The 72,089-nt window shown below is 36.5% G+C and overlaps 3 protein-coding genes across 5 annotated transcripts; 1 reads left to right on the top strand and 2 right to left on the bottom strand.

Annotated features, from left to right (window-relative positions):
- The first annotated feature begins 28,456 nt into the window (after positions 1 to 28,456).
- LOC145163759 (Wound-responsive family protein) lies at positions 28,457 to 28,726 on the top strand. The gene has a single exon (XM_079082539.1). It carries the CDS (start codon positions 28,457 to 28,459, stop codon positions 28,724 to 28,726), a length of 270 nt encoding a protein of 89 aa, XP_078938665.1.
- A 5,551-nt stretch (positions 28,727 to 34,277) lies between these two features.
- On the bottom strand, positions 34,278 to 41,701 carry LOC145166117 (zinc ion binding protein). Of its 3 annotated transcripts, XM_079085052.1 has the most exons (25): positions 41,582 to 41,701; positions 40,166 to 40,276; positions 39,686 to 39,827; positions 39,174 to 39,346; positions 38,845 to 39,057; positions 38,635 to 38,774; positions 38,447 to 38,542; positions 38,304 to 38,371; positions 38,107 to 38,208; positions 37,704 to 37,992; positions 37,506 to 37,625; positions 37,362 to 37,418; positions 37,206 to 37,265; positions 37,029 to 37,136; positions 36,790 to 36,929; positions 36,646 to 36,724; positions 36,479 to 36,541; positions 36,277 to 36,407; positions 36,095 to 36,200; positions 35,808 to 35,996; positions 35,469 to 35,696; positions 35,237 to 35,392; positions 34,969 to 35,130; positions 34,760 to 34,891; positions 34,278 to 34,659 (listed from the first exon to the last, which is right to left on the bottom strand). In XM_079085052.1, the coding sequence occupies exons 4-25, from the start codon at positions 39,331 to 39,333 to the stop codon at positions 34,486 to 34,488; spliced, it is 2,973 nt and encodes a 990-aa protein (XP_078941178.1). In that variant the 5' UTR covers positions 39,334 to 39,346; positions 39,686 to 39,827; positions 40,166 to 40,276; positions 41,582 to 41,701; the 3' UTR covers positions 34,278 to 34,485. The 3 variants fall into 3 exon arrangements, with proteins under 3 accessions (XP_078941178.1, XP_078941176.1, XP_078941177.1); XM_079085050.1 differs by lacking the exon at positions 39,686 to 39,827; XM_079085051.1 differs by lacking the exons at positions 39,686 to 39,827; positions 41,582 to 41,701 and having other exon boundaries at positions 40,166 to 40,299.
- A 9,337-nt stretch (positions 41,702 to 51,038) lies between these two features.
- On the bottom strand, positions 51,039 to 54,600 carry LOC145162450 (external alternative NAD(P)H-ubiquinone oxidoreductase B3, mitochondrial-like). Its single transcript, XM_079081594.1, has 10 exons — positions 54,404 to 54,600; positions 53,327 to 53,600; positions 53,058 to 53,264; positions 52,740 to 52,990; positions 52,429 to 52,648; positions 52,240 to 52,344; positions 51,883 to 52,152; positions 51,651 to 51,772; positions 51,461 to 51,580; positions 51,039 to 51,363 (listed from the first exon to the last, which is right to left on the bottom strand). The coding sequence occupies exons 1-10, from the start codon at positions 54,496 to 54,498 to the stop codon at positions 51,276 to 51,278; spliced, it is 1,752 nt and encodes a 583-aa protein (XP_078937720.1). The 5' UTR covers positions 54,499 to 54,600; the 3' UTR covers positions 51,039 to 51,275.
- Positions 54,601 to 72,089: the final 17,489 nt, after the last annotated feature.

A 72,089-nucleotide genomic window follows, 5' to 3' on the forward strand; every position in this document is an offset into this window, starting at 1 on the left:
TCCAATTCAAATCAAAAAGTTTTTCAACGTCAACATTTTAAATCAAAAATTGATACATCCTATGCTTACTCTTATGTTACCAAACCCAAAGTTGATTTTGTACCTCAAAAGCCAAATTTTCCTAATTACACAAAGAAAGAAACTATGAGGACGTCACGGGAAAAAGGAATGACTTCAAGGAAGAACATTGATCATTGGCTTGACGGAAGAGGAAAAATGTATCAGTCAAATAAATATTCAAAAGAGAAAATTCATGAAGCATACGAAAAGTATGTCAATACTTCTTCGAATGACAGCTCATCATCTAAGGATTCGAATATCTCAGTCAAAACATGGAGACCTGTCACAAAAGCGAAGACTGTTCAATCACAAACTCAAGATGCGAAGGGAAAAGTCAGTGAACATTCGAAACTATCAAACACTTATGTTTCAGTTTCTTTAGATGATGAAGTGAACTTAATTGATAGTCTCAAAACCAAAGTTTGTGATTGGGTTAAAAGTTCTTCATTTCATTCGAAATAGAAATCTAATTTCCAAGGACCCAAAAAGCCTTGGGTACCTAAAATTTTTCATTGATTGCAGGTATTGTGTGACGAGCAATATGATAACAAATGGTACATTGATAGTGGTTGCTCTCGTCACATGACTGGAAAGAAGGAGAATTTAGGAGATTTTCGAAGTCTCAAAAATGCTGGAGTAGTAAAGTTTGGGAACAATCAAAAGTGTCAAGTCATGGGATATGGAAAAATCACAAATGGACAATTCACAGTGAATCGTGTTGCATATGTTGAAGGTCTTCAACATAACTTGATTAGTGTTTCTCAACTTGTTGTGGGCACTGGCAATCAAGTTCTTTTCAACGAAGAAGGAAGTGTTATTTCGAATGTTAACACAAACGAAATATTACTGAAATCTAAAAGGAAAGGTGACATGTTCACTTTGGACATCAATCCAATTGTAGGAAACCAGCAGTATGTCTTCTTTCGAAAGCTACATCTGATTTAAGCTGGTTATGGCATCGAAGACTTTCACATCTCAACTTTCGAAACATAAATAAACTTGTGGTACAAGATCTGGTAAGAGGTTTACCTGTACTTAAATTTGACAATGATTCTTTATGTGCAGCTTGTGAAGTTGGCAAGCAACATAAACAAGGTCATCCAATCACAATTGATTCGAAAATTGTTGCACCTCTTGAGTTGATACATATTGATTTGTGTGGTCCTTCGACTGTTTCAACTCTCAACAATAAATGGTACATTTTAGTTATTGTTGACGATTTTTCCAGATTTACGTGGGTTTATTTTCTCAGGCTCAAATCCGAAGTTGCACAAATTATGATTGACTTTATCAAAAAGATGGAAACCACGTTGAAGAAGACTGTTAGAAAAATCAAGAGTGATCATGGAACTGAATTTAAGAACAAAGTTCTTGATTCATTTTTGGTGGACAAAGGAATTTCGCATAATTTTTCATCTCCATATACACCACAACAAAATGGTGTTGTAGAACGAAGGAATCGCTCTTTATGCGAAGCAGCAAGAACCATGTTGGCATATGCGAATTTACCTCAATATCTATGGGCTGAAGCTGTTTCAACTGCATGTTTTACTCAAAACAGATCGTTCATTCATCGTTGATTTAATATTACACCATACGAAATTCTGAATAATCGTAAACTTAATGTGAAGTTTTTTCATGTTTTCGGATGTAGGTGTTTTATTATGAATCTCAAGGATCATCTTTCGAAGTTTCAAGCAAAAGCTGATGAAGGAATTTTTCTTGGATATTTGCACAATTCAGTGGCATATCGAGTGTTAAATAAGCGAACACGAAAAGTGGAAGAAACGTTCAATCTCACATTCGATGATTATTATGTTAAATCAAATGAGCATAGATTTACGAATCATCCAATTTTACAAGAAACACAAGTTGAAACTGAATCTATACAAATGGATGATACTGATTATGATTTGATTTTTGGAATTTCAGATCATGCAGTTGATGCTGAAGTTCATGCTCCTGATAATCACATACCAGAATTTTCAAAACTTACTGATGATTCACCATCGACTCCTCAAGAAGGCGAAACTATGAGTGATAGTCCACTGGAGGGGAAGCAATTGGATTCGAATACTTTAGATGATGAAGCGCATTCTTTCGAGGGGGAGAAAGAACAATTGAATGCTGAAATTGAGGGGGAGCATGTTGTTGAGGGGGAGCATAATGTTGATGATGCTTGTTCGAATGCAGGCTCAGAAAATGATGAAATATACGAAGATGCCCCTTTGGAATTTGATCCAGCATATCCACCCATGGAAAAATGGACAAGAGACCATCCGAAGGATCAAGTTATTGGGAATCCACAAGAGGGAGTTCTGACAAGAGCTCAAATTCGTGCAAAGAATGAGGTATTGAATACTCATCAAGAATTTTGCATGTTTAATGTTTTCATCTCTAAAATTGAACCAAAAACAATTAAGAATGCAATGGAACACTCAGATTGGGTTGTTGTAATGCAATCGGAGTTGTCTGAATTCGAACGAAACAAGGTTTGGAGATTAATTCCTAAACCTGAAAATGTTTCGATTGTCGGGTTAAAATGGATTTTTAAAAATAAAACCGACAAAGATGGAAACATTATTCGAAATAAAGCCAGACTTGTTGTAAAAGGATATTCACAACAAGAAGGAATCGACTATGAAGAAACTTTTGCCCTTGTCGCAAGACTCGAGGCGGTTCGAATATTTTTGGCTTATGCAGCTCACAAAGATTTTGATGTTTATCAAATGGACGTGAAATGTGCATTTCTCAATGGAGAGCTTGAAGAAACAGTTTATGCGGAACAACCCCCAGGTTTTATTAACGAAGAATATCCTAATCATGTTTATATTTTAGATAAGGCAGTTTATGGTCTGAAACAAGCACCAAGAGCATGGTATGCAACACTTACATCATTTTTGAAACAATCTAAATTTAAACAAGGATCAGTTGATCCCACATTATTTCGAAAGAAAGTGGGAAATCATCTAACGCTTGTTCAAATTTATGTTGATGATATTATTTTTGGCTCGACTGACCTTGCTTTGTCTAGAGAATTCGAAGAATTGATGAAAAGCAAATTTGAAATGAGCATGATGGGAAAAATCAATAATTTCCTTGGATTGAATATTCGTCAAAACATAGAAGGGATTTTCATTAATCAGGAAAAATATACGAAAAATCTGTTAGAAAAGTTTGGATTGACGAATAGCACAAAGCTTCTTGTACCAATGGCAACAGGCATAAAACTAACACCATCGTTGGACAAACCTGCTGTTGATATAACGTTGTATAGGAGCATGATTGGTTCATTAATTTATCTAACAGCAAGTAGACCTGATACATGTTTTCTGTGTGTAATTGTGCTAGGTATCAGTCTAATCCAAGCGAACCACATCTTACTGCGGTGAAGAATATTTTTCGTTACCTTAAAGGCACAATTTCGTTAGGATTGTGGTATCCTTCGAAAACTGGATTCTTCGTTCAAGCATACTCAGATGCAGACTTGGGTGGTTGTAATCTTGATCGAAAAAGCACAAGTGGAGGATGTCAATTTCTTGATGGCAAATTAGTCAGCTGGCAGTCGAAAAAGCAAACGTGTGTGTCAATTTCCACAGCTGAAGTAGAATATGTGGCTGCTGCTGCTTGCACTTCGCAAATAATATGGATCCAAAGTCAATTGCGTGATTATGCAATTAATATGAAAAAGATTCCATTATATTGTGATTCTCAAAGTGCAATAAGAATTTGTCATAATCCTGTGCAGCATTCGAAGACTAAACACATAGCTCTTCGTTATCATTTCATTAAAGATCACGTGGAGGATGGAAACATTGAAGTACATTTCGTGAAAACAACTGATCAGTTAGCTGATATATTCACGAAAGCTTTGGATGAAAAATCTCTAATACGAATAATAGAAGGTCTTGGAATGATCGATGGCAATTCTGTTCCATGCGAAAAAGAAGAATGATAGGCGCAAAAGAATGAATCAGAGGCGCTGAATAAAAGATAACACAAAGTCATTCAGCATTCAGAGGTTACTGCTCATGGTCAACGCTTCGACCGCTTCGAATTCGCATGATTGTCACTTATTTTCAGTGTTGAGTTAGTGGTTACTGTTCATAGTCAACGCTTCGACCGCTTCGAATTCGCATGATTGTCACTTATTTTCAGCATTGAGTTAATGGTTACTGTTCATAGTCAACGCTTCGAACGCTTCGAATTCGTACATTTGTCACTCTTCAAGGAATGCCAAATATTCCTCTTTTTGCAACAAATTCAAAAAGATTTTCTTTTGTTTTGTCTTTAAATTTTCGAAAAATCAAAAATTCAAAAAGATTTTCTTTTGTTTTGTCCTTAAATTTTCGAAAAATCAAAAATCCAAAAAGATTTTCGTTTGTTCGGTCTTTATTTAAAAAAAAAATCAAAACAACAAAAATATTTTTATTTTTAGACTTTTGTTGCAGATTATGATGATGATTCAGAGGGGACAATGCACACAGTTTTAGGGTCAGGTAAAATTTTTCGTATGAATTGATATGTTTCTCATTATTTGAATTAGTTAGGTTGTCCCTAGAAGCATGTTGCTGCATGTCGTCCAAAGCCTCCATGACTTAATGTGTGTGTACGAAAGCCTTAATGAAATGTTTCGTACGAAAATTTCTTCCCAATCAGGCTTATATTCACATTAGTCTCTAAGCTACCTTACTCTTCTCACAATGAGTTAAGAGTTTCCTGTTTGGTCCAAAACATAACAGAGGTACTTTTCGTGTCTTACACCAATCTTTTTCATCCAAAACATTCTTACACGATCACACACAAAGACGTATATCCGAGAGGTCTCTGATCAAACCCATTGAGACTTAGATATATAAAAACTCTGTGTTTATGATCTAACATCATGAGTCCGTGATGGAAGTGAAACCCAAAAATCTTACAAATTAAGGAATTGACCGGGGACATTGTTCCAGATATATACGAAACTTTTGTTTCTGTACCAATGTTCGAAACTCCAAATCATATTCATTTCGAATGAGTGGTCTTGATCAAGCATTCGAAACCCACGATGTTTGTTACCCAACAAGATCCAGTATACAAATTTTTTATGAATATGATTTCCGTGTGAGTTTCATTCGAATGTCCTAGTCATGTTAAAATTTTTCAAAGCCGACTTGTCACTGACTACACTGGTCATACAAGTAATTTCTGTTACACTTTATCACCTTATGTTTAGGTTGACATGTAACGAAATTTTGAACCTACCCACGAAGCATTCTTAAAAGAAGCCCTTTGATACTTATCAAAAAGTATTCGATTGCAATTTATGGGAACATACACAAGCTGTTGATCATCTCTCTTGATGATTAACGAAGCAACCTTTGCCTGGGGTTTAACTGCCTTCGTGTCAAATTAAATTTTTGACATCACAAAATTAAAAAAAAAAAAAAAATTTGTTGTTTCTTGTCTAAACTTTCTTTGGCACACTACACACACGAAATCCTTGAGGTTCTGAGTAATACCAACTCAGGCTGATGATTTCGAACATCTGGCAAATGACTTCGCTTTTTAACCCAAAAGTGAAAGAGTCTTGCCTCCATTCGAAGGGTTCTAACGGTTACAATTCTATTAAGGGGATAATGACAGGCTGTGTATACGTGACGTATGGTATTCTGCCCGATTTTCTAGGTGATGTGACAGACACTTTTTGACGCATGGCTACCTTTCCGCTGTACAGGTCCGATTTTCAAGGTGCCACGTCGGATCTCATTAAATGCATCCCGCTTCAAATTCAAATCATTTAGGGTTACATATAAAAGGGGGTTCAAGAGTACTTTATACGTTTACGCGATCAAAATTCAAAACTTCTCAAATTCTCTGTTCTTCATCTTTTTCAAACCCTAACAATGGCGACTACTGCTCATGTCGATCCTTCTACTGAAGATACTTCTTCTGCACCAGTTATGAAGATTCAATCTACCAATTATTATGTGGATGGTGAACTTTCTCAATGTCCAGAAGAATTCAAGATGCTTATTGTTTCTTTAAAACACTCTGTTTTATCCAAAGCAATGTTCAATTCCTTTTCTGTTCCGGTATCCTGGCTTTCTCAAACAGGATCTACTGCCACATGCAACAAAGCCTCTGATTCGATTACTTTTCACCTAATCAATGACAAAAAGGTTAGGCTTTCCAAGAAACTGTTTTGTCAGATTCTTGACATTCCAAATACACCTCCTTTTGTTGAATTTCAATTCTCCCAAATAATTCATATGTTTAATGAAATGGGATATCAGCCCCCATTGTCAAAGATAAGTGACTTTAAGAAGTCTGGTCTTCCAAAAGTATGGAATTTTTTGTTTGGGATATTTTTGCGTTGTTTAACCGGAAGAACAGTTGGATTAGATAAAGGAAGGATGAAGGTTTATGCCATGGTGGCTGGTTTATACTATGATCTTCCAGCAGACTACTCTACACAGCTATGGAATGAATTCCAAAAAGGAGTAGAACATACGAATGTTGGTCATGACATTTCGTGTGCTAGGTACTGGAGTCTAATTCTGCAACATTTTTACAACAAGGAAGGCATCTTGGTTTCAGATGAAGAAGAGAAGGTTACTTTTCAATCTTATCACTTTCCGAAGGAAGTTGTTGACAATGATGATGAATTTCCAAACGTTGCTCGGATTCCAGACGCGATTCTTAAAAGGGTGGATCCTACGAATCCTGTTTTGATTGCATATCTGAAAACATTCGATTCTTCTATTCCTACGGGAATTTTGTTGCCACGCGACGAAAAGAAGACCAAAAAGTCGAAGAAAGCTGATCCTGCTTCACCTGAAAAGCAAATGAAGGGTTCAACATTCTCTAAATCTCCAAAGAAGAAGACAGAAAATGTTGCAGTGACAGTTGAAGCAACACAAGTGATTGAGCCAATAGTGGAAGAGACTCAAGAGAACGTGATTATTCCTTCGAAAACAGGGATGTTTCGAAAAATCAAGATGAAATCCACTCACAAACGAAAGTCACCATCACAGAAGTTGATTCGCAAGCCTCAAATTACTCACCAAGGAGTTTTAATTCGTGAGGTACCTGTTCCTGTTTCTCCCGGATCCAAGAAAAGAGCAGCAGAAGATATGGCAAAACACTTGTCACAACCGAAAAAGAAGAAGACGAAGAAGACTCGAAAGATTGTTTTATCTACTGAGTCTACAGAAGAGGATGAACGAATACCAGAAACTCCAGAGTTCACTTCTATCATTACAAGTTCCATTCCTGAGAAGACTGTTATCATACCACCCGAAGTTTCGATTCCCAAGTCAATTTTTGAGGAGGTTCGAACTTCCGGCATCCCTGCACACGTATCTGATACGGATGCAAATGTCAACATGGGTGAAGGTGGTTCGAAAGATGCAGATCAAGGTCCAATTATCTCTACTCCTTTCGAATCATTGGTTTCTGTTACACCAACATCTACTATTCCTCTCACATCAACCACTGTTTCACCAACCTTTGAACATATCATCAATCAACCAATTACTTCCATTTTTTCCTCTCAATCCACTGATACACCCAAACCATCTTCACCCACTGAAACTGATAATGAAGGGTTTGGTGGAACATTCAAAGACCTAGAGTTTCATGATGAATAAGAAGAATTTCTTGATCATATGTTAATGACAATGAAGCAATATAAAATTCTTAATCAAAAGTTGAACTCCATCATTCAAAGTTGAACTCCATCATTCAATCCCAAGCTGATCTTGGCGGAGGTTCATCTATTTCAAGTTTGGAGGTTGATTCTATGCTCAAGATGTTTGAATCAAGAGTAATCAACAAAGTTTCTGGAATGATGAAAGCCTCAGAGTCTGTTATTTTAGAAAAGGTTGATTACACAGATCAGAATTCTGAGCTTCGTGTTAAAACTCTCAGATCTGATTTTATGGGAGAAGTTAAGGATCTGCGAAGCATAACAAAAGAACGACATGTTCTTTTTGTTCAGGAAGTCAAGAAAGTGAGGGAGGATGTTAACTCCCAAATTCACGAACTTCGTGAAGACATGAAAAAGGAAATTCTATCTGCTCAACATGATTATGCGTCCTTGAATCAGAAGGTCGATATCATTTGTGATGTTGTCACTCGATTTGTCAAGCTATACGAAGGTTTGAGTCCTCAAATAACTCAAATCTCCAAGTCTGAAAGTGAAAATTTTGAAGGTGTGATCAAGTTGTTAAAGGAGTTGAAGGACATCTCAACGAAACCGGTTTCGTCACCGTTGATTACTCCAGAATTTTTATCCCAGAAGTTTGTGCAGTTCGAAGCCATACTTAACAAGCAACTTGCTCCACTATTTCACATATCCAGTCTTCTTCCCACAACTACTGCCCCTCCTGTTTTCACAGGGGTGCAAGGGGGAGAAAGGAAGTCAACAGAAGAAGAAGCGAAAGTGGTGGGCAAGGTATTTTCATCTAGCATCCCTTCAACAAAACAAGTAATTGTGGCTGCTCAACCAGTGACCTCAACAATCGTAACAACATTACCAATTACAAGAACAATTTCGAAAGGAATTGTAATTGGTAAACCTTTGGAATCTGGTGGAAGTGGTTCGAAGCTAAAAGACGTAACTGAAAAATCTGCTTCGAAAGACAAAGGAAAATCAATTCTGGTTGAAAAATCTAAAGAAGAAAAGAAGGCTGAAGCTGTAGCTGAACTCTAGAAAATGAGGCTTATTCAAAGCATCATGACTCAAAGGGCTGGTGATCCGAAGGGCATGAATAAAGGTGATCCAGCAAAACATTACAACTATGAAACAATCGAAGCCTTGGTTGCCTTTAATCACATGTACTCATTTGATAAGAAGCCAAAACAGAGTTATGTGGTTACAAACATTGATGCATGCCAGTTGGATTTCCCTATAAATGAGATGATGTTCATCATGCCTCAGTTCAAAGCTGAAGGGAATTTCAAAGAAAAAGATGAAGGGACTCATATGAAAATTCGTTTTCATGCAGTACTTGGCAAAGCCCCTGAGGATGTTTGGTCACTGATCAAGATCAAGAAGGTGATAAGCATGAAAAAGGATGTGGTCTTTGAAAACATTGTTCAAAATGTTAAATATGTTGTGGCCAGGGAAAATGGAAAAACATGTGAATTCACTATTGCAGATTTTCCTCTGATGAACTTGTATGACCTTATACAAGTGGCATTGCTTCTGAAAGACAAATCCTTTTCTTTTCTGCAAAACACAGATCCAGAGGAATTCAAACTTGGAGTTGCTCACATCAAAATCTTCATTGAGAATTATTATGAGTGCCTAGCACTGACTGATGTGGAGTTGGCTACTGCAAAGGGAATGGAAGTAAAAGTTCCAATGGCTCCTTCGTTGACTCAGACTTAGTTAAAGAAATATGATGATGGAGAAATATGTTTAAAGCCATTTGGAATAGTTTTTGCTGGAAAGGATAAAGTTGGAAAAGCGAAGCGGTTTTTGTTCCAAGCTAGCGAAGTGGAGAGATATTCTACATCTCAATATACGAACTTGATTGTTCGTATGAACCACTGCAAAAAGAACAATGAAGGAGACAAGAAGGAATTGAAGAAAATTATTTCTTGGTATACTGAGGTTCGAAGAGTTTTGCTGTACTCCATTACTCTACTTACAAACTGAAGACTTCGACTTTGATTACAAAGGGGGAGATTGTTAGGGTCGAAATGTTGTAATAGTCGAAGTTTGTATTTAGGGTCTTCGAACATTTTTGTAATGTATTTTACTAGGGCATAATATTCGAAGCTTCATGTTTAGTCCTTAGTATATTTTTTGTACGCTTTTCTCTTCTATAAGTAGGAGTGGTTACTAGTGTCTTAGTAACGAAATCTTTACAAAATATTCATTGTACTCTGTAAAATTTGCAAAAGCGTAATAGAGCCAAACAGATCATATTTACATCGGTGTTCAAATCTTTCAATTCTACTTTGAATTTACACTCTAATTCGTTCAATACTTGATTCATTGTCTCATCAAAAGTGTTAAGAAGATGATTAGTGAACTCGGTTCCATTATCACTGCGGATGCGTCTAACTGGAAGCTTGATCTGAAGTTCGATTTCTTTGATGAAGTTGATGAAGATATGCGGTGTCTCTGATTTGAGTCTGAGAAAGAAGACCCATGTGAAGCGTGTATAGTCATCAACAATAACCAGTATATAGTTCTTGTGGTGGAGGCTGGCTACGGTTGATGGACCGCAGAGATCAATGTGCAATAACTCCAGTGGGTCAGAAATAGAAGAGTCCATTATCAGAGGGTGACTTGCTTTAGACTGCTTACCACATTCACAAGTCGGACAGAGAGTATCGTTGCTAAATTTGAGAATAGGGAGACCGCAGACTAGTTCTCCAGTGACTAAGTTGTTGATGTACCGGAAGTTGAGATGAGCTAGCTTACGGTGCCATAGCCAGCTGACTTCGGATACAGCTTTGGACAAGAAACACAATTGCAGTTTACCAATGATTAGAGACACATCCAAAGGGTACATGGTACCTTCGGATCGAGATTTGATCAGGCAAGTGTTTCTATCACTCGTCATTACGTAGCAAAACTGATCATCAAATTCAACACGATGTCCTGCTTTACATAGTTGGCCAACACTGATGAGATTGTGTTTAAGGCTTTCTACATAAGCAACCTTCTGAATGGAAAAGTTCCCCTTAGTGAGAACACCGTAACCTCGGATGACACCGTTTGCATTGTTACCAAACGTGACATTTCCACCATTGCATATAGGCCTGAAATCCCGAAGGTACTCTAACCTTCCGGTCATGTGCAAGGAGCAGACACTGTCAATTAACCACTCTTCTTCTTGTTCCTCCTTGCACAAAGCCTGAGAATTACACGGTTAGTTTAGGCATCCAAACAAGTTTGGAGCCTGGGACAATTGATGTGTTTCTGAGTGATGCATGGTCCGAGGTTGCAAGGACATGTCTCTTGTCAACTTTTGAGCCTAGTCCTGGGTGTTTGAGTAGATTTGGAGTGTTGTGATGTTTTGAAAAAATACGAGGTTTCTGACTCTGACTCGATTTGACATGAGATAAAACCTTTTGACAGCTACACTGACATTTATAAAAGGAGATTTTGTCTTTTGATCTAACACTGTGATTGGTCAGCGGTTTTAAGGATGTTTTGGATCTGTTACCGGTCCAAGATGGGTTATTCCTGACACGAGTGTTTTTGGGTTTTGAAAAAGTCTGTTTATGAAAGGTTTTAACACGTGTAGATTTCTGAATTCTTTTTGATGGATTTGGTAAGATACCCTTCCATTTGAAATTTTGACGTGACTTTAAAAGTGTTGGAGTGGGTAAAATACCTTTCCATTTAGGATCATTTGAAGAATAGACCTGAAAAACATAGTTTCGAAAAGATTGAACACCCTTTTGGGTTGTGTCAGAAGGAGTAGGAATGACTTTTGAAACTGAACTTTCCTTTGTGTTTGTTTTCTTGAAAGAAGAGTTTTTTGAAATGTAGTGAGAGAAAACAAATTTTTTAGGACTTTTGGATTTAGGAAATCTGACTTGCTTCTTGTTTTTTGAAAAAGTTTGTCTATTAGTGCCGCGAGATCTGATTTCTTCTTTAAAAGCCTTTTTTGCGAAAGATTTTGGTGAACCGCAGTCATTGTTGTTCAACTGCGGTTTCCTGGAATTCTTAGAATGATTTTGAAAACGCGGAGTTGAGTCATCAGAACTTGAGGATTCAGGAATTTGGGAACATTGACCTACTTCAAAATTTTCTATAGGTAGTTCATGAAATATTGGCTGAAGAGTTACAGTTCCTTGAACTGATGACTGCGGTAGGGATGACTTGACTACCGCTGAGTAAGTCTTAGATGGGACTTCGGTGGGACATTTGTGGGACATTTGACTACAGTGAGAGACACTGCGGTCTAAGGACAGAGATGGAAAGTCTTTTGAGACTTCGGGGCCCTCAACAACAATCTCTTCATCAACTACGGATGAAGTTTGAGAATTTGGATAGATGGTGCCACAGATAGGAATTTGATCACATGTGTGACCCGAAACCTCCGGCACAATTTCCTCAATGACACAATTATTGCTTAAGTAGTGCAGTCTACCGAAGTGAGTTTTAATATCTTCGGGAAAAGTCTTGTCATTGACAGGGAAATGAAATTCTCGGTCTGGAGGGACATACAATCTGTCGTTGTTGAACCGGGGTGAGGAATCCATTGAGGTAGGATATCCATTTGACCAACCCCAATTGTATGTATTGTCCACGGTTCCATTGTTTACCAAATTTTCAATAGCTTCACTTTCATTAAACAATTTTTCAATTAAGAGATTTAAGCGTACAATTTCTCTCTGAGCTAAATCTCTCTGGTTCAAAGCTATCTCTAATTGGGTTGCACTTAAAATTCTTGCATCCTTTTCTAACTCTAGGTCCTTCTCTAACATAGCCATCTTAAGTCTTTTGTTATCCAGTCATCCTCTCACGTGGAACATCTCTTGGGACGCAATGTTCTTCTCATCTAAGGCTTTATTATAGTCTGTAAGGACGGCAGCACAAGTGTCATTAAGATCATCTATGTAAGGCTGACAGTCATGCATGCTATAGTTTAGAGTTTGGATCATGAGTTTTACCTGTTCGACGATGCTTAGTGTTCCATCCTTTGCCATGTAGCAGTAGTTCTTATTCAACATTGTAGACCCATCATCATCCGCAGTGGCCAGCATGCAGATTTTCCCTTTTCCTTTGACACTGCTGATGGCCTCATCTTCGTCACCGGATGACCAGACTTGATGGTCTCTTTTGACATGGGCCACGTATGCCTTTGCCTTTTCAGTTTTTTCTTTGTCTTCCAACTCTTGAGCCATTCTAAGGTAGAATGCTCTGTCTTTTACTACATTGGCCTTACAATCTCGTGCAAAGTGATTCTCTTTGTTGCATTTGTGACAAATTACAACATCAGTCTTGTCTTCTGAAGGAGTACCAGAGTCAGTGATTTGAGGAGACTGCGGTACCTCCTTTGGTTGAATATTCTGAGATTGCGGTGGTGGATTAGAACTTTTGGGAAATCGAGAGTAGTTATTCTGAGAACCGAAGTTACGGTTGAATGGAGGTTTGTTGAACTGCTGATTCTTGCGGAAGGAAGGAGGTGGTAGACGGTTGAACTGTTGGCTAACCAGAGCAATAACCTTCTGAAAATCTTCTTCATCATCATATTCAGAATCCGCTTCGTATGACTGCGGTAGAGTGTCATACGAGGAAGGGTAAGGTGACTGCGGTGGAGCTTGTGCTATGAGAGCAAGTGGTCCTCCGAAGTCAGCACAGTCTTTGAGTACGGTGGATTCTTGAGCTTGCAGCTCTCCATAGAGCTTGTAAAGTGACAGGGAGTGAATCTTTCTATCGCCTTGGACTATCATCTTGGCCGTAGTCCAATGTCTGCCCAAACCATTAAGAAACTGAAGATTGATTTCATGGCTACTGCGGATGGTGCCCGCATTGGATAACTTGGTGACTATCAGGTTGAACCTTTTGAAGGAGTCTTCCAAACTTTCTCCATTATGAGCTTTGAAGTTGTTGAACTCGTTGAGTGCGGTAGTAAGCTTCTTATATTGTGCTTGTTCTGAGCCTTCGTACAGGTTTTTAAGAACATCCCATATCTCTTTCGCTGATTTGCAATTTATGATAATATCGAAGTTGTCAGGAGCAACTCCGCAGGAGATTTCATAAAAAGCAACAGCATCATTTTCCATTTTATCGAGATCATCCTTGGTGGGACGGCTCATGGCTGGTTGACCTCCTCCTAGCCTGGTTGCAGCGCCGTCAGTTTGGACTGGTGTAAGGACTGGAACATGTGGTCCTTCTTCTACGGATCGCCATACATCTCTACCCAGTCTTCTCAAGTACCTTTCCATTCTTTGTGACCAGTGATGATATTCATTTGCGACTAGTATTGGGGCTCGGTTAGAACCACCAACACTGTTGGAAACATTTAGAGATAATGATTGTGCCATTTGAAATTGTTTTTTTTGTTTTGAAGAAATGAGCTTTAGTGGTATAGAAGGCTCTTTGAAAAATCAGAGTTCCGTTTTCAAAAAGCAACCACTTTGGCTCTGATACCAATTGTTGAGAGAAAAACTTGGAGACATACTTGAACAAAAGTTAGAACAAGTATAATGCAGAATAGTTAATCTCAAAGGATCTAAAAGCTCAACAATAATATAGTTAGATAGTTAGAGAGTTAGTTGCGGAAATGTAAAGGAATGGAAATGACAGCAATTGTTATATCAAGAAGACACTTAAGCTGATTCATAACAAGGAATGCATTCATTCCAAGTTAATAAGGAAGATCAAGCTTAGTGATTAAGTCTTAAAGACTTGCTCCGAAGAGGGATTATGATCAGCAGGATTATGATAAGATTTAAGTAAGAAGATATGAGTGAAGAAAGATAAGAGAGATAACTTCATAATGTGTATTCAGATAGAATTCATAAGTTATCGGTTCCTTTTCTTATCACTATGAATACAAAGAGAGTAAGTCTCTATTTATAGAGACTTAGAAACTACACTAGATTACAACTCTATAAGCAGCCGTGCAAGGCATACTGGATAATAGAGTGTATTACATAAAAGACAAATAACGTAATCTACCTAAGTTGACTGCGGTAGCTGACTCAGGTTGCTGATGAACAAGATTGACTCCGGGTGCTGAAGCGGTTGCGGTAGAAAGATGGTTGTGGTAGCTGAGATGGTTGCGGTAGCTGAGTTCAAGAGGGTCACTTTTATGATTCAACAGGAGTGGGAAGAGTTTTGGCTATAGGCCACGAGGAAGCGGTAGCAAACCCTACAGTGGTCACTGGTACGTTTCTCCTCAATAACTCTTATGCATGCATACTGTTTGATAGTGGAGCGGAGAGGAGTTTCGTGAACCAGAAATTTGCACACTTACTTAAACAACAATCACGCGCACTTAAAGAACCGTTCACTGTAGAAATGGCTAACGGAAAGACTGAGAGCACTAGCTGCATATACATAGGATGTACCCTAACTCTAGATAGCCATTAAACAATCGAGACTATGATTACGGCATCCCTTTTCATAGTTCTTAAAATTGTTTAGACACACCTGTGAGCTATCTAAGATAAGGTGTATGATATTGATAAAGTTTTATCAAAGCAATCTAGTATCAGAAATCTGAACTTTGGTAAGAAAGTCAATAAAGTATTGATTTCTAGAAGTCCAGCTGATTTCTGATTACATGTCAAAGCTAGTGGGAGCATGAGTGTTATGCTAATAATCATCATGTTAGTGGGAGCATGATAATTATGATAAAGATTGCAAGTTAGCAATGTTAATTATAGAAAACAAAAGTTTCAATTCGTGAGGCTGCAGGGGTTGAAAAAGTTGTTTTGCTATAATTAAGGGAGAGAAAATTATACTTCATTTCAATTCTAAAAGCTTAGATTGAGATTTTAATCGTATTTAGTCAATGATATATATATGAATTTCATGTTGGAATGACTCAACATAAGGAAATTCTATATATGGGTCCATTATCTGCGTTCTATAATTCGATTATGATTACGGCATCCCTTTTCATAATCTGAATTATGAGAACTTGGCAAATAGAAATGGAAATGTTATAGCAAAAGACTGGTTTAGTCTTTATGTGAGACATCATGACTCGAGTCCCATATGCTTCGGATATAGGATCGATTACATGTGCTATATTTATCCTTTCTAAAATTTTCCAAATGCTTGGGGCATTAAGAAGGGAAAAGGTCTAGAACTGGATATGACTAAAAGGATTAAGCAATTGTCGAGGACAATCTAAGGTTTACCAAAGATTGATTGCTCAAGGACAGTTGGAAGTATAGTGTTAATTCTGGAAGGACCATATTGACATAATCTGTAAGGAGGCAACTCTTGTTCAGAGGTGATAGTCAAAATGGAATAAGAAAATGTTTCTAAGTTGGAAATTATTCAATCTGTGTAAGATTAGGAAACTTAATGCAAGAAGGATGTTTCCAAGGAGTTGATCTCCTTGGAATGCTCTGTAATGGTTGTTGTCAAGTATTTCTGACTCTGTGCATAATCATTACAGGAGGATCAATGCATATAAGTTTAGAATCTAACAGATTTCAGTAAATTGCATGAATTTGGAATTCTTGCATTTGCAGTAAGGATTTGGGACTGTGAAAGAGGATCATTGGAGTTATGTTCAATTGATCTAATTCATAAAGTGAAGATCATAGACAAACATAGTATGCATACTTGGTGTATGGCATGACTAGTGTTTAGAAAACATAGTGTACATGCTTGGAGCATGGGACAACTATTGTTTTAAATTCAAGAATAAAGTTGATAGCTGAAACAGTATACAATGAATAATGTGTAATCATATGGTGATAAATAAAAGGTGTTTTATTTATGTTCATAGGTTTTGATACCATATTAGATTCTATTATTATTGTGTTTCATTTTGCATGTTTTGGCTTCCAGAATAACTAGGTCGTTCTTCCTGATTGACTAAGTTATTCAAACTATCCACAGTCGGTCATATGTTGGAAGTAGATATGAATCAAGACTGTCATGGGTTGGCTTGTAGAGGTCTAAGATGTTGGACAAGGGACTACAACACTCATGAGTGCTCATAAGTTCTGAGTATTGGATTCAACCCGCGCTCATTGGAATCACTTCATGGATTTTATCACGAGTGATCATGAGACGATAATATCTTATATTCTTCAAACCTAGAGATATGAGTTGTTACTATGAGTTGGTTGTACATTGATTGCACGAAAACGCATTCGGTAACTCGGTGTTATAAAACGTGCCTTTGTGTATGATTCAACAAGTAGTAGAACAAGCCATATGAGTCGAAGTTTATCCATTCCTTTTACCTTCGGGATAAAAGCGATATATGTGGGCCCCTCGATGATTTGGTGATGACAAATGTAAGTGCTCGGCCGGGCCTGGACTAATTTGATTTGTTCAATTAGTCAGTCGTCATAAATCGGAAATCGGGAAACAACAAATGGACAGAGAGAATGATTATAATCCATGTCTCAGTCCATATGATATCTAGAATGGAGGAATATATGATCCCTTATCTAATGGACAAGTCATTGACAAAGGTCAGAGTTCATCTACAAAGTCAGAGTTCGACAGCGGCTTTTGAGAGCTACGATTGCCAGTTGGTTCCTGAAGTCATACGCAATAATAGTTTTAGACTTATCCAAGTGGGAGACTGTTGGATTAGTGTCTAAGTCCATAACTATAATTGGTATGTACTTGACCCGACTCGGCATGGTCCATTTGGGTTGCATGGTCCATTTGGGTTGCATGGCATGGTCCATTTGGGTTGCATGACATTTTGTGACATATTAATATATTATAAGTTCTAATATATTAATATGAAATCATGTTATTTAATTAGTATTGATCAAGAATTAATTTGGACTTAATTTAGTGATCAAAAAGAGACTAATTAAATATATGGGGATTGATTGTGTAAATCATTCATTCTTATATATGTGGGCTTATGATCCAAGATTCCTTTGTGTTGGGTTTAACCCATGTGGTGATCCATGGATACTCCATGGAGGTTAAAACCCATGGAGCATAAGGAATGGGTAAAGTCATGAGTTACATGGTGTAACCCTAATAGCCACACTATATAAGAACCCCTTTAGTTCAAGAAATTGGCACTAGTGATACATATTTTGAGGGCTAGCCAATTTGAACATGTATGTCTTCTTCTCATGGTTATTCCAAGAGTTCATGATGTTGTGTGAACCATTTGAGGTGTCACACTTGGGGCACTAGGCTCTCAAGCTTCATGGAGTCAAGCAACAACAATGAGGTATGTATTCTATCTATTTTATTATCCTAGTATCAATGTTTTGGTATGCTAGTTAGGATAATACCTTGGATAATCATATTTGCATGTATAATAGAGAAAACATAGATCCAAGGTATTTAGGGTTGCATGTACACTTAGGAGTGTTAGAATGCTCAAAACCCAACAGTGGTTAGCGAAGAGGGAATTCACGTGGACCCTTCCAAAATAAAGGCCATTGAGAACTGGTCAGCACCGAAGACGCCTACAGAAATTTGTCAATTTCTAGGCCTCGCTGGCTACTATCGTAGGTTCATTCAGAACTTCTCTAGGATCGAAAAACCGTTTACTACATTGACCCAGAAAGGTGTGACCTTTAACTGGGAAGAGAAACAAGAAAATGTGTTTCAAACGCTGAAGCGAGCCTTATGCAGCGCACCGATACTATCCCTCCCAGAAGGGATAGAAGACTTCGTGGTTTATTGCGATACATCCAACCAAGGGCTTGGCTGTGTTCTTATGCAACGAGGTAAGGTCATCGCCTATGCCTCAAGACAGCTAAAGATACACGAAGTCAACTACACCACACATGATCTTGAGTTAGGAGCAGTGGTATTTTCTTTGAAGATCTGGAGACACTACCTGTATGGTACCAAAAGCACTATCTTTACAGACCACAAAATCCTTCAACATATATTCGACCAGAAGGAGCTCAACATGAGGCAACGACGGTGGGTCGAGCTACTCAATGACTACGAATGCGAAATTCGTTATCATCCCGGTAAAGCCAACGTAGTAGCTGACGCCCTAAGTCAGAAAGAATACTCTGGTCGTAGAGTCAAATCATTGACTATGACTATCCATTCACATCTGTCCACACAAATTAAGGAGGCTCAGCTAGAAGCCTTGAAACCTGAAAATGTGGCGGGTGAATCCCTGAGAGGGATGGATAAAAACTTGGAAGTCAAGGGTGGCGGAGACTTATATCTTATGGATCGGATCTGGACACCGAGGCACGGTGGTTTCAGAGACTTGGTCATGACCGAAGCGCACAACACTCGATATTCCGTCCACCCAGGTTCTGATAAGATGTATCTTGACCTCAAAAAGTTATACTAGTGGCCTAACATGAAAGCAGAGATTGCTACCTTCGTGAGTAAGTGTCTTACTTGCACCAAGGTTAAGGTCGAATTCCAGAAACCCTCAGGTTTACTTCAACAACCGGAGATACCTGAATGGAAGTGAGAGCGGATCACAATGGACTTCATAACCAAATTTCCCAAGACAACGGGTGGTCTCGATACCATTTGGGTGATCATAGACAGGTTAACAAAGTCCGCACACTTCCTGCCTATCAAAGAAACTGACAAGATGGAGAAACTAACAAGAACCTACATTAGGGAGATTGTACGGCTGCATGGTGTTCCCATATCCATTATCTCTGATAGAGATAGTAGATTCACTTCAAGGTTCTGGCAGTTTCTATAAAGTTTCCTAGGTACTAGGCTGGACATGAGTACAGCCTACCATCCGCAAACCGATGGACAAAGTGAGAGGACTATTCAAACTTTGGAAGATATGTTGCAATCCTGTGTGATAGACTTTGGAAAGGTATGGGATACTCATCTACCCCTTGTCGAGTTCTCCTACAATAACAGTTATCACACGAGCATAAAGTCTGCTCCATTTGAAGCCCTCTATGGCCGGAAGTGCAGATCCCCTCTGTGTTGGGCTAAAGTGGGTGACACACAGTTAGCTAAAGGACGAGTTCCTGACAGCACTCTCACAGGTCCAGAAATCATTTGGGAAACGACAGAGAAGATTGTTCAGATTCGTGAATGATTGAAAGCCTCTAGAGACCGACAGAAAAGCTACGCAAACAAGAGAAGGAAACCTTTGGAATTCCAGGTTGGTGACCGTGTTCTATTGAAGGACTCACCCTGGAAGGGCTTGATACGCTTCGGAAAGCGTGGGAAGCTAAATCCAAGATACATAGGGCCTTTTGAGATCATTTCTAGGATCGTCCCTGTAGCTTACAAACTCAAACTACCTCAAGAACTCAGTAACATAAACCCTACTTTTCACGTTTCGAACTTGAAAAAGTGTCTATCCGACGAGACTCTTGTTATCCCACTCGATGAAATCGAGATCAGCGAGATCCTCAACTTCGAGGAAGAACCAGTAGAGATCATGAACCGAGAAGTCAAGCAAACGAAGAAAAACTGTATCGTGATAGTGAAGGTTCGCCGGAATGCCAAGAGGGGACCTGAATTCACTTGGGAGTGCGAGGATCAAATGAAACTGAAATATCCTCATCTTTTTCCATGGTTATTTGTATTTGCTTAAACTCTAATTTCGGGACGAAATTCCCTTTAACAGGGGGATGATGTGACATCCCGAAATTTTTATCTTGTAAAGCCAATCACTTCAATCAAATGGCAGACTTGTTTCTGCTATCTTTTAGCATTGTTAAGGGTCTATTTGAGTGTTCTAAGACTAGTACATACAAGGATTGTGTGTTAGGATGTCTTAGCTAAAGTTCAACGTGTTGCATTCGAGCCGGAAACTCCATCACAAGGAGTTTACGACCGCAAACTAGAGTTTACAGCCGTAAACTCTTGACAGCCGTGAACTCCTCCCTATATCATATACTTCCTTCATTATTTCTTCACTTCTCACATTTCCAAGTCAAGAACACTCATTTCTCTCTCAAGTATCATCAAGAACACTTCCATTTCTCTTCAAATTTGTAAGTGATTCTTCATTTGTTTCTTGATATCTATCTTGATTTTGTTAAACCCTTTGATTTCATCCATGAGTTCAACTCTTTTAGGTTAGATCTTCAAATCTTCATCCTTTTCTTCAAGAACACCAAGAACACCAAGAACACACACTAATTCTTTGGGCCGTAATCACCCTATAAGCTTCCAAAACGTAAGTATCTCTTCCATATACTTGTTATTCATTAGAAGCTCTTGATTTCCATCCGAGAATCAACCATTTTATGCATGAACTTGAAGAGTTTACGGCCGTAAACCCTTTATGTGGCCGTAAACCCTTCTTAGTTCATGAGTTGGCCGTAAACCCGTCAACGTATGGCCGTGAACTCCCTTTTATGCAATCATTTGTGATTGTAACACTTCATATCAAGTGTTTCCTAGTCCCTAAGGTTTTTCCCTTACATGATTAGTTTTTTATATACACTAATTATATACATATATGTGTTAATTATATGCATATTAGGATCTGTCTGTGCTTGGGACTTCACTTGGCATAAGTAGCATCTTATATCGATCTTTCATTCGAATCACTCACTACAGGTGAGTTCATACCCCTAACTTATCTTTTAAATGATTTTAAATGTTTTTATGGGGGGAATACAAGTAGAAAACAATATAGTTATAATATCAATCATATATGATTTATAACTATCAAACAAAAGGATTTCTTCAAAACTGTGTTATCAAACAAACTGTTTCAAATCATTTTATAAACTTCTTTTATATCAAATCATATCCGTCTATCTATTTACGTATAAGTATGCTTTAACAAACTTAGGCCTATTGCTAGATACCTTGAATCCTGTTCCTTGTTTGGTTGTGGGCTCGAGGTAGGATCACTACTCCGAATGTCGGTTAAATCATAGTTATACTTATTAAATACATATGTGGATATTAAACTCATTTTTAAGGATTATACTTAACTTAGTTGCTTGGTAAGTAATTGAGTCTTTTCTATACATTAGTAACAGTTAAACAATCATACTAGTAAACTATAATAGGTATAGTTTAGGAGAATACTACTTACTATTTCTAGAACAATGAAACTTACAAGAGTCAGTTCATATATGAGTCAGTTCAAACATACTAATACTAGAACAAGAAGGAACATACTAATACTAGAACAAGAAGGAACATACTATAACTAGAACAGAAGGAACATACTATTCACTAGAACAGAAGGAACATACTATACAAATACAATAACGAAGATAACATTAATGTGAGTCACTACTTCATGGCACGACAATATACTGTTGTGTCACATTTTGTAACCAAAGTCTCCTGGAGGGAGATCGTGAGTTTGTGTATAGATCTATACATGATTGACCATCCTACACCTTGCTGCTAGCTACAGTGGGACCGACAGGTCTACGGGTGACGAATGTCATACCATTTCGACGTCTTTGATCGTCGTGTTTTACTAGTCAATCAAGTATGGTTATAATCTCATCACATTTTACCTTAATTAAACAATTGGTTTTAAGGTAGTTAGTACATCTGTAGTTACTTTATACAATACTGCTGTACATCGTCATTTTCCCATTACATTCATATAGTGATATTCTCACATAAACAGTAATGTAAACTATTTTCTGGTAATGATAGTCATACTTGGGAAAAACACTCACTTTTATAAAAGGATAAACATACAAAACAATCGGGTCTTGGTAGAAGACTACTTTCCAATTTAGTAGAAAATATAGGATTTTCTAGGAAGTATACAAACATTTACATCAAATTCTTACAAACATTTTAATCAAACTTATACAAACAATGACACTAAAATACTTATGAACTCACCAGCTTAAATGTTGATCTACGCTTTCAAAATAACTTGTATTCTCAGGTCACCAGTAGACAGGTACCGATGACCAGGTTTTGAGAAGATGGAACGTGTCCAAGACTTGTCTTTTATTTTGATTCATATTTTGGTGTCTTTCAAACTATACACAGAACACACTTGTATTAAATTATATTATTAATGCAATGGATGATGTTGTTGATTGCTTTACTATTATGATTTATGCATTGTTATGATACTGTACATGAAGTTCTCCATCCCCGAACATTTCCGCCGTTCTGGTTTGGGGGTGTGACATAAAGAAAAAATTCGAAATTAATTCTAGGTTTGTGTACAGGAATCACGTAATGGGTTTGATATTCTTGTATGTTCTTATTGTATGCTTCGTGGGAACCTGCTTCATTTGGAAAATCATATATTCTTTTTGAACCCTTGCTTCCTTAAACAAGAGTAGGTTAAGATTTGATGTCAACCATGGATGGTGGGTTGTGTAAGGTCAATCCTTATAATCTGATGTGTAAAACCTTTATCACGTTGAACACATCATCAACGCCAGTGACGTTAATCGGGATTTAGAAGACAACGTGATATATTACTTGTTAGTTAAGTATCGTGATTCGTTATCTTTGTGATAGGATATGTTCTGTGTAGTATACATCTTTAATATATAATAGTTATCTTAGTTATTTTAAACCCTGATATACGTAGGGATTTGAATCTAGAATATTCATCAACCTAGCATATAAGTTACACTAGGGTTGCATGTAAAAACATCTCTTTGTGCATTCTCTCCTTGTGAGAGATTTTCTTAATCAAAATTTGTTTTTGCTTAATCTCTTCATGTTCTTGTCATTCTTTGATATTTTATGTTCTTATTTCTATCCTTCGATTGCATTTAGAAGAGAACGTGATATATTACTTGTTAGTTAAGTATCGTGATTCGTTATCTTTGTGATAGGATATGTTCTGTGTAGTATACATCTTTAATATATAATAGTTATCTTAGTTATTTTAATCCCTGATATACGTAGGGATTTGAATCTAGAATATTCATCAACCTAGCATATAAGTTACACTAGGGTTGCATGTAAAAACATCTCTTTGTGCATTCTCTCCTTGTGAGAGATTTTCTTAATCAAAATTTGTTTTTGATTAATCTCTTCATGTTCTTGTCATTGTTTGATATTTTATGTTCTTATTTCTATCCTTCGATTGCATTTAGAAGAGAACGTGATATATTACTTGTTAGTTAAGTATCGTGATTCGTTATCTTTGTGATAGGATATGTTCTGTGTAGTATACATCTTTAATATATAATAGTTATCTTAGTTATTTTAATCCCTGATATACGTAGGGATTTGAATCTAGAATATTCATCAACCTAGCATATAAGTTACACTAGGGTTGCATGTAAAAACATCTCTCTGTGCACTCTCTCCTTGTGAGAGATTTTCTTAATCAAAATTTGTTTTTGATTAATCTCTTCATGTTCTTGTCATTGTTTGATATTTTATGTTCTTATTTCTATCCTTCGATTGGTATCAAAACAGGTACTTTTATCTCACAATGACTAAACCTCATATTCATCTTCTTCTTTCGACTCTAAACTCTTATCTAGTACCACTCCTGGAAACAAAATTCCTACTTCTTATGAAAAGAACTTTCCCATGTGGAAAAACAAAACTATGGTTGTTCTTGAAACCATGGATCATGATATGTTGGACATTATCGAAAAATGTCCATATATTCTCACCTTTGATGAAACAAAAGATGGCGTGAAGACTGGTGTCATTAAGAAAACTCATAAACATCGGTTTAATGAAGATGATAGGCGCCTACATAGCCTCAATGTTCGAGCTCGCGCTGAAATAGGCAACTCTCTCTTCCTTATGATGTCTACCACCTTGTTTAGAACCGTATCTCTACCAAAGTGATGATCGATAATTTGATACGTCAACGATAGCATATGAAGGAACCAACGAAGTCAAAGCCACCAGAGGAAACAATCTAAATCGCAAGTATGAGCACTTCTTTTCTCAAATGAATGAATCTATTACTCAAACTTTCAATCATTTTAATTGTTTGATTAACGACATGAGAAGATTTGCTATTTTCAAACATGAGTCTATCTTAGTTCTAAAGTCTCTAGATTCTCTTGATGACACAAGTCCATATAAATCCCACATACCTCCCGATCAATTCTCGCTCTATATTAGTGTAACACCCGTAGATCTGGGCTAGTCAATTTAGAGACTTTTGGCCTTAGTGATCTAAACAAAAGTTGGAGTGTACTTTAAACCGAGAACATACAAAAAAAGAACTCCCAAATCTGACTTCGTATGAGGAAGTTATGAATTTTCTAAGATTTGGCATAGCAGTGCACGACCCGAAACTCGAATTTTAGTTCGAGCGGTTTTTGGCTTACGTAACCTAAATGAGAGTTGAAGATCTCGTTAATAGGAACTCAACGGTAAAAAGACAGACGAAAACGGAGTCCGTATGAAGGAGATACGAATTTTTCGCGGTCATTTAACAATCTAATCTCCTCCTACTGTTAAATTCAATATCGGTCGAGAATTAGCCGATGGAGTCTAAATGAAAGTTGTAGATCTTGTTTTTACCTACGTGTGGAAAAAAGGAACGTCGAAAACGGAGCTCGTATGCGAAAGTTACAGGGTTTAGAAGTCGGCAGGGTGCTGCTGCAAAAGGGGTGACGTGGCTGAATATGGGCCAAGGCTTTCTCCCCAAGAAAACCCATTAGGTGATGACACGTGGCACCGACTCGGCGAGTCCGTGAACCGACTCGGCGAGTCCATTAGGAAATCAGCCTATAAATAGAGGTGTCGGGTTCTTTTATTTCTCACACCTCTCCCCTTCAACTTTCTCTCTCTACACTCTCTCTCTAAGGGTTCCTAACCCCCCCTAAGCCTAGGTAAACCCCCTAGCACCCAAAGGAAGCCCCGAGGCTCCCGGAGTCCCGAGAAAAGAGCCTTTCGGCTCGGGAACGCTGCTCCAGCAAAGCCCGGTTTTGCGAAAAACCCGCTGTAAGTGAGCTATGCCTACCCTATCTTTAGTATAGCTTATGTTTTAATATAGTAACATTATTAGGACCTTAAAATAATTATTTGAGCTGTTATTATGAGTTATATAGAGTGTTGTTTAAACGCTTATATAATAATAATAATAATAGCTAGACTATTAATTAGTCGCGGTTAACGTTAGACTAAACCCTAGTGGTATTGATACTAGGTTTTGTCAAGGGAAAATTGTTTTGAGATAACGAAGTGTTGTCCAAGTACCGAGTCACCACCTAATCAAGTGAGTGCATGGTCCCTTTCATCTTACACATAGATATGAAGTATTTAATATAAATTACGTGCTATGTGTGCATATTGTCTGAATACTTGCTGTCTATGCTGGGTGAAATATTTTTATACACGTTTTAAATGATTTAAATTGTATATGTATTTTACATCTACAAAATGTGTTGGGTAAAACATGGGTAGATGTAATAGTTGATGTGTGACCAAATAAAATAATGAGAGGCCTCGATATAGATGTTGTTGATGATCTTGTCATCTAGCGGAGTATAGATGACGACCACAGACTATTCTAGATAGTCCAGTGGAACGCTAGCAGGCTCGCAACCTGTAGGTGTTTATTTGAACTGTGTGCTCACTAGCAGTACTCCATCCCCCACATGGTTGCCTTATTTGACATGAATTGCTGAGGAACCCCCGAAGCATGTGTTGTCACCCCGATGAAAGTCCCTTAGACTAGGTCCCTTGTGTTAGATGTTTTAGGGACGTAAAGTGAGGATAACGGGAACGGGTAATCAGGTTTGTTTGGTTTGATAAAGTTAATAAACTTATTTATTGTGGGTTGAAAACCCTATGTACTCACCAGGTTTCCCAACCTGACCCACTCAGTTTATTTATATCACAAGTGTTGATATGAAGTCACATTACACTGAGAGATTAAGGAGATATAAATCACGAGTGATAATGAATGTAAGTTCTGTTTATGCTTATGTTTCTGTATTGACGATGACATCCCAAATGTTTTAAAATGAATAAAAATACTTTTCTTCGGAAATGCTTTGATAACGTATTTATCATGTTTTACTGGGAACAAATTCCACAACATTTTTATTAAAAGAGGTACTCTGATTTTTATAAAGCATAAACAAAATCGGTCTTTTCTGTCTGTGAAAATGGGGATGTCACAATTAGTCTTCTAAAAATCTAAAGTTAAACACAAAGACTATAAAGTACCTAACATAGATATAAAATAAATAAAAGTAAAATGTGTATGATGATTAACTAAAGATAAATAAAAATATGCTAAAATAAACTATAAAAATAAATAAATAAATGCACCTATCAATTAGATTTGATCATAGTTGGTTTTGTCTAGATGCTACTCTTCCAAGCTTTATGTGGATTTCTTTAAAGATAACACATTGATGATTATTACTCTCCAACAACAAAGGATAACTTTAATAAAGATAGTAAAATCAAATATCCCATCGTTGTGATATTTGATATATTGCATTCTAATTGGATAATTATGTTGGGATAGTTAAAATGTTTAAAGTTATTTTTCTTTCTACGTGCTTGGTTTCATAATGATTTTGGAATCAATTAAACACTCCCCAAGATAACGCACCATGGAGAAGCACATCATTTCCTATTTAATATTTATCATAACCAACACTCTCTTCAAATCACATGTTTTGTATGCTTTGCGTGTCTTATAAAATAAATTTTCACTCATGGATTATGTCCTGGTTCAACTAGCAACTTTTAACAACACAGCTTGTGATATGTATTTAGGAAGACATGTTTAATGGTCATGTAAGTGAAGTTGTATATATAAGATATGATGATTAAATTCTAAATATCCACGATGCATTCTTTCACTCTCGATATCAAAACATGTCCATGACTCCTCACTCTTTGTTTTTCCACTCCGCAGGCAAGGAAACAAGATTTAGTTTGTTTCTGTCCATAACCACGATGTTTTCAAGTATTTCCCTTTGAAGCAAACAATTTAGAAACTATGGAATCAATAAATTATTGGATCATCAATGAGAACACTTATTTAAAATGAGACTACAAACTAATGTCATATTCAAAATGAATCTCACGTTGCTACTGATGAATGCAAAGAACTCAAACCAATAGATATCATTCATTTTAATGTAAGCTAGCTGTTCCAAGATTTAATTTTTCCATGTTATAACTATACATATAGAGGCTAGAAAACCTTTTCTTTTTCAAGATTTGACTGCATGAACTCATTTCTAACAAAAGAATTGTGTAATGTTGGTGCTTGAAATAATTTTGTTAAAACCTTAATCCATATATGATTAAAAAAACTTATAAATACAATAAGTTCAAAAAATAAAAAAACTTATAAACTTACATGATTGATTTGTCATATAAGTAACATAAGTTCAAAATATACAATATCATATAGAATAAGTCGAAATTTTTATACAGCTAATAAAAAATATCATATTTTAAAATATTTTATATTGCATCTCAAGAAAATATCACATAGTCCAAAATGCTATTAATTTATGCCAAAACATTATTTTATGAAGATGATGGTTAATTTAGTTCCACCCAAAAAAATCATTTACTATTTTTACTATTATCCTATAAAATGAACAGGAATGGAAGTTACTAGAACAGACAAATAAGGAGTTATCACCCATTACGACATACTCAATCACTCCGGGACCCGCTGTATAGAAAATATAGAATGCGTCCAAAATTTTCACTGTTACTTCTCAAAACCACCTCCCCCCTGTAACTGGTTTCTTGTTTCCGGTTTCCGGTTTCATAGAGCACCAGAGAACCTCTCCCTCTATTAATACCCCCTTCACCCTTCGTTTATTTCACCTACGACACAAATACTCGTCGGAAATTTCCCACCGGAGGTTTTTAGATAGAAGATATCAACAAATTTCAAACATGAGTTATTTAAACCGTGTTTGGATGACCGCCGGGGTTGCCGTCGTCAACGGCCACACCGACCAAGGCCACAAACTGAAGTCAGGTATCAAATCGTTTCAGCAAGGCAAGAAAGCCTTCACTTCCTCCGCCGATCCGGCAGATCTCCGTCCGTTATCCGGCGTCGTAAGTTCTGATGTTGGAGGGTTCGTCGGCGGAGAGGAGAGGATGAAGCAGTCGGATGATTCTCTCCGACAAGTCATGTACTTGAACTGCTGGGGCCAGAGCTAAAAGAGTGATCGGAGATATGCGACGATGATCGGAGTTTTCTCGGTGACGAGGAATCGATGATGTGAGTTGACTCGGGGTTTGGGACTGCATCGTAAATGAAGGATTTCTGATGTGGCGAAAGTTAATAGTTGAAAGATTGGGGGTTGTTTATGTAATAGTTAGATAAGTTTTGGGACAACAATGTAAATATTTTTCCAAAACAATGAATTATAGATTCAATCAAGGTACATGTTTATCACTTATAACGATAATTGCAAGGTACCTGATTTCATCATTGTCTTGAATATTTATCAAAAAATATTAGTTACAAATAATTAAAGTATATGTAAAAGTAACATTTTTATCAAACACATTAACACATACATACGTTATATAACAAAATAATTTGAACGACTCAAAAGAAAAAAAAGTGTTTTCTTTTTAAAGTTGGGTTATGAAGCATGATTGATGTTTATAAAAAGGATTTATGTAAAAAATTCATAAAATTGAAGAAACAAGACTTTGAACCTGAAAAGGAAATATGAAGGATATATCCAAACGATCAATTTCAAGTGGTTAAAAAGTGGCCCGTTCTTATCCTTTTCTTTGTGGCTTCGAATATTCTAGTTTTTTATTATACACCAAAATTGAATTGTTTGACATTTTATGTGTTTTGAGATTAAATTACAACTTTAACCACTGGACGTATTACTGATGACCAGTTTCCAAGTTACTTTGCTTCATACATTTCTTCTGTACAATGGTAATCCAAAACCAAATTTTATAAATGATAGATGTATTTCTAAATTTACAAAATACTAAATTAGCTTTCTTTAAATATATTGATTTGAATATATTTAGGCAACTTTCTACAAAAATTCACATGTTCAATCTATTTGATTAATTTCTATTTTACCTGTTCATTGCTCATAAATAAATTATAGACTTTCAGTAATTGCTAATTACTAGTATATGTAATAACTTGTAATAGAAAAAAAAAAAAAACCTATTTGTGCATTACGTGATAAAAGTTATATTGAAATCATTTTCGCTAAAAGTTGGGTCATTTATAAAATGTTAGTAATTTTAATCTCGTTGACCATTTAATGTAATTAGAATTAACACGAGTGTCAGTGAAGATTTAAGTTCTCATCGAATATAAGTTTGATGGCGCAGAGTGGATACGTTTATATAAGGTGAATTGATTCTAAACACGGTGAAATGAGAGAGTCAAGGTCCCCTTTGTGATTAATTTTAGACCTAAAATGCAATGAAAAAAACATAATTAGAACGAAGGGATATTGGAAAAAAAAATGCAGGTTTTGGTCTGTTCAGGCGCAACTCATGCTTCCTGATATCCAAACTGCCTAGCAGCCTAAGTCAGTGGCGAGTCTAGAATAGATTACTATATGGTTCACTAATTTTGTTATAGAAAATTTTCTATACAAATTCAAAGATTTTATAGGTAAGATAGTTCCTAATTTTTTTTAAAGTAAGTCATTAAAAATTTTCTATAGAAATTTTAGATAAATTAAAAAATTTAGGTGTATCATTAGACCCACCTTAGTTGCACTTAGCATCGCCCCTGCCTAAGTGGGTGACAACCAAGCTGGTTGTTAGAGCCTGCCCTAGGGCATGGGCAACCTGGGTGACCACCCCGGGCCTCGCTAAATCTCGGGGCCCCTAAAATTTACGATTAATGTATATATATACGGTTTTTATGATATAAAATAAAATATGCGGGTAAAAAAGCATATGATGCTTGTAGTTGAGATGGTAGATTGGTAGTAATTAATGTTGTAGATGCCCGGTTCGATCCTTGCTTAATGCATCTTTTAATTTTTTAATAATATATTTTACTTAATAATCTATTAAATGTTGTGTGCCTCTCACGCAAACAACTTCTCAGTTATCAAGAAGTATGTTTTGATTTTTTTTTTATATATTTTACTTATTAATTATTAAAGGGTGTCTAGGGATACTTTTTGTGGCTCTCAAAACGACGCAAACATTCCCTTTCCATTCCTTTTTTATTTATTTATTTTTTAATTTCTATCCTATTTGCTAATTTCATTGTAGAAACCAAATTTTTGTATTCATATTAATTTGGTATTACCTTGGTAACAATTTTAATATAAAGTTCAACAGTTAGATGTAAAACAGAATCAACTTTCTTTTTCGTTTAAAAATGTTGTTAGAGACTTTTTTTTTTTTTACCGTATGACAATCTCAATTGCCGACGTGTCTTATGGCTTGCCTCCTCCATTAGGTATATCTCTAATGTGGTACAAATATAGTGGCTTTGTTCACTTTTTTTGCCTGGAGAATGAAAATTTATGAACATGACATAGCTATGTTATGCATCGAGAAAGATACATTTATCGAAACTTGAAAGTCTTTAGACATGCGTTTATCGATGAAGTTTCTTTTTTAAACGGTAGCAACCTCAAATAATTGTACATTTTAGTGAATTAGTACATGAAATTATTTGATTATAAAATTATGTAATTTCAAGGGCCTCATCTTCTATTTCGCCCCGGGCCTCAAATTGGCTAGGATCAGCCCTACTGGTTGTGGCTGGCACGCTGCTAGCCTGATCAATTCTTTCCACCGACTCGAGCGACTCGAGCTACATGACAATTATATTTCACATAATGTTTTCTAACTGCAAAAACATAATTTTTGTCAATCTTATCCAAAATTCGGATGTAGGAGTAGATATAGTCAGATTTGTTGTTGTCTAAGATCATAAATATTCAATTATTTTACTATAACATTATAACATTGCTTTCTTTGTTGTGTTGAAACTCATAATGTTCTTAAAAATTGTCTCATATTGAATTTTTGAAATACATATGTTAGACATATTAATCCTGAAAATGAAAATATATGATCCTTAATATATCCGACCATTTATAAATTATCAAACAAATATTTCACACATAAAATATAGAGAACAATGATTGAAAATATATAATGTCATGGACAATGCATACTTTCCAACCAAAGTGCTTTCACATGCTACTTCCACTTCAAATTTACTTATTTCCAAATTCTCAGTTACTAAGTTTATCTAATTAATTATGAGGGTGTTTGGAATTGTGTTTTAAATTGATTTATTGATTTATTGGTCTTTGAAAAAAAATTAAAAAAATGTTTGGATATGACTTGATTGACTTCCTTTTTTCTCCTCTTCTATCTGTTTTTCTTTAGTCATTCTACTAAAACATAAAAGAGTGTATAAAACTTATAATTTTTTTAAATATTTTTTGCTATCGTTTAAGTGGATCTAAACTTTTTTCAAATATATATTTTTAAGTTTTATTTTACTACAGATAAAGCTAATAAACATCTTTACTTTTTTTTTTCTCTCAAATTCAATCCCAAACACCCAAACACCCTTACATGTCACAAGTTTTTGGAATAGGTGAAAGTATTTTTTCCACCAAGGGGAGTAAATTTAATAATGTGCATTCTTGGCATATTGTCATTCTGTACATTTGTGGAGGGGAAAAAGTGACAAGGTTACAAAGAGCCAACATAATTTACAGTTGAGGCTCTTCTCTTTGAGAAAATATTATTCTCAACCCCTACATTCAACGACTCACTTCCAAACCTCCAAACAACGAGTCAACTCACATCATCGATTCCTCAAATCCCCATTAATCTTCGAGAAAACTCCGATCACCAACCGGGAACCAATAATAACCCGAAATACAATCCTTAACTCGGTCCCCAGCAGTTGAAGTACATGACTTGCCGGAGAGACTCATCGGTATCTGTAGTCTTCCTGTTTCCGCTGCCAACGACTCCTTCATTCAGAAACCCGGAAACTGGCCGGAGATCAGACGAATCAACTCCGGCTGAAGCGGCGAACGCTTTCTTGCCATGCCGAAAGGAGTTGACGACTGATTTCGTTTTGTGGACTTGATCGGTGTGTCCGTTGACAGCAGCAACTCCGGCGGCCATACATACACGGGTGATCAGAAAGCTCATGTTGTCAAACTCTTGTGATTTGTGAATCGTGCTTTGTTGTCTGATAAAATGAATTGCGAAGGGGACGATATTTATACGAGGAAAAGTAGTTTTGATGAAACCGGAAACCATAGATTAAGAAGTAATGGTTTCCGTTAAAGAAAGAGTGAGGTCGGAATTCGAGGCGCTTTGGATTGTCGACGGAGGTGTCAAAATCACTCTGAATCTCAGATGCAGAATACATCATCTCCAGAGGTTCAGTCTATATCGTGAGATATTGGTTAGTTATTCTTTGAAAGTTCTAGAGCTTGTGTATTTTTTTTGTATTTGAAAATAAATATGACTGGAATTTCACCTTGTTTTTACTTTAAATATAATCTGGCTAGTTTAACTAATACTATTCTTTTAAAAATCTAATAAAAATATAGGGTTTAAGTCGTTGAATTAGCAATTATAATTTCTTGTTTAATGTGGTTTTAATAAGCATAAGTATACCTGATGAAAATATCGCGATAAATTATGAAGACATGTGTCAAACTTATCCTGACACAAAAGCATGAGTCACTGGATTTTAGTGTGGTCCTTTTCCGTCGTTTCTGCAACCCATCCATCTGTCCTTGTACGGTATGGCCATGGTTATACAAAATGACAATACACTTAAATACAAGACTTTGGTGTATCCAAAGAAAACAAAGAATTGACATTAGTGTATAAAACTAATATAATAATAGTAAAAGCAAAAAACACCATTATTTTTTTAATTAGATACCAACAAAAATTAATCAAATTCATAAATGTAACCATAGAATTCGCTAGGATTTGGTGTTAAATGCTATACAAAAATGCCATTATTCATTAAAAAATATATATATTAAAAAAAATAGTATTATGAAATGCAATTATTTACTGCGAAATGTCACTATTAACCAAAAATAAATATTGCTTTATTTAGTACAACGAAGTTTATATCGCATACTGTAAATTTATTCATATTTTTACGAAATTCATGATTTTCTGTTGAAGAAACTTTTTTGTGAGGTTTTTTTATGGTAGCGATCTTCAAAAACCATTACAATCACGTTCATGTTTCATGATTTACTTTTCCTGAAAACAAGTTTTGCATGGATCCAACATACTATTTACCATTTTTTTATGAATATGACAACGATGGATAATGATTTCTTTTAATTTTTTTAATTTTTAGTAATGAGGATCCAGATTTAATGTGATAAGAACATAATACAAATGTTTTCCATAAAGAATTTCTAGCGATTGTTGTAGTTTTAATATCCCTAAGCTTAGTAGCTAACCTGACTAAACCTCGTCCTAGTTAAATCTGTTCGTATCAAAATTACAACTTTTAAATGTGTGAGACTAAATGCTTTATGCTTCAGCTATATGAAAACCTTTTTCAATCTTCTCCCTTCAAATTTTAAACAGGGACAATAGAAGTCCATATTCAAATTTAGAAATTACTTAAATATGGAAAACCACAAAACCCTATTTTTACAACTTCCCCTTTTCTTCTTGAGTTATAAAAAATATAATGGAAGAACTATCAATCGCATTCTTTTTAAACCTATATGCAATAATTACATCATAAAATAGCAAACAACAATGCTACAATTTATATAAGCCTTAAAAACTCAAAATACAACTCAGGTTAAATAACATGTTAGGAACAATAATTATCATGGTGTTTATATATTTCTATTAGGTAAAACCCACACTACATATCGACACAAATGAAAGAAACACATCACACACACACAAAATTAAAAAAATTAAAAAACTCATGGTGTGTTCTATACGACAAAAGAAATGCCCTTCTCAGGTCCAACATTCTTGGACATAATATCCCATGAAGAAGCCAAATATATTTCCTCAGGCGAAACAAATGGCTTTGAAACCTCACTTATCATTAAATCCCCACAAAATGGACATTCACTCGCTATTGCATCATCCAATTCTGATCGAATCTGTTTGTTCATCATTAAAAAAGTTAACTCGAAAAATGACAAAATAAAATCATGTTTAAAATGTGTAAAGTAATGATAACAAACGACAATTTATACAGACCTTATCAACAGGAGCCACACTTGTGATGGAGTCATCAGCAACACCATTTAACCCGCCATTTACATTTACATTTACATTCGGCTCAATACTCATTAAAGTCAGTTGCTTTTGAAGATCCAGTATATGCTCAGCCTTGAAAACAAAACAATATAATTCATATTATACTTATATCACAATATCTAATATTTAATATAAAAAAAACTACTTACTTGACTTGGGTCAGTACATTTGGTAACATGGGCAACAAGACATTGTGCATGAAATGCATGTCCACATGGGAACACGTAGAAAGGGGACAGGGGCCCCATTGTTGTATAACCTCTTGAAATTCGATAATCCGCCCCTGCGGACAAAATTACCCTCCGACAAACCTATTCAAAAAATTGCAAACATGAACATGATTTTTTTTCTTTTTTTCTGCTAACAAATATAAAAATAAAAATATTCATTTCAAGAAAAACAATTACATTTACTTACCCCGCATTCCTCATCGCGATCAACAACTGCATATCTTTGAGCAAGGGCACTGATGTCATTTCTTATATTATCTGCTCCATGTGTCGCATCGTTCATCTCCTCTTTCAGTTTCTCAATTTGCTGGTTATAATCCTCTAAAGACGAACAAATCGCTTCCTATATTTATAAAAAAGAAAATTGTTTTATTATGTGAACGTATTTGTGTAGCATGAAATAAAATAAAAATTGTTACCTTGAAGTCATCAATTAGTGCGAAATCTGGAAAGAAAGGTAAGATATCTTCAATCTTTAACAAACCATCGGTTTCCTTTAAAAATGCAATTGCCTTTCGAATGTTCTCTCTTTTTGTGCCCTTTTCCTGTTCAACAACATGTTTGGCAACCATAAGCCAAAGCTTCTTTCTCAAGTCTTCATCGTCTTCCACTTTGTCTGCTTCAGCCATGGCTAGCTCGGGGTCAACCTTGGTCAACAAAAGTCAAACATGAGACACATGTTACGCAATATAATTTTATATATATATATATATATATATATATATATATATATATATATATATATATATATATATTACCTGAAGAGCAAGTGCCACAGCTTCTTCATGCATAAACATCATGCTGTAAATATGGACACATGCGCGCATACGCTTTTCTTTGAGGCAAAGACGCAACGCGTATTTAGGATCATAGAAGAAATCTGGGCCGTTAGATCGTCCTTTACCAAATTTGCATTGTAAGAATCGCAGAAGGGCGCTATCGTCTTCCTGAATGTAATATTTGAATGAATAATGGGATTTGTTTTTTTTATTTTATTTTTTAGTTATAAAATGAATACGTAATAGGAGAATGACGAGGAAGGAACCTTTTTTGCGTATAGAGAGAGCAAGAGGTTATGAACACCTGGATCTTCATTTTGCAACCGGTGCACACAATATTCCAAATACTTAATTACTTCATGGGTTTCATTCCTGCATATTTTGGAGGTAATATTAATTTTTACCAATATAGGCAATGTATTTTATTTATTTAAAATGGTAGACTTACTTTGCATGGGGTTCACTTGAATAAGACATCATTGCAGGAATAAGCTTTCTTGGATTCAAGTCATTCCTTGTCATCCATGACTCAACAGTTTCATATGCATCAAGCATTATCAGATCTGGAGCAAATTTATACTGCAACACACAAAAGAATTAAATTAAATTACCATTATATATTCCAAAAGATGATTGATTTTCTGCATTACCTGAAGATCAACAGAAACACCTGGTTTTTGAAGTACATCTAATGCTCTCTTTGCTTCTCCTTGCTACACAAGTGGAACAAAAGCTTGGTTAAACTTAAAAAGCAGTGTGTATGTGTGTGTGTGTGTGTGATAAAAGTATTGAATTTTGGAATAAATTGAAGAAAAACCTGAATGTAGTGATGAATGACAATTTCGTGTTGTTCTTTTAGACTAGCGAAATATACCAATTCATCAACTCTACCATAGCTGAAAATATATACATTTGTTATGGAAATTGTAAAATCAAGTAAGAAAATGAATGAAATATGAACCTTTCAAGCAGTGTCATTGTAGTTGCTTCATCCAACACATCTTTACTATCACTGAGAAAAGCACGAAATTCCATGATGATAGATTGGTATTCTGAATTACGCTTATCTGGCGAATCATCTTCCAGTAGTAGTCTATTGATCTTATATGCATTTCATACATCAATCACATCCAAAATTAAATATTATACTAAAATTTTGAAATAAATAAACCATTGAATTTAAATTACAAAAAAAAAAACCTTGTCGAGGTAGAGTTCAGTGGCCCATGTAGATATCATCATTATTTGACATTTATCATCTTTCACAAGACTATCAAGCTTCCTCAACAAAAATGTCCTTAATGCATCCTGAAAGGAAAATAAAAATAAAAATATGAGACTCAATTATATGGAAAAGACAAAAAGTATGACATTTACCTGTTCCCCTATGCCTATAAACTTCAATGTAATCTCTTCAAATGACAATGCATAGTTTATCTGAAATAAAATTACTTAAGTAATCAGATAATCTTAACATACCCTAATATTGCTTTAGAGTTTAGAGTTTAGAGTTTAGAGTATAGAATCACTCACTTTAGCAAAAAATGATGCTGCTCTAAAGAAGTCCTTTGATGAAAAAGCAGCTTCAGCCTACAATACAAATTGTTTAACTTTAAGCTAAGTAAATAGAACTAATAATATCTATAAAGATAAAAAAAAAATAGAAGAGTTGCTGACCTGTACTAAGTATACTTGGTCTCTCTTGAAAGGATCAGAGCAATTTGCTAAAGCAGCAGCATATTCCTTCAGGTCTAGATACACTTTCCACATATCTCTCCCTTCATCAGTTACAGACACCTATTGGAAGTGATATTAATAATCAGAATTAAAAGAAAAAATGTGGTGAATGATAATATAAGTGTAATGGAAGTCAACCTGAAAGATTGAGTTTTCATCATATGCATAAAACAAGCCAGCAGATGCATCAATAGAAAGCCCAATGATCCCTTTTGATGCTGTCTCTGAAGTTTGATCAAACTGAAGTTCTTCAACAATTTGCTCACTAATTCTATTTACAACTTTGACCCTGTTTCCAATTAGGAGCAAAAAGTGGAATTCTGAAAGTGCAATAGAACTAGGTTTAACCACTTCCCCACCATCACTTAACTTTGAATAGCTCAAAAGAGCCTTGTTCTCCACAAAATTTATATCCCCATTTGGGGTTCTTCTCATCATCATTTCAAGTTTCAACAACACAGACTTCAATTAGTAAACTCAAAATCATCATCAAAATTTCCAGCTTAATTATTAACTAATAAACATTTCATTTGAACTCCACCTGTTTTGTGCTCCAAAATTGAGACCACCATGATAAATACCAGCTCCAGAAAGCCAAGCAAAATGCACTGCTCTTCTTTGCTTAATAAAGAAATGCAACTCACTACATGATAACCAAAATGGGTGAAGAGATTTTATATTAGTTAAAAGAGTATGAACAGAAGAATATACATAGACTATAGAGTATACAGCACTTGCCTATTTGGTATTTCTCCAGGAAGCTCCATAAAATGCACTGCACGTTCTACATAACTTGCAAAGATTGTCTAGGTTGAAAATAAATAAGTTACTTTATTCTATGATTAAAAACACAAGTGTTGACTGTTGAGTTGTTGACTTACCTCAAGCAATCCAATACCAGTAAATGAATAAAGTCTTGTTGAAGTTACAGCCATAATATAGTATCTAGTTCCATTGTTTGAGCTAGCTGTTTCCATCTATATATATAGACAACACATTAAGAAAAGTAAGAACAAGACTTGTGATTTAAAGAAAAGATTAAAAGAATAGTGAAGTGAATATATTACACCTGCAAACCCTCGAAAGGCACTGGGAATTCAGATAGCTCAAATAGAAATTTTACGTATTTCTCCCTCTTATCTTTCTCATCAACAGCAATTTCATAAAGTTGGCCATTTTGTGTGCCAAGTATAACCTCTCGTGTGGAAGCTGTTTTAAGAAACAGATGAGGGATATGAATATTCATTTAAAAAGAAAAAGGATTAAAATATGAAGTCACCTTCTGTTATCTGTTGTCTGTTCCAGGCAACAGCATTGACTACAAGGCCCCTGAGTTTGACCAAAACCCTGGGCTTTGACCATTTTGCATGCATGTAATATGTATCAGAACCTCCTGTGCCAATAACAGTGGCTATACAATGACTCCCACCAGGATCAACAAAAACTCTGTGGATGGATTGCTCCCCAGCTCGACCAGTGGAGAGATCAGTATCTATACAAATATATATATATATATATATATATATATATATATATACTCATTAGTATTTTTCAGAAAAACAAAAACTTTATATGCAACAATAAAAGAAAAAAGATTAAGGAGATTACCATAAGAATCACCACCACCAAAGTCATGCCTGATTAGCCATCCAGTACTAGTTCCTAGAACAATGACATCGTTTCCAGATGCCATACAAGTAATAACTCCATGACCTTTTGCTGCATATCTTTCTAGAAGATCTACAGTAAATACCTGTCTTAAGTCCATCTTCTCCAGAGCCCTGTATCCAGGGGACAAAATCAAAACTTCAAAAAGAAAAGAAATGCTTCGTCATCATGTAGTTATGGTTTTCATGGATGATGCCAAATTTATGTGTTCCCTATTTGTACCACATCCATAGATAAATACATCCAACATTATTCACATACAAATGTTGTTATGCGGAAATGTGAATCTGTTAGTTGATGAAACTGATGAGGATTGGAAATTAGGGTTCAGTTAACTAAAAGGAGACAGGGAAGAATTGGGGAAGAAGATGATGAAATAGACTGAAACGATTAACACAATCAAAAGATTGCCCAGGCTAAGCCGATACAAAATTCTAGAAATCAATTCACACCTTATTTCAGATTGCCGATTGGTGTATGATGTTTAGCTGCTTTTGCGATTGCTGATTGGAAGCTCAAGAATCGAGATTTTGATTTGGAGTAGGGAGTTCGTCTACTTATCTCCTTCTTATTTCCCTCATTTTGCTTATTTTTCTATAACCATTTTACCGCTTTAAGATTTGTCGCTCAATATTTCAGATCAAGAGATGTATACGGATGTTAGAAAATTTGGGCCCTTTATTTTTAGGGAGCCCTGTGCAATGGCAATTTGATTCTATACCTATGATAGCAGATAATCCAACTCACCGTTTTTGTTACAAACAAGACTCAATTATAGACTTTCAGAAAGTAGAATTTCATCTCCAATTACGTTCATTATACTTATCAATTTACAAGTATCACTACAATACTATCAATTAACAATTAATCTATTATCTGAAACTTTCAACGAACTACAACAAATTATAACTATTGTGGAACAAAAGGCTTACAGAAGATGAAAAGAAGAGCACAGGATCAAACGAAGATCATCGATTTATACGAAATCTGCTCGCCGTCCGTCGAGGTGAAGGGAGGAGGAGTTCGTGAGAGGAAGTCGCCAACTGCCAAGAGCGTAGGACTGAGATTAGCAAATTTTCAGGATAAATGTTCAACATAGGTACCTTTAGTTTTTATAAATTCAACTGAACCCCCTAAATATCATTTGGGGACAAATTGTAAGAAATACAGCAAGATATTTTAATTTTTACGGGAAAAAAAGTGCTGGGGAGCAATAACAGGCGCCATTTATGTACTATAGAAACTAGATGGGTCCCAAACTAGATCTCACAAGGAGTTTGGGCTATTGAAGTTTTTAACTAAATAAGTGTTTTTAAAAAAATTTATTTACCCACTAGGTAAATAAGAGGCAAATTTTCTTTCTTTCACACGACCAAAAAAAAACATATTCATAGTACACAAATATCTCACTGTAACTTAAGTTTATTTTTTTTAAAGCATACAGTCAATATGCCATTTAAAAAAAACATATTCATAGTACACAAATAATACAATCAAATTAACTAAAGCATACAGTCAATATGCCATTTAAAAAAATCATAAAAAAATTCTATTTGGAAGTTATATCAAACAAAAGATAATTCTAATATGCATTTATGAAATTAAACAAATGCAAATGCAATGCTTTTTGACAATATTCTGACTGAAAATCAAACATAATTCCATCTTGAAGTACCAAAGAGTCAATGTAGTTTACTAATCTTTTCCGTAAATTACTAGACTTTACTACTATCTCTTGACATGTATAACATAATTTAAATTTTGCTGTAATGCCATTTTTTTTATTATATCAATTATCAACAAATTATTAGAACTATGAATCAGATTATCAAAAATCTTCAACAGCTTTGTGCTTCAATTTGCTGTTTGCTGTGTGTTTCAAGTGTTCACAGCTTCAACAGCTTTGTGCTTCTCTGTTGGCATTTCAAAATTGGATGCTACAATCAGAATGAGGAAATTCAAGCAATCAAAAATAGAACTCAATTTTGGCCTAACGGTAAGGAGTGACACTCTCAAATATGAGAGGTCATGGGTTCTAGTCTCATTAGGAAACATAGATGGTTTTAAGAGTGGGTTAGTTTGTCGGCTCAAAAAAAAATTCCTCTATTTGTTATAATCAGCACCTCTGTTTATTCAAGCAATCAAAAATAAAACATTAATTCATTCAAATTTCAGAAATCAGTAGACAAAATTCATTCTCATAAATTTAACATAAGCAATCTAATCTAAAAAAAATTCTACACCAAAATTTGAAATTAGAGTCATCTTCTTGCTATAACCAGCACCTATTCCATTCAGAAAACAAAGATGAAAGTATTAGAATCGAAGGATGAAGTTCAATTTCAAACCTGAGATGGGAATCGTTGGTTGGAGGATTGACAGAGGTGTAGTCTGGTAGAGAGAGAGAGAGAGAGAGACGAATCAAAGATGATGTCGTGCGTAGATGGAGTTCAATTTCCGGCTTGCGTCTTCCCTCGTTCAGTAAACAAATATTTTAGGACACGGTTATTGTTTGTTTTATTAAATGACAAAAATAACCTTATTTCGTAAATACTATTAAATTTGTACCCAATGAGTAAATAAGTTTTTTTAAAAACATCCATCTGGTCAAAAACTTGGGGTATTGGAGGGGGAAGGGGAAGGGGTTCATAGTTGGCTTCAACGGAATGATTTCACAGACCTCATGTTTTTGTTTCAAAAGTCGAGTTCATCTTTCAAAAGAACTTGTTCTTTTCTAGGTTACAATTTTAATCTGGTCCAATTATGAGAAGATGAAATCAAACCTGGCTCAACTCGATGAAGATCCCTCCTCTCCGCAATATCCCTTTCTTGTCTCTGTCTAAATTTCATACAACAAAACCTTACGAAAGAAATTAAAATGGGAAGATTTAAGTTAATATTTAATTTAAATATTAATCTTCTATTTAGTTATTTGACCACAGAGCAAAGAGCTACTATGTCGATAAAAACCTTTCTTCTTATGCCATAAAATAGAGAACCTATGAGAGACCATTTGGATCAGACTGAAATCGGTTTTTGGATCGAACCGGTTTGGAAGAAATTAGTAGACTATGGACCGGACCTATTGAAACTTATTGGGTCCAAGTCCGGATTTTTCGGTTCTTGTACTTGTTGGACTAGTCAATTTTAGCTGCATATGATACAACTTGTTGAAGTCATACCAAAGTTAATTTATTTATTACTTTAAAATAAATACTCGTTGTACCATACATGGACCTAGACCAGACCTATTCGATTTTGTACCTGGATCGATTTTGCATGATTCAAAGAACCAAGAATCGGACCTACTCTAAAACATCGGTCCAGGTCCAATCTAGAAGTTCAAATGATCACCCTTACTCCAGAGACGAGATGGACAGAGGTTTCAAGCGACTGTAAAAAGGAAAATCTTTATGTGATAATAAAAAATATATTAATAAATTAATAAATTATAGAACAAATGGCAAAATAGTATCTTTATAGTGGTTTAACAAAATAAAAGTAACAATATTACAATCATGGACCAAAACTATAATTAAACACTACTGAAAAAATATTTTTACAAGCTGAAGCTTTTTGGACTCCGATATAAAAAATACTAACCAAAAGACCATATTTGTAGTTATCTCTAAATTTTATGTAACATAAGCTTTTTATTAGTTATAATAATGTTTAATTTCAAGCCAAAAGACCATGATTTTTTTTATTTATGTAACATTAAGAATACAAACTTGTCATTTAAACATTGCAATGACAATGTAGAATCTAAGATTCAAAAGCATAACAAAGATCTTAATGGTGTTATTTATGACAAAGAATGACCGACAATGTAAGTGTTAAGAGATGTGGCTGTAAAAGGATGAATGTTTGTAAGAGTAGTCTTGTTATATTGCAAAGACCAAACCTGCTAACCTTTTTAGCAACAAAAAAATATGGATGGGTTCATGAAAGAAGGAAATTAAGGGGTATGTTGACGGGGTGGTTTTAATAATTCAGGTTTTCTATGATTATGGAATATAAACTTCATAACGGTCCCCTATCGTTTCTTTACACCATAAAAGAAATGCAAAAATACGCATGGAGAATTGAAAGGATATAAGTAGTACAAGAGGAGAACATTGAGGTTTTGACTAGAAATTTGAGTTTGGATGTGAGTCTCGTTCATTAGACGATATTTTGGTATATGTTTTGTGTATTACCTAGATAGGACCTTTCCTCATCATTTAGTCTTCGCCTATGGCCTCGTGTATCTTGTATTTATAGTATTATAATGAGAAATTAAGAATACATCATTCATGTAAACCTTCTTATCTTTATAGTATCGGTCCATATATCCAATCCCTCAATAATCTCTTCATATCTTTCGTCCACTATCACATAAATAACACGTCTACTACAACCACACAAACCGACAACACAATGTAATTAACTCGATTCCATTGACAAATTATGGATATATGACACTATCCCCAAGTCTTTGATCCAAATGATACCGACCCACCTAAAAGGCCTATTATTGTGATAAGAAAGATGCACACACAATTCAACCTTACAATATGATTCAAACAAAGATTTTCCATGGTCGTTGATTTTTCCATCATGGCTTACTTCCATAAACTAAAAACCTAAGTATATCTCTTTGCCAACATTGATGTCGTAGTTCCTGTGAAAAAATGTATTTGCCTACACGATTAACATGCTATCTAATAAATATGGGGACACTGCAACGAGTATTTGTCATAGCATCTCGTTTTCCATTTTTTTTAAAGTGTGATCCATACTACTTATCGATGAACTACAACTATCCCGCCCATGATAACACTAGCAATTTCCTCCTAATCATGTGGGTAATCCTCCGAACAAAAATTATAGGGCTCAAAATAGTGAAATGAGTGTTGTGACAATCGTTGGAATTACCATGGAGACAAAGAAGACTGATGGAATTATGTACACAAGATATAACATACTGACATCACTTTCATTGTCATCCAATAACAATACTGACATCATTTTCATTGTCATCCAACTCTACTAGGACGCACACATAAAGCAGATAAATCATTACATAAATGGGCATAAACGGAGCACATTATAACTATTGTAACATTCAATAAAATTAATCATACAAAATATGTATAATAAATTAATCAAATAAGTGAGTCAATGGGTCCATTTCATTTCCAAGGAGGTGTCACATACATTTAGGTGTCACTTACGGAAGGAAAGCAATGTTTAATGAAAATGAGTTGGTTCGTATACACCGATTTTTTATTGTCATACAAATCAATTTATATTTTAAAGGGGTTGTACAATATACAAAGAAAGTATGTCGTAATAAACCATTTAACGGTTAATGATTAATTATGTAGTCAATTCAGGTTAAGAGAAAAAACAAATTCTTGTTAGATCTAAACCCTAAATTTCTTTGTTTATCCGTTTGAGAGCTAACAATCGTTTGTTGGTGTTTGAATATGTTCATGTATGGATACTACTAGATGGAGTTATTTTGGTCCACCCTACATCATATGTAGTTCACCTGAAAGGTATGATTTCTTAACCACTAATGGTTAATAACCCAATTAAATTTCTTGATACACAGTTATCCAACTTTCGAGATCATACATACCATTTTGTTATGATATGGTCTTGTTGTAAATTCAACACTATCACATCCCACAACCACATCAAACCACAAGTTATCCCTATCTCGACACCCTCAACTACAACCATGTCGAACTCCGGTCATTCTGCGCGCCCTTGAGCATGACATTTAGTTATATGCATACACAACAAACAATCTTTATTGCATACCATGCTGCCAACGTTGCTTCACTTTCGTGCACTTAGTTTGGTATCACTGAGTTGTCCTTTGTGATTACTTATTCTCTAGGATATTAGATGACATGTTGATATCATTAAAGTATTAAACAAGAAAAAAAAAACAATAATTTCTAGTAATTCTTAACATGAATGATTTAAAATGTTAACAACGAATAAATAATTGCCACCTCTATAACAATAGACTAAAACCTAATCTCAAAAGAAAAATGAAGTAATTGTTGGCCTCCAAAAAATAAAGTGACGAATTTTATTTCTTGGGTACGACTTCATTTAATCCAGACATAATTTGGGATTTTGACAAAATAAAAAAATGGGAGTCCATTAGAAGGAGCCAGGCTGGTTATTTGGGCCAAGAGAGCACCGGCTTGTAATCCTTCCACTGTTCAAAGCGAGAAGTATTCGCAGCTCTGTTAAACCAGCCTAACGCATTGCCCTCTGCTCTAGGAACCATGAAGCCCTTTGTGATACCAAACAATCTTTATTGCATACCATGCTGCCAACGTTGCTTCACTTTCGTGCACTTAGTTTGGTATCACTGAGTTGTCCTTTGTGATTACTTATTCTCTAGGATATTAGATGACATGTTGATATCATTAAAGTATTAAACAAGAAAAAAAAAACAATAATTTCTAGTAATTCTTAACATGAATGATTTAAAATGTTAACAACGAATAAATAATTGCCACCTCTATAACAATAGACTAAAACCTAATCTCAAAAGAAAAATGAAGTAATTGTTGGCCTCCAAAAAATAAAGTGACGAATTTTATTTCTTGGGTACGACTTCATTTAATCCAGACATAATTTGGGATTTTGACAAAATAAAAAAATGGGAGTCCATTAGAAGGAGCCAGGCTGGTTATTTGGGCCAAGAGAGCACCGGCTTGTAATCCTTCCACTGTTCAAAGCGAGAAGTATTCGCAGCTCTGTTAAACCAGCCTAACGCATTGCCCTCTGCTCTAGGAACCATGAAGCCCTTTGTGATACCAAACAATCTTTATTGCATACCATGCTGCCAACGTTGCTTCACTTTCGTGCACTTAGTTTGGTATCACTGAGTTGTCCTTTGTGATTACTTATTCTCTAGGATATTAGATGACATGTTGATATCATTAAAGTATTAAACAAGAAAAAAAAACAATAATTTCTAGTAATTCTTAACATGAATGATTTAAAATGTTAACAACGAATAAATAATTGCCACCTCTATAACAATAGACTAAAACCTAATCTCAAAAGAAAAATGAAGTAATTGTTGGCCTCCAAAAAATAAAGTGACGAATTTTATTTCTTGGGTACGACTTCATTTAATCCAGACATAATTTGGGATTTTGACAAAATAAAAAAATGGGAGTCCATTAGAAGGAGCCAGGCTGGTTATTTGGGCCAAGAGAGCACCGGCTTGTAATCCTTCCACTGTTCAAAGCGAGAAGTATTCGCAGCTCTGTTAAACCAGCCTAACGCATTGCCCTCTGCTCTAGGAACCATGAAGCCCTTTGTGATACCAAACAATCTTTATTGCATACCATGCTGCCAACGTTGCTTCACTTTCGTGCACTTAGTTTGGTATCACTGAGTTGTCCTTTGTGATTACTTATTCTCTAGGATATTAGATGACATGTTGATATCATTAAAGTATTAAACAAGAAAAAAAAAACAATAATTTCTAGTAATTCTTAACATGAATGATTTAAAATGTTAACAACGAATAAATAATTGCCACCTCTATAACAATAGACTAAAACCTAATCTCAAAAGAAAAATGAAGTAATTGTTGGCCTCCAAAAAATAAAGTGACGAATTTTATTTCTTGGGTACGACTTCATTTAATCCAGACATAATTTGGGATTTTGACAAAATAAAAAAATGGGAGTCCATTAGAAGGAGCCAGGCTGGTTATTTGGGCCAAGAGAGCACCGGCTTGTAATCCTTCCACTGTTCAAAGCGAGAAGTATTCGCAGCTCTGTTAAACCAGCCTAACGCATTGCCCTCTGCTCTAGGAACCATGAAGCCCTTTGTGATACCAAACAATCTTTATTGCATACCATGCTGCCAACGTTGCTTCACTTTCGTGCACTTAGTTTGGTATCACTGAGTTGTCCTTTGTGATTACTTATTCTCTAGGATATTAGATGACATGTTGATATCATTAAAGTATTAAACAAGAAAAAAAAAACAATAATTTCTAGTAATTCTTAACATGAATGATTTAAAATGTTAACAACGAATAAATAATTGCCACCTCTATAACAATAGACTAAAACCTAATCTCAAAAGAAAAATGAAGTAATTGTTGGCCTCCAAAAAATAAAGTGACGAATTTTATTTCTTGGGTACGACTTCATTTAATCCAGACATAATTTGGGATTTTGACAAAATAAAAAAATGGGAGTCCATTAGAAGGAGCCAGGCTGGTTATTTGGGCCAAGAGAGCACCGGCTTGTAATCCTTCCACTGTTCAAAGCGAGAAGTATTCGCAGCTCTGTTAAACCAGCCTAACGCATTGCCCTCTGCTCTAGGAACCATGAAGCCCTTTGTGATACCAAACAATCTTTATTGCATACCATGCTGCCAACGTTGCTTCACTTTCGTGCACTTAGTTTGGTATCACTGAGTTGTCCTTTGTGATTACTTATTCTCTAGGATATTAGATGACATGTTGATATCATTAAAGTATTAAACAAGAAAAAAAAAACAATAATTTCTAGTAATTCTTAACATGAATGATTTAAAATGTTAACAACGAATAAATAATTGCCACCTCTATAACAATAGACTAAAACCTAATCTCAAAAGAAAAATGAAGTAATTGTTGGCCTCCAAAAAATAAAGTGACGAATTTTATTTCTTGGGTACGACTTCATTTAATCCAGACATAATTTGGGATTTTGACAAAATAAAAAAATGGGAGTCCATTAGAAGGAGCCAGGCTGGTTATTTGGGCCAAGAGAGCACCGGCTTGTAATCCTTCCACTGTTCAAAGCGAGAAGTATTCGCAGCTCTGTTAAACCAGCCTAACGCATTGCCCTCTGCTCTAGGAACCATGAAGCCCTTTGTGATACCAAACAATCTTTATTGCATACCATGCTGCCAACGTTGCTTCACTTTCGTGCACTTAGTTTGGTATCACTGAGTTGTCCTTTGTGATTACTTATTCTCTAGGATATTAGATGACATGTTGATATCATTAAAGTATTAAACAAGAAAAAAAAAACAATAATTTCTAGTAATTCTTAACATGAATGATTTAAAATGTTAACAACGAATAAATAATTGCCACCTCTATAACAATAGACTAAAACCTAATCTCAAAAGAAAAATGAAGTAATTGTTGGCCTCCAAAAAATAAAGTGACGAATTTTATTTCTTGGGTACGACTTCATTTAATCCAGACATAATTTGGGATTTTGACAAAATAAAAAAATGGGAGTCCATTAGAAGGAGCCAGGCTGGTTATTTGGGCCAAGAGAGCACCGGCTTGTAATCCTTCCACTGTTCAAAGCGAGAAGTATTCGCAGCTCTGTTAAACCAGCCTAACGCATTGCCCTCTGCTCTAGGAACCATGAAGCCCTTTGTGATACCAAACAATCTTTATTGCATACCATGCTGCCAACGTTGCTTCACTTTCGTGCACTTAGTTTGGTATCACTGAGTTGTCCTTTGTGATTACTTATTCTCTAGGATATTAGATGACATGTTGATATCATTAAAGTATTAAACAAGAAAAAAAAAACAATAATTTCTAGTAATTCTTAACATGAATGATTTAAAATGTTAACAACGAATAAATAATTGCCACCTCTATAACAATAGACTAAAACCTAATCTCAAAAGAAAAATGAAGTAATTGTTGGCCTCCAAAAAATAAAGTGACGAATTTTATTTCTTGGGTACGACTTCATTTAATCCAGACATAATTTGGGATTTTGACAAAATAAAAAAATGGGAGTCCATTAGAAGGAGCCAGGCTGGTTATTTGGGCCAAGAGAGCACCGGCTTGTAATCCTTCCACTGTTCAAAGCGAGAAGTATTCGCAGCTCTGTTAAACCAGCCTAACGCATTGCCCTCTGCTCTAGGAACCATGAAGCCCTTTGTGATACCAAACAATCTTTATTGCATACCATGCTGCCAACGTTGCTTCACTTTCGTGCACTTAGTTTGGTATCACTGAGTTGTCCTTTGTGATTACTTATTCTCTAGGATATTAGATGACATGTTGATATCATTAAAGTATTAAACAAGAAAAAAAAAACAATAATTTCTAGTAATTCTTAACATGAATGATTTAAAATGTTAACAACGAATAAATAATTGCCACCTCTATAACAATAGACTAAAACCTAATCTCAAAAGAAAAATGAAGTAATTGTTGGCCTCCAAAAAATAAAGTGACGAATTTTATTTCTTGGGTACGACTTCATTTAATCCAGACATAATTTGGGATTTTGACAAAATAAAAAAATGGGAGTCCATTAGAAGGAGCCAGGCTGGTTATTTGGGCCAAGAGAGCACCGGCTTGTAATCCTTCCACTGTTCAAAGCGAGAAGTATTCGCAGCTCTGTTAAACCAGCCTAACGCATTGCCCTCTGCTCTAGGAACCATGAAGCCCAAGCCTTCGCTCGAGCCACATGATCCAACTCCAAACTTGGAACGGGCAAGCCAGATTTTGCAACAGCCTGACTCAACCAGACAAGGCTCGGACTCGGTCCTACCCACTTTAAAGCCCTCACTTGAGTCACAAGCTCGCGTTACCAAGCTCGGCGACAATTGTAGTCCATCTGAAGTTTATAAGAAACGAAGAAGTTTCTTTTCTGGCCGATGTGGGACAAAAACAATATCTTTTAGTGTTCATATCTCTTCATTTCTGTCTATTATTCAGTTACTTTCTTCTACCATTGAATCCAAACAGTCGTCAAAGTGAATGTCAAGTGCTACTGCTTCATAATGTTTTCTTGTTCATTGATTTCAAAACTGTATCTTGGAAAAGGAGATTGTGGAACAATTATATTTTTGAATATTGGAACACAATTTCCTTCCCTTCTAGATAGAGGTTTGTTGCAGAAACTTTCTTATATCTCATTTTGACATTTTCCCTTCTTCACAATTCAATGTCGGTTTCTCCCTTTCTCTCCGATTCAACCACTGCCATGAATTGAGAAAATTCCACAACTTTATCAAATTAATTTTCAACTTTCGTAAATTGCAAGTTGGTCTCTATACTTTTCATAAATCTCCCTTTCTTCTGAATATTTGTTGAAAATAAAATACAAAACTTATACAATATAGGAATTATTTGGATGGTTAGAGGAGATATTTATAACGATATAACTCCCATAAAAAAATTATTTGTATATTAGATATTTAACAAATCATGTAAACAGCATATTTGTAGCGTTTGTGTGCTACTCATATTGTTACTAAGTTGGATCACTATATTTACATCTTACTTTCTTCCTTGAAATTAAAGGTATGTGATCCAACTCTGTATGTAATGTACAAATTCATTGATTGTTCGAAAGTGGATATGATATTGCTTGATTTTCTATGTTTGCCATGCTCTATATGTAATGTACAGATACAAGTGTTTTTTAATTTTAACAAAGGAACTTAGTTTTCATAGAAAGAATGGAATATCTTTTTATATAAAACAGTTTTTAATTATTTTACAAACTTAATTAAGTGTGTTACCTTTCTTCTCTTGGATGATTTTGAAAGTTGTGTAACTACTTTTTGGTAAATGGAATGTTACAATTAAATTGATAAACAAGAATAAGATTGTCATGAATAAAAAATAATTATTAATCAAACTTTACTAGATAAGTTACATATAATGATACTTTGATTTGATTTTTTTAATCTTATAGCAAAAAAAATAGAGAAAACCATTATTATTTCAATTCATATGACTTGATTGAATTGTTATAACTAAATTACAGTAAACTAGAAATCATATGACATGCCACCTGCTAACAAAACCAAAACAATCAATGTGAAGAGCAATACACCTCACGTTACAAAATTTTGCAAAATGCAAATTCTCTCTTACAGCAACAATGATTTTGCCCTGTAATAGAACCTTATATAATGCATAATAAAAATACATAATAAACTTTAAAAAGAAAAAGTGAAATGACAAACATATCCTCCTTCCCAATTTGCTGATGATGATGCAGGCAGGTAGGTAGGTAGGCATTGTATTATTTAGATTCTGCTGGAGTCCCTTCCAAAAACAAACCTCCTCCCCCAGTCACCCACCACCAAAAACCTAGTGCGCCAACTCACTAGCTTGCTGCATAATTCATTCATTCATTCATTATAATTTTATAAAAATTATTTAAAACAATATATAAAAATATAACAGAAAAAAAAAAAAAACAAGGTACTACCTGGCATACACAGAGTACCACAGCCACTGCGTACTATGACCAATAGAAACCCAATCCCCGGGAAGTTGGGCCGCAGTTTGTTCACCACCCAGTGGTGCAAACTGCCCAAGATGCTTATACCTTAAAATTAAATAAATAATTTCAGTTTCGATTGTTTGACTAATTTTCAAAAATTAATTAATTAATATACCTGAAAGGTTTGAAACGATGGCGACCAGAATCTCTGAATCTAATCGGACCTTCAGGATTCTCATCACACTCCTTCATCCTATTAAAACATTCAGCTAAGTATTCCCCTTGTTGAGCCGCCACCTAAGACAAAACAAAACAACATTAAACATTAAACTCAACTCACGTGTGCTATTATTATTTTTTAAGTAGTAGAATGATTCTGATTAAAATAAATAAAATTGATGGATGACCTGTGCTGTTGGAGGAAGGCTTTTCATTTTAGTATCCACTTCAGAAAGTGCTGATTTGAACTTTTCAATATCAAGAGTTGTTTGTTTCGCAGATTCACCTTGATGAGTCTCCAACAACTGGACAAAATTCTTCAGTTTTTTACTCTTTAAGTGAATCTCCACTTGTGGATACCTTTCGATGATATCTTTAATCACTTCATTAAAATCCTCCACGTTCAGCTTTCCACTCCCGCTCTTATCTGCCTTACTAAATATCGCGGCAATATCCTCCTGTAATGTAATATATAAACCAAATCTCAACATTTTTATATCTTTTCGAATATTTTTTTTTTAAAAACAACCTACTTAATTACTTACCAATACTCTACGTTGATTTATGGTGGCGCAATCACCAAGAGCATACACATTCGGTACTCCTTCAACCCGAAGCCATTCATCAGTTGCCATAACTCGCCTGTTTCCCTATTATATAATTAAAAAACAAGATTAGAAATAAGAACGGTGGTGATTAAAACGGGTCGGGTCAAAGTCAAAGGTCAAACCTACCTGGCCAATTTGCTTCATGAAATCGGTGATGACTGGGCGAGTTCCGATTCCGGTTGACCAAACAACCATTCCGTAAGGAATATGTTTAGTTTCGCCGCTTGATCTTTCTTTAAGAGTGATTGATTTGTCAGCGACTTTAACCACCATTGATCCATATTTCACACTAATTCCATCTCTTTGGAATTTTTCTTCAGCAAAAGCAGTAATTCTTTTGTCGAACCTTTCAAACGAAGATATAATCATATGATATTATAAAAACATCTGGAAATTTACATGTTGTTATGTTTCTAAATCTTTTGTGTAATGCTTACATGTTCAATATGTGATCACCTGCCTCCAGCAGTGTAATGGAGATGTACTTTTCAAGATCAGGGTATAACTTTATCAAATCTTCATGGAGAAAATCATGAAGCTCAGCTGCAAACTCCACCCCTGTGGGCCCACCTCCCACCACAACAAAATGCAAAATCCTTTTCTTTTCCTCCTCGTTTACACTTGGGAGACTTGCCTTTTCAAAACAGTCGATTATGCTCCTCCGGATTCTCAGAGCATCTTCTACTTCCTGCATGCATCACCAAATATAATATATACACAAACACATATATAAAATAAACAATATATATATATACCTTCAAGAAATGGGCATTTTCAACGACACCAGGGGTGTTAAAAGTATTTGCACGTGCTCCCATGGCAATCACGAGGTAATCATAATCAACAGTGAACTCTTCTTTACCACCCATGCTATTATTTTGGGTGGGTTTGCAGTGGACTTTCTTGTTCGCTGTATCGATCTTGAAGCATTCTGCTTCCTTGAAACCAAAGTCCAAGTTATTCTGCAATACCAAAGCAAATTGAGCAACAAAGAATGCAAAAAGAAATGAGTGAAAAAAGGTACCTTTCTGACAATGTTGCGGATTGGTTCAACAACACTTCGGGCTTCAACAGTGCCAACTGTGACACTTGGTAACAAAGGGGTGAATGCGAAATAGTTACAAGGTGAAACAACTTGAATATCAAAGGAGGGATCTTTCAAGTTTTTCAGGAAGCTTGTTCCTGCCCAACCTGTTCCTAGAACTACCACTTTCTTTTTCTTGATGGCAGGTTGAGCTGCATCAGCATAAACGTTTCCAAATGGCCTCACATCAGAATAGGCTGCAAGTCCACCACCACTGGATTCATCCAAAACAGAGGATATATACATGAGTTATTAACAGACTAGAGCATTTGTTCAATTATAGTTACCAATCAAACAACAAAAAGCAGGTTGAAAAACGATATAATGAAGCCTTGAAATTGGTTATATACCTCCATTCAAGCAAGTTGTTAATGGGTTCTCGTTTTATTTTCTATGTGAATTCCATTATGGCTGGCATAAAGTGATATGTATATAATATTAAAAACAGAGGGCATCATTGGGTACATAAAACATTTCTCACATTCGTTTTGAAAACAAAGGGGACAAATCATCATCGGGTTCAAAGATGCTTCTTATCAATTAAATACAGAGGGCATCATTGGGTACATAAAATACATGAAACATGAATCCATTAGTAATCCGTTGAGAGTAATTAATTAATTATCATGTGTTTCATATCCTTATACAGTAATGTCATCGTATATATGCAAATGAAAAAATGAAACACAACCATAAGTTTCCACAAGCGAAACACTAAGTCGGGATCCTAAATTCCACCATGAATAGAGGGAAAAGGTCATGATTTAATCAACAATGCAGAGTTTCGCGTATAAAGGTTCCACAATTCTGACTCATTTGCTGGCATTTATTTAGATTAGTATCTATGGAAAAAAGCAGAAAACCTACGCACATCTTCACATGAGGACAACATCAATACAAACGGAAACACATAAAATCATATCATCGTTAACCGAATATAAAAATCAATTTCGATCAGGATAACGATCTACATTTCAATCACCGATCTGATAAAAACAGAAGAACAGAAGAAGAGACCTGATGGTGCAGATTACGACAAGTTTGGACAGAGAAGGATAATCACGAAACGCATGGGAAGCTCTCTGGTAAAACGTATAGTAAGATCCTCTCATTCTTCTTCTCTATTTTCCTTTCCTATCGTTCCGATCGATTAATTTTCTACAAACCCTAGGTGTGTGATTGCGTATGTTTGTGTAGGGAGTATATATGGCAATGGAGCGGTTTTCTGCCCTTTTTTAGAGACTGTGTGTATGTTTGTGTGTGTTTAAACATAAGAAGAGGCGCGAGCGGTATGGAGTGATAGCCAAGTAATTTCGGAGAACTTACTCTTTTACATTACACCCCTATAGAATGAAACTTTGTACTAAAATAGCATAATTTTTGTTGGTTTTTAATTTCTAGAAACTAGGGGGAAAATGTGCTCATCTCAAGTCTTTTCTCGTATGTCCAGAAAAATATAAATTTGTCACACCCTCATTTGCTGCAAAGCATATAAAAGTAGTACAAATACTACACATTTCTACCTCTTATAACTCCATAATATTTCTTTTTAAAAGCTCGGTCTGGCCAAAATGTGGTAAACGTCTATTATAATATAATAATATATGAACAGCTTGGTGTAGTCTATGAGGTGCATATTCGGTCTGTTTAGGCCCGTCGATCCGAACTAATCTTTGCATGTCTGAAAAAAGTCTATTTTAAAACAGGTCCAACTTGTTTTGGACTAGACTTTTTCACCTCGTAGACTAGACCAAGCCGTGCTTATATTATACTGGACGTTTACCAGACTTTGACTAGATCGGACAGAGAACCGAACCTAGACCTAGACCGATTTTTTAGAATACGTTTGGTTCTAGGTTTTTAAATAATGCAAAATTGGTCCGGGCAGGGCCGACCCATGAGGAGTGCAACATAGTGCACATGAACAGAGCCCACTAAATCATATGACTCAATTTTTTTTAGAATGTATATTAGCCTATATTCATCTTATACCCAAATCAAATTAGGTTAACAATCGCTCATTTATCAGGTACGCAAGACACAAGAGCAAGGAGTGAGCAGAAAATCTAAAACTTCGAGAAAAGAAATAAAAAACTCTTCAATTTCTTGTTTGTTGATTATGCTTGCGCATGGAAAACAAATTAATGATGCCTAGTGAAGCGTCCCCGATGATTAAATGAATACTTTAAATTTCTAAAAAATTATAAATATTTATAAAGTAATCATTGAGGTGCAATGGGACCACTTTTGAAAACATGTTGCCATTGCAACGATGCGGCAATCATACATGGTGTCGAGAAAAAACGACACTCTTTTAGAAAAATTTGAAACTGCTTACACATAAGTGGAATAGTGATTCTCACTCTCAATCAAAACCCTTATTTGGTATCGACTTATATATATATATATATATATATATATATATATATATATATATATATATATATATATATATATATATATATATATATATAATCACATGGCACTCATACATTATTTCGAAGAAAAAACGACACTTTTTTAATAAAATTTATTATTTATTGAATTACAGTAGAAACTGGGTCATATGTTATTATACATACAAGCAAAAAAATGCATCGAGCGATAAAACCGTTGTTGTGGGCATTATAATGATGAAGACTTGGTACTTCTTCTTGTTGCCTCTCCGATCCCTGCTTCGTTTCCTGTGTGGTAGTCGACATGATGCGTATTGTCCATTTAAATTGTTTGACGACGACAGATGTGCTCCCTTCAGTGATATGCCACGATGCTCTATCCGCTAACAGTTGCAACGCTTGCTTCAGGCACCCATTTTCTTCCATTACTTCCTCAATTGGCTCTTGCTCGTTTTTTTATTAGTGTTTCTCCCTTTTTCCCCCAACATCATATTGTTGTCCCTATTGACTCTGAATTGACCAAAATTAATGTCCATGTTTTGTGCATCCTCAGATTTTTCTTCTTGCCCTAATCTCCTTTTGGTGTACATCGTTCTGACGGCTGACCTCGTTTGAAACTTGACTACTCGGTGAATCGTTGACGCGATGGCTTTGAACTTGTGTATTATCGTCCTTCCAGAGATGATGTCATATGGTGAAAATGCATTTATGATAACAAAACATATGAGCTTTTATTATTCCTCCCATTGTGATAACCGATAAGGGTTAGTGGTAATGTATTGCTCTCTCTGACCATACGTTATGGTCGGTGAAGCTTATCAAGTGATTCTCTGATGGTTCCACTTTCGCTTGCACGTACCCATGTAATTGCTTGAAGAAATGATTGTACATAACATCTGTAGAACGTCCATTATCGACATAAATATCATTAACATAATTTCTTCATATTAGTCCTCCGACTACGATTCGTCTCCTCTGTAATGGCCATGACTATAATCCCATTCGTCAAATGTGAAAGTACAATTTTCCCACTCACCGGTTAACTCCTGTCGGTATGTGTGTTGTAACATGAATATTTCGTTCTTTCTTGTGTTCGTTACCTTCGGTTCTATTGGTGTGATGCTTTCCAGGTGCTTAGATCGAAGGCTCATAATCATATTGGTAAGTTTTCCATACTGCATCTTGTTCTCTAGTTCATGTCGTAACATAATACATTCGAGAGTGTCATGCCCGGTGGATTCATGAAACTCGCAGTATCGCCCTTGATCTTTGTTCCTTATCTTCTCTCTGCTTTTATTTCATGTGTTCTTTTTTGCTTTCGCTTATTGAAACTACGTCGTTTCGAGGGTCGTGCCGAGATGTTGGCGTGTTGCGATTCAAACATGAGAACCGATTGAAACGAGTTTGTTTCATGTTTTGGTGTTTTGCATTTTCTAGTGCATTTCCTCTGGCATAAGGTGATCGGGTTGCTTTTTTGCCCTGGTCGGTTTTGAGTTTTTCAGATGCTGCTTCTTCCTGCTTCATGTATCGGTGGACTCTTTCCACCATTTCTTTTCTAGAAGACGGTTGTTTTCCTACTAATTTTTTAAACAGAGTTCATAGATGCAAACCGTATGTGAAAGCGGCGATAACCATGTTATCGGCTTTCTCTGGGGTGTTAAGTGTGACTTTATTGAATCTTCGTATGAAAGCACTTATAGATTCGTCCTCCCGTTTCCTGCATCCTAGGATGGCCTGTGCGTCCGCCGTGTATCTCCTGTGTTATACGAAATGTCCCACGAATTCCTCTCGTAGTTTATTGAAATTATGTATGCTTTCCACTGACAAACTTTTATACCATAATCGGGTTGCTCCGGATAAGTTAGTTGGAAATAAAATGCACCAATACTTTTGATCTAGGTAGTAGGCGTCCATTGTCCATCTGTAAATTTATATGGGGCCATATGGATCTCCTGTTCCGTCATATTTTGTGTTTTCTGGTATATTTGCTCCGACTGGTAGTTGGTATTCCCTTATACCGTAACGTCTGGTTCTTGGTACATATTAATTTATAATTTATTCTATATTATAGAGCAACTCAACGAGTTGGGAGCCCCAAAATCGTCGAGTAGAGATCATAAGGGTCGTGCATTTTAAGAGACCTACTCGACGAGTTGGGAGGCCTCAACTCGACGAGTAGGCTGGCATATATGAAACCCTAATTTTCGGGGTTTGCACCTTATTTAAACACCTTAAACCCAAGGTGTTGGCCTCATTTCCAACCTCCACTGTCTAAAACCCTAATATCGAAACCCTAATGCTATTGTGAGTGTTTGTGATCCATTTCAAGTGTTTTAGTGTGTGTATTGAAGCCATTGGAAGAAGGAAAAGCTTGAGGACTCAAGAAGGAGCTTGTAGATCCAGAATCCTTGCCTCATCCACGGCCCTTTTCTGGTATACAGCTTGAACCTTGCCTTATAGTTGTTTAGATCTTCTTTTGGGGTTATTTTGCTTGGTTTTGACCCAAATATCATGGTCCTTGGGAGTTGGACGTCCCAAATGGGTTAACACTTCAGATCTAGGGTCTCAAGGGGTTTTCATGGCATAAAGGTGCTAACTTTATGGCCATGGAAGTCCCATGCAACCTTTAGACTATCATTTTGATCCTTCAAGCTCCAAATGGTCATGCATGTGGATAAAGTTTAAGACTTTACGTGATATTTTGGTCCCTAGAGTCCAGATCTATGACCTCATGGTCTATGTTGTAGTTTTGGTGGTCTTTGGATGAAGACTTTGGCCTTTTGGGTTAGGGTTTGAGCTTAATCTCATTAGGAAGGGTATTAATGGGTAAAGTTGGAAACTTTACCCTCCTAGAGGCATTTCTAGGCTAGATCTGGAATATAGGGTGTAGATATGAAGAATAATGGCTTGATGCATTAAGAATGATTAACAGACTGAAGAACTCGACGAGTTCATAAAGGAACTCGACGTAGTGATTAGAAGTGTCCCGATTTTGTTGTAAAGGACGAACTCGGCGAGTTGGGGGAAAACTTGACGAGTCAACCCGGGATATCGCGTTTCTGTGAGTTATGAAAACTCGTCGGGTTGGAAGATAACTCGACGAGTTAGATCACAATAACATGATTCTGTGATTTATGAAAACTCGGCGAGTTAAAGGGCAAACTCGACAAGTTGAGTCAACTCGGAGCGTTGACTTTGACTTGGACCAAAGTTGACCCTTAGGTGGTTATGAGTATGAAAGGGAATTAAGGAAATCTTTTATGTGTAGGGGATTGAGTTGGGTTGGTATTCAGAGTCGGGGACTGTTTAGCTACTTCCAGTGTTCGAGGTGAGTTACCTTCCCGGTATGAGTGTGTCGAAGGCACCAATGTCGCTAGTAGTTGTTTATAGTAGAGATAATTGTCTTTGTGATAAATGTCTATTATGCCACTATCTGTTGAGATTTATGTGCTCGTATGCTATGTTATTATGTGGTAGTGGTAGGGGTGAAGTAGACCCTGTAACCGGTCAAAAGAGACCGAAGGGGTAGGCCAACACCCATATATGCTAGGAAGTATGTGATTTATGTGCTTATATGCTAGTATATTATGTAGTAGTGGTAGGGGTGAAATAGACCCCGTAACCGGTTGAAAGAGACCGAAGGGGTAGGCCAGCACCCAGATATGCTAGGCAGTTACCGGTTAAAAGAGACCGAAGGGGTAGGCTAGTACCCTGATATGCTAGGCGGTTACCGGTTGAAAGAGACCGAAGGGGTAGGCCAGCACCCTGATATGCTAGGCAGTTACCGGTTGAAAGAGACCGAAGGGGTAGGCCAGTACCCGAATATGCTAGGCAATATGTTTATTTGTATGGTATGTGGTATGATGGGGGAACTCACTAAGCTTTGTGCTTACGGTTTCAGTTTTGGTTTCAGGTACTTCTTCTTCGAAAGGAAAGGAGTCGGCATGATCGCAAGGCATCACACTATGATTTTCCGCACATGAGATCTTTGGGAGTTGTAATCTGATGTTGTTTTCTCATGACATGTTTTGGATATTGATTTTGATTATAACATGTGATGACACTAGGATGTTTTTAGACTACTGGCTTTTATAATTATGTAATTAAAATGAAATTTTTGGTCATGAATTTTGGGATGTTACAAGTTGGTATCAGAGCCTTGATTTGAGGGATTCGGACACACCTTCGGGGGTGTTTGATCTCAAATCGAGGTTTTGAGAGATTTTTTACAAGAAAATATTTTTTTTTAAATTAAGATCAAGGGTTTTTATAAAGAACAAAGAGTGTGATGCGTGCAATCGGCCGAGCTCAAGTAAGTTTTCCCCAAGATACCCATACATGTTATATTATGATATGAATTGAGAATATGTGAACTGCATGCTAGATTAGGGCTAAGGATCTAGGAATGATGTCGTGTATGCCTACTGTATGTGCTTATTGAACTGCACGCTAGTACTGATTAGTCAGTGATATGATGGCCTATTTAGGATATGTCTGGTTTTGGTTACTCAATGCTCGAATGTTGCTTGCTTTATGCTTTTAGGAGTTCTAGTTGTCTTTAATTAACTAGTAAACGAATACGTTAAGTTACATATTACGAGGACTAAATAATTTCAGAAGGTTAGGTCTAGCCCTATTTCGCAGCTCTCGTATGAGTCCGACCGTTGTAGGGTAGGACCTCTTATTCCAAGAATTATCTGGTCTTAGTGATATGTAATACGAGCTAGTTAGGGAGAGATATCAGGGACTTCTTATACAGCTGATGGCGGAGAGTGGGATGAAGATTACCCTAGGGCAAGCCTAGGAAGATATTAGTGATGAGAGTTATTTAATTGAGAATGGTATTCATGGATAGGAAGCGTCTTTAGTAACCCAAGGCGACCTAGGAGGAAAGTACGGATAGATGTGGAAGGTAGTATGGGCCCGTACTACTGAAAGCAGAGGATCCGTACTTGACTCTTGGAGAGCTACGGAGAACAAGGGTGGCAGAGTGTGAGACCTCCCGATGATTATGTGACCCTGACAATTGTGTGGTTTGTTTCAGATGGTGGTGACACGTCATGGAGCAGGGGCTCAGGGTCAGGGTCTGGTTCGGGTACGGGTTTCGAGCCAGTTGATGATGGACTGCGCGAGTTCATTGCATCCGATATTACGAGAGGCATCCTTGAGTTGACCCCGATGATTTTCGGGTCGATCAAGGAGGGTATCATTGAGTTTATGGAGAATCGCCTTAGGGCATTCAGGGGTGACATGGTACCTGGCCAGTCGGGGACTCATACGCTATCCTTCAAGGATTTCAGGGGATGTGGAGCACTAGACTTCTGCGGGGTGAAAGACCCCATTGTGGCTAGGCAATGGATCGCAGACATTGAGTCTGCACAGGCGACGAGCTTCTGCCCTGAGGGGTTGAAGGTCAGATTTGTTGCTGGGTGTTTGAGGGAGCAAGCTAGTGACTGGTGGGAGGCAGTTGGTGATACTTTGGGAGCCCCAACCATTGAGGCCATGACCTGGTCAGATTTTGTGTCCAGGTTTCAGGCGAAGTTCGCGCCAGTTGTGGAGGTTCTGGAGCTGTCCCATGAGTTTTTTGGATATGAGATAGACTACTGAGACGGTGGAGAAGATTACCACCAAGTTCAGGGAGGGGGCCTTGTTGATGCCCCAGTACGCGGGTGATGAGGAGATGAAGAAAACCCGGTACCATGATATGTTGAGAGCTGACATTCGGAAATATGTCAGCTATCCGGCGTGCCCGACTTTGGATGATATGATAGTCAGGGCATGAGAGAGTGAGATTAATATAGAACACATAAAGAAGAGGAAGGCGAAGACTGGGAAGACGACTGGGGTTTTGGTGAAGAAACCCAAGGGATTCGACTCGAGTTCGAAGGGCCATCAGGGCGGAGCCGCTATGGGAAATACGGCAAGACGCATGAGGGAGTTTGCAGAGTAGGGGGATCGGGCTGCTATAAGGGCGGCAAGTTGGGACACTTTAGCAGGGATTGTACTCCCCCTACCCCCATCATTCAGACATCAGACATCAAACATGCTTTGTTTTCACTGCAATCAGTGAGGCCATAAAAAGGCCAACTGCCCAAGATTGGTATCAGGAGCGCCAGTGACGGTGCCAGCTCCAGCGACCCTGCGGATCACAGATGGCCGCCAGGGCAAGTCAGATGCTCCTGTGGTGAGGAGCCGAGCCTTCCAGCTGACCGCCGAGGAGGCGCGTGTTGCACCAGATGTGGTTGAAGGGTTTTGAGCACTATAACAATCCTATGGTGCACATACAACCCTAGATGCTTTGGACCTAAGTTTTCTCAAGTTATACATGCAATTTCATTTCATCCAAAGCATACAACCTAGATAGCATGCAATTGGAGATATACAACATAAAAACTAGTTAAATGAATACCTCTTTGTTGTATCTTGTAGTTCTTGGCCTTTGAAGAGTTTAGTACCTCAAATGTGATACCTCTAATAAGTCACAAACACCAAATGCAAAAGGAGGCTTATGAGAGAGAGGTTACGAAGCACAAAATTGGCTAGGGTTTCACCTTGGAATGTTGTGTCCGATTTTGTAACGCCAGTTCCAAGCATTAGTTAAATTATTTATTTAAGTTTAAGGTTTTGTGCATAGACTCGGCGAGTTGGGAGTTCAACTCGTCGAGTAGGAGCCTTATGGGTTGACGCGGGATCAAGACCTACTCAAGGAGTCGAAAGGCCGACTCGGCAAGTAGGAGCTGTAAAGAGAAACCCTAATTTTTAGGATTTGCACTCTATTTAAAGAACATATCCTGCCTCTTGTGGACTCCTTTAGCACCCTATCAGCCAGAGAAAACCCTAGATCGACCTTGCACCCTCTTGAGTGAAAGAAAGAGCATTTGTGAGCAATTTTGAGGTGATTGTGAAGAACTTTAGAGCTTGAAGAGGAAGGAGATAAGAGAGGAACAGTAGATCCAACCTCTACATCATTTGTGCCAGCATCCTGAGGTATAAAGTCTTGATCTTGAGCTTTAGTTACTTATACCTCCTTTCCTGGAAGAAAATGGCCATTCTTGGTGCATAATGGAGTCAAACTTGGATCTGGACTTATCACAAGGATAGAGTTCCAGATCTGGACCTCTTTAGGTCCCAAATGCCATAAAGTTGCTTCCTTTATGCAGTTTAGTCTCTTCCCATGCACAAAAACCTTGTAAGGAGCCTAATTTTGAAGTTATAGCCTTGAAGGACCTTGCATGCACGTAAAGTTTGCAACTTTGCCTGGTATCTGCACTAGGAGAGCTTGGGTCTGGAGTTTGGGACCTTAGATCCCACTGAAAAGGGCTAAACTTGATGAAGAATGAAGGAAATCGTCAAGTGGGTTTTACACGTTTTCGGGTATCCCGAGGGATTTCAGTCCCATGAGTTTTCAGTCCCAGGAGTTTTCGGTTGTCATGAGTTTTCGGTTGACATTGAGTTTTCGGTTTCATGGGTTTTCGGCCGGACTCGGCGAGTTACACAGGTAACTCGGCGAGTGGATGAATTACTCAGATTACTCGACGAGTTGCTGGATGCACTCGACGAGTTGAGGTCAACATGGACTGTTGACCTTGACCAATGACTAGGGTTGACTAGGGTTAACTTTAAGGGCAATTTTGGGATTTTGACAAAGTTAATCACATAATTATTATAGGCGGTTGAGTAGGAGCAACACGTGGGACATATCTGATTCTAGCTTGTCAGTTCAACATCCGAGAGGTGAGTCTTCTCACCATACGAATGGGTCTAAGGCACCAAGGTCGGCCCATTTTATGATATGTGGTACACTAGCTGTTATAGAGATATGTGGTATGATAGTTAGCTTTATGTTAAGTGGTATGCTAGTGATTATGTGATATTTGCATGGAAGACCCTGGAGGGAGCCTGTGGCAGTTGGATATAAGACCATGTGGGGGAGCCCATGGCATTCCTAGGTAAAGACCATGTGGGAGAGCCTATGGCATGATGGTATAAGACCCTAGGGGGGATCCCACGTCCTCCTTATATGTTTATGTATGTGTTATGTAGTATGATAGATACCTCTGTGACGTATGATATGCTAGTTGATTATGTACGTTATTGCATGGAAGACCCCGGGGGAGCCTTGGCAGTTAGATATATGACCATGTGGGGGAGCCCATGACATTCCTAGGTAAAGACGATGGAGGGAGCCCATGGCATGAAGGTATAAGACCCTGGGGGGAGCCCACGACATCCTTATATGTTAGTATGCATGGCTTATGTGATATGTGTAGCTTTTATAGCTAACTTGATATGTGATATGTGGATTGTGTGTGAGGTATGCTTTGGGGGACTCACTAAGCATTAGCTTACAATTTGTGGATTTGTTTCAGGTACTTCTGAGCCCAAGGGAAAGGGCAAGGCTTGATGGCGCGACGTGCACTCTCTCAGACATTTGATGGGACTCTCTGATATTTTGAAATAAAATTGTAATCGATACGATTTTGAAAACAATTGTATTTGGATTTCGTGGCTTATGGATATGTGTTTTAACTAATCAAAAATGAAAATTTTCTTTTGAAAAATTGGGTCGTTACAGATTTTAGGGTGCTAGGGGTTACTTTTATAGTATAGAATTCCTAGGGTTTTAACTTGTAAACCCTAATTCACCATGACTCTTCACATTTGATGGCCCTTTGGACTAAACCTTCATGGACTCTCATATAGGTTTAGTCCATGCCTAATCAACATGGATCATTATCCCAAACTATAAGTATCACTGATTTACCAAATCAGTCCTTGTAAATTTAATCAGTCTCTTTTCATCACTAAATTAATTCCAAATTAATTCTTGATCAATACCAATTAAATAATATGATTTCTCAATTAATATATTATTCATATAATATATTAATAAATCACAAATAACCTCTTTCTCAAATATCCATCCTATCAAATTGCTCCGGTGAAGGCAACCCAAAAGGACCATGCTACTATCGGGTCAAGTACATACCAATTATAGTTATGGTCTTAGACACCTAATCCAACAGTGGTGACGGGTATGTTTCTTCTCCCTAGTTTTTATTTTATGTCAGTTTTGATATTTATATTTCATGTATTTTGTTTTAGGATCGTTCCATGTGAAGGGTATCCCATTGCTGGTATTATTTGACTCGGGGGCTACCCGATCCTTTATATCGCTCGCGCTTAGCAATTGATTTGTTGGAGCTCCAGGGGAGCTGTACTGTCCCCTTGATGTAGAGATTGCGGATGATAGGATCGTTTGGGTCGCGAGGGTTCATCGGGGATGTACACTGCAGTTGTTCGATGAGCAGTATTCCGTGGATTTGGTCCCCATTCCTTGGGTATGGACTGGTTGAGCTCCAATGGGGCAATGATCGAATGCGATCGGCAGCTAGTGCGAGTTAGGACCCCAAGTGGAGGAGGGTTGGTGATCCAGGGCGAGAGGCCGTAGGGAGGACCTACTTTGTGTTCGGCAGCGAGGGCAAGACGCTACCTTCAGCAGGGTTACGCAGGTTATGTCGCCTATGTCATGGATACCCGGGAGGAGGGTAAGGCGACCGTATACGATGTACCGATGGTACGGGAGTACCCGGACGTGTTCCCAGAGGATTTGCCTGGGGTACCTCCGGAGAGGCAGGTAGAGTTGAAGATTGACCTAGTTGTTGGGTTTTATGTACTATAACACTCCTATGGTGCACATACAACCTTAATTCTTTGGATCTAAGTTTTCTCTAGTTATACATGCAACAAAAATTATTCAAAGCATGAAACCTACAACTAGCATACAGTTTGATATTTGAAACATAAAACTAGTTAGAATATTACCTCTTGTTGTAGCTTGTTGAATTTGGCATTTCAAGAGCTTAGCACCTCAAGTGTGATGCCTCAAACGGTTCACAACACACCATGAACAATTGGATGAATATGAGAGAGATTTGGAGACACAAAATCGGCTAGGTCTTCCTTTGAACTCATATGTCCGATTTTAGGCTTAGAGAAATACATATATAGTGTAGAATTCCAAGAGTCATATGAAAACCCTAATTCTTACACTTAGGCTTATGATCCAATAACTTATATGGACTAACTCTTCATGGAAACATACATAAACTTAGTCCATCATGGATCAATAACCCAAACCATATGTATCACTGATTTACATAATCAGTCCCCGTTAATTTAATTAGTCTCTTTTGATCACTAAATTAAATCCAAATTAATTCTTGATCAATACTAATTAAATAATATGATTTCTCAATTTAATATATTATACTTATAATACATTAATAAATCACAAATAACCACTTTCTCAAATATCCATCCTATCAAATTGCCCTGGTGAATGCAACCCGAAATGGACCATGCTACTCTCGGGTCAAGTACATACCAATTATAGTTATAGGATTAGACACCTAATCCAACAGTCTCCCACTTGGATAAGTCTAATAACTATAACTGCAAGTACGACTTAAAACCGACTAGCAATTGTAGCTATCAAAAATCCATTGTCGAACTCTGACACGTCCATTAGATAAGGGATCATATATTCCTTCATTCTAGATATCGTATGAACTGAAACATGGATTATAATCATTCTCTCTGTTCATGTGTTGTTTCCCGATTTCCGATTTATGACGACCGACTAATTGAACAAATCAAATCAGTCCAGGCTTGGCCAAACGCTTAGGGGTGTCATCACTAAATCATCGAGGGGCCCACAAATATCACTTTTATCCCTCTTAGGGTAAAAGGAAACGGATAAACTTTGACTCACATGCTTGCTCTATTTACTCATCAAATCACACACAATGATATGTTTTATAACACCAAGTTACTGGTGCGTTTTCATATCATCAATGTGCAACCGACTTGTAAACTGCAACTATATGTCTCCGTTTCAAGAATATAATATATTATCGTCTCACAATCACTCGTGATGAAATCCATGAAGTGATTCAGATGAGCTTGGGTTTAATCGAATACTCAAATCTTATTACAGGAGTACTCATGAACATTGCAACAAACTTGTGCTATGTCTAAAGCACTTAGACAATCTATAGTTAGATTCATGACAGTCTTGCCTCAATACCTACTTCCAAAATATGATCGACTGCGGATAGTTTGAATAATCTTATTATTCGGGAATTCAAAACATGCAAAGTGAAACACAAGAATAATCGAATCCAATATGGTCTCAAAACTTTCAATATAAATAAAACACCTTTTATTTAATCACCATATTGATTACACATTATTCATTGTATAATGTTTCGATTTATCAACTTTATACTTGAATTAAAACAATAGTTATCCCATGCTACAAACATGCACACTATGTTTACCTATGGCCCTTTCTTTGTGAAATAGATCAATTGAAAACATTTCAATGATGCTCATTTCTTAATTCCAAATCTTTATCACAAGTGTTAGATTCTAAACTATCATCCGCTTCTAGTTCTTTTTCCCTCTTAATGTCCTAGGAATTTGGAAAACTAGAACTCGTGAATATTATAGCATATGCAATCAATCCTATATCCGAAGCGCATATGGTACACGATTCATAATGTCTTGCATAAAGACATGATACTTGACCAGTCGTTTGCTATAATATTAATATATATAGAATTTCCAATGTTGAAATATTCAACATGGTATTCATATGTATATCCATGACTAAGTTTGATTAATACTTCAATCTAAAATTTTAGATTAGAAATAATGTATAAGTATCCTCTCCCTCAATATAGCGAAACAACTTTTCAACCTTTGCAACTTTGCAAATTAGAACTTTGTTTCCTATAAATAATATTGCTAACTTGCAACACTTACCATAATAATTATGCTCCCACTAGCATAATAATTATTATCTTACTAGCATAACACTTATGCTCCCACTAGCTTTGATATGTACCCAAAAAACAGTTGGACTTCTAGAAATCAACACTTATTGACTTTCTTACCAAAGTTCAAATTTCTGATACGAGATGCTTCGATAAGCCTTTATCTAAGCTCATACACCTTTTATTAGAAAGCTCATATGCGTGTCTAAACTATTTCAGAACTTACGGCAGTAAGTCCCGAATGTTCAAACTATTTGCCATTTCTCACAATTCGAACTATGAAGAGGGATGTCGTAATCATAATCGAATTTGAGAATGCAAATATCACAATTGCTAACTCTTTAAAATCTACTTAGTGAAAGCGTTTTCTCACAATCATTTTCATGAATTGGAGAGAAACCTTACCACTTAGATTTAATGGTGTATGTATTCCTATCCATGTTAATCTGTCATTTCCAACCATTATCATAAGACAAGTTCTGTCACACACCAAAACTAGAATGGCGGAAACGTTCTGGGGTGGAGGACGTCATGTATAGCATCACAACCAATGTATAATAGCAATCATAGCAACACAACCATTACAGTGAATACTTAAGTAAAAATGTTTACATCAATTTGGAATTTGTCTGAAACTTGTTTGAATTACATCAAATAGTTGGTATGAATATAAGCATAAAACTCTTATTGCTCCAACTCCTCAAAAATCCAGCAGGCACCTGTCTACTGATTTCCTGAGAATACAAGCAGTTTGAAAAATATCAGCATAAAGCTGGTGAGTTCATAAGCGGTAGTTTGCAATGAAAACTTGTTGATGAGCTTGTAAAAGTGTTTGTATAGTTTCAAGAAAATCCGATATTTTCTTTAATGAGAATGTAGTGTTTTCAATTCTGTATAAAAACCATGAATGTTTGTTACTGAAAATTGTAGTGATGTGCGATAATAATACTTCATATAGCTAGCTAATGCTAATCATGATGTATAAGTATTTCATACGTGAAACCATTATATGTTCAGTTCTATTCGAAAACCCTAAAAGTTCTTCAGTTGTAGTGTGTATTAGTTCTATTTAGTATAAATAAAACTGTTGTAGAGTGTCAGGTTGTAAACTAAAGGTGATTTATACATAATGTGAGTCGTATAACCATGCTTGATATGACTAGAGACCTTTCCAACGTTCTTCAAGCGTTGAGTTAAATGACATTTGTCATCCCAGGCATGCCTGCCTAACTGTAGCTAGCAGTTCAGGTGTGGGATTGTCAGTCCCGAATAGATCTATTCACAAATCATCATGAGTTTACGGCCGTAAACTCTTGTGGCCGTGAACTCATGGCCGTAAACCCTGGTGGCCGTGAACACCTGGCCGTAAACCCTGGTGGCCGTGAACACCTAGCCTTAAACACAATAGTGTGGCCTTAAACTCCTTAGATGCAATCCTTTGTGGTTATAACACTTCTATATGAGTGTTTCCTAGCCCTAAGGTGTTTCACTCACTTGATTAGTTGTGTAAACACTAATTATATTCATTTGTGTCTGTGTATGCTTATTAGGATCTGTGTGTGTGCTCAAGTTTCCACTTGGCATCTAGCATCCTATACCACTCTTTCATCCAAACTACTCACTGCAGGTGAGTTCATACCCCTACACTTTTACTGATTTTTAAAACGTTTTCAGGGGAGAATATAAGCTAAACCACGAATGCTTTTGTAAATTAATACAAGGAGCTTTTAACAAGTATAAAACTCATGCAATTCTCATACTTTAACCCTTTTGTATTGTGTTGAGCATAAGGGATGTTTTCACTAAAATTGCATAGTTTTCCGGACTCGATATTCACTACGCTATACATGCAAACTATAATCGGTATAGTTTGGGATTTTTCTAAACATAACAAGTACAGAAACTTTCACTACTAAACTTATGCACTAAGACTGAAATATGTTACAGTTTACATCACTACATTATCATGGTATTCATAACTGTAATTATCACTACATACGGTATACATACGGATTTTCACTACGGTAAAACGCTACAACACTACATGTAAACTAGATTGTACGATACTGTGAGACGTTACTTCAATACTGTACCCTTAGGTGTACAGGGATAAATCCTATCATAGTATAACCAGAGTCTCCTGGAGGGAGAGCGTGAGATTTATGAATAGATCTATTCGGGACTGACAATCCCACACCTGAACTGCTAGCTACAGTTAGGCAGGCATGCCTGGGGTGACAAATGTCATTTAACTCAACGCCTGAAGAACATTGGAAAGGTCTCTAGTCATATCAAGCATGGTTATACGACTCACATTATGTATAAATCACCTTTAGTTTACAACCTGGCACTCTACAACAGTTTTATTTATACTAAATAGAACTAATACACACTACAACTGAAGAACTTTCAGGGTTTTCGAACAGAACTGAACATACAATGGTTTCACGTATGAAATACTTATACATCATGATTAGCATTAGCTAGCCATATGAAGTATTGTTATCGCACATCACTACAGTTTTGAGTAACAAAAATTCATGGTTTTTATACAGAATTGAAAACACTACATTCTCATTAAAGAAAATATCGGATTTTCTTGAAACTATACAAACACTTTTACAAGCTCATCAACAAGTTTTCATTGCAAACTACCGCTTATGAACTCACTAGCTTTATGTTGATATTTTTCAAACTGCTTGTATTCTCAGGAAATCAGTAGACAGGTACCTGCTGGATTTTTGAGGAGTTGGAGCAATAAGAGTTATATGCTTATATTCATACTAACTATTTGATGTAATTCAAACAAGTTTCAGACAAATTCCAAATTGATGTAAACATTTTTACTTAAGTATTCACTGTAATGGTTGTGTTGCTATGATTGCTATTATACATTGGTTGTGATGCTATACATGACGTCCTCCACCCCAGAACGTTTCCGGCATTCTGGTTGACAGATTGGTATCAGAGCCCTTGTTTATAGCGAACTAAGTATACCGAACCTTACATGGTATACACCTATAAACACTAAGGGGCCTAAGTACTCTAAACTAAAAGTATATTTTCGAAATATAGAGTATTTTGTAACAAGTATACTAGTATGCATACATAACAGAACCAGAGTCATAGATAGAACGAAACAAAAGTATTTGGATGTTGGGACACTGCGGTTAAACCTGGGCAGTTATGTAATCATGTTTAGGGTCAATATAGCCTGATCAACTATATTTATTCGAGACATGACCAACATGTGCTTGGGAGTCACTGTGGTGTTACAGCAAGCCTAAAACTTGCCAAGAACAAAAACATCCGACATAAAATACTATAGGAGTATTTTAGCTAGAGCCAAATTCAGTATACAGATTCATTCCAAGTGTTGACCACTTTCTTCTTAAGCGATAACTTACTTGCGTTAATAACCTTTCTGTGCTTATCGATCGGTAGTATACTTTTATTATCAGGATGAGATATATCTTGTTTTATATATCTCGAGGACTTACCATCCTCTTCTTCCTGATTGTTTCTAGAACAAGATGCCTCCCCGACCAAGACCCATCAGACCCATCAAAAGAAACGACGACACTCCACCACCACCACCGCCTCCTCAGTTCGACCCCGTCATGTTCTAGGCAGCAGTTACCGCCGCTGTAACCGCAGCAATGGCACAAGTGAACTTTGGTGGGGCTGGAGGTGGAACCGACCCCCAGCGGCAAGACGGAGGTCAGGGACATCAAAAGGAGTGTTCCTACAAGGACTTCATGACCGTAAAACCCAAGCCCTTCGACGGGAATGGAGGTGTTATCGCTCTAACTCGATGGTTCGAGAAGATCGAATCCATCTTCGAAATTTGCGCCTGTTCCGAAGCCAACAAGGTGAAGTTCGCCGCCTGCACCTTCACCGACAAAGCCTTGACCTGGTGGAATGGTCGAGTCAAAACCCTAACCCTGCCAGTGGCAAATGCCATGGGTTGGGAAAGACTGAAGGAACTCATGCTTGCGGAATACTGCCCGAGGGGAGAAGTGCAAAAGTTGGAGCACGAACTCTGAAACTTGAAAATGAAGGGTTCCGACATCGCTGCCTACACCGCTAGATTCTGTGATTTGGCTCTCCTCTGTCCGGGAATGGTCACCCTGGAAAGCAAGAAAATCGAGAGGTACATCTGGGGACTGACACAACCAACCAAAGGAAATGTCTTGGCTGCTAGACCAGCCACGTTTGAGAGTGCCAAGGATCTGGCACAGACTCTGATCGATCATGGGATTGATCTGGATGAGGCATCAGTGGTCTCCGAGCCACAAAAGGAGAGTGGAGAGAAGAAGAAGAAATCATGGAACAAGCGGAAGGGTCAGTCTTCGCAGGAGCCCTCCAAGAAACAACAAACAGTGGCAGTTCATGCTGTTACTACTCCTGCTGCTGCTCCAATTACTGTCCCAACCACTCAAGCTCCTACCGGTGTTTATGCTGGGA

Source organism: Lactuca virosa, chromosome 3 (assembly GCF_052849685.1).
Source record: "Lactuca virosa cultivar CGN04683 chromosome 3, Lactuca_virosa_CGN04683_v6, whole genome shotgun sequence".
In the NCBI taxonomy this organism is placed as follows: domain Eukaryota; kingdom Viridiplantae; phylum Streptophyta; class Magnoliopsida; order Asterales; family Asteraceae; genus Lactuca; species Lactuca virosa.

Excerpts from the sequence above, each read along its gene's own strand:
- LOC145163759 (XM_079082539.1), top strand. The coding sequence starts at position 28,457 with ATGAGTTATTTAAACCGTGTTTGGATGACCGCCGGGGTTGCCGTCGTC.
- LOC145166117 (XM_079085050.1), bottom strand. The coding sequence starts at position 39,333 with ATGGACTTAAGACAGGTATTTACTGTAGATCTTCTAGAAAGATATGCA. Across the intron at positions 38,372-38,446 it reads CTGGTATTGGATTGCTTGAG|ACAATCTTTGCAAGTTATGT; the intron begins GTAAGTCAACAA and ends TTTTCAACCTAG. Across the intron at positions 34,892-34,968 it reads AATGTACTGACCCAAGTCAA|GCTGAGCATATACTGGATCT; the intron begins GTAAGTAGTTTT and ends TTTGTTTTCAAG.
- LOC145162450 (XM_079081594.1), bottom strand. The coding sequence starts at position 54,498 with ATGAGAGGATCTTACTATACGTTTTACCAGAGAGCTTCCCATGCGTTT. Across the intron at positions 51,581-51,650 it reads CATCGTTTCAAACCTTTCAG|GTATAAGCATCTTGGGCAGT; the intron begins GTATATTAATTA and ends TTTAATTTTAAG. Across the intron at positions 51,364-51,460 it reads TGGTACTCTGTGTATGCCAG|CAAGCTAGTGAGTTGGCGCA; the intron begins GTAGTACCTTGT and ends TGAATTATGCAG.